This window comes from Panicum virgatum, chromosome 4N (assembly GCF_016808335.1).
Source record: "Panicum virgatum strain AP13 chromosome 4N, P.virgatum_v5, whole genome shotgun sequence".
Taxonomy (NCBI): domain Eukaryota; kingdom Viridiplantae; phylum Streptophyta; class Magnoliopsida; order Poales; family Poaceae; genus Panicum; species Panicum virgatum.
Window position 1 is genome coordinate 14,448,955 of NC_053148.1, and position 72,089 is coordinate 14,521,043.

Consider the following 72,089-nt stretch of genomic DNA (forward strand, 5'->3'; position numbering starts at 1 on the left):
CGAGCCGGGGGTCGACCACCGCGTCGAGGTCGCCCGTCTCGACGGCGTCCACGAGGACCGGCCGTGCCTGTCATGGCCAAGCAAAGCTTCAGACTTGAGAGCAAGCTGCGATTGCAAGCGCTGCTGGTTCGCGGGTGAGCGAGAGGGAATAATTCAGTCTCTACCCATTCGACGAGGCTCTCCTCCCCTGGGCGCGTCTGGTCGACGGGCTTCCGTCCGGTGATGAGCTCCAGCAGCACGACGCCGAAGGAGAACACGTCCGACCGGTCCGTCAGCTTCCCGCTCGACGCGTACTCCGGGGCAAGGTACCTGCAGAACTTGCATTTACTGAGCTCCAATGCGCAAGTACCTTCCCATGTACAGCAGGATGATCAACAAATTGTAAACGTAGACGCACCCAAACGTCCCCATGATGCGAGTGGAGACATGCGTGTGCGTGTCGTTGGAGAGCTTGGCCAGCCCGAAATCTGCAACCTGCATGACGGACACGGCACCGTCAGGTCAGGCACCAAACATTCCCAACATCTAAAATGCACGTGCTCTGAAGCTAGCTGCTGAACCCTCGTCGATGAGTCAGCAGAGTCATGCCTGTGCTTCGAAGGAATAATCGAGCAGAATGTTGGCGGACTTGATGTCCCTGTGGATGATCCTAGGGTGACCTGGAAAGTAAGCAAGGAAAATTTCGAACATGAGCGTTTCATTCATGTCGCCTGTGCTTCGAAGGAATATAATGATCCGAGTCGTCAATTGTTAATAACTCGTCCCAAAACTAGCTAAAACATATCGTTCGCGAGAAAAGTTAATAAAACATACAATCTTCGTGCAGGTACGCCAATCCCTTTGCGGCGCCAATGGCGATCTTGAGCCTTGTTGGCCAGTCCATCACCGGCATGCCGCGACCTGCACCAACAAGACAACGCATCAATTATTCATCATCCATCAGCTGGATGTGTATGCATGTCCAAGAGAGTTTGTATGTACTAGTGTTTCCTAGCTAGAGTATGTACATACTGTGGAGATGGTGCTCCAGGGTGCCGTTGGGGACGAACTCGTAGATGAGCATCCGGTGGTGCTGCGCGATGCAGTAGCCGACGAGGGAGACGAGGTGGCGGTGGTGCACGCGGCTGATGATCTCCACCTCCGCCTGGAACTCGCGCTCCCCCTGCCCGCTGCCGGCCTTGAGCTGCTTCACGGCCACGCACTTGCCGTCGGCCAGCCACCCCTTGTACACGCACCCGAACCCGCCCTCGCCGATCACGTTGTCCCGGGAGAAGTTGCTCGTGATGCTCGTCAGCTCCTCGTAGCTGAAGGACGACTTGGACCCCGGCGGCTCCATGCTGCCGGACTGGTACTCCGGCCCCGGCGACGGCGAGAAGCCTGCCGATGCTCCCGGGTAGAAGCCGCCCGACGGGTTGGAGACGCCGAACTGACCCGACGGCGGCAAGCTGTTGTTGCCGTCTGCAGCCGCCGGGAATGTATGTGCACATTGCTTGCAATGGTTACGAATGAACTAACTACTTCCAATTAATGGCATAATTAGTATATGGTATATATGATGCTGGCTCGAGGTTACCGTTGTGATAAACTAGTCCATCCGTCGTCTTCTTCTTCCTCCTCCTCGTGATGAAGAAAACGGCGAGCATGGCAAACATCAAACCGGTGATCGCCGCACCGGCAATGGCCGCAGCTACATGGCTAGTGCCTACTCCTGATGAGCCTGAAGATGACCGGGATGAACTGCCGGCGGTGCTACCGTTGGTTCCTTGTGACGAAGGCAGGTTGTTAGACGTTAGGGTGCCAACGGCGGCACCAGGTGCAATGGATACTGGAGTATTATTTGACGAGACAGGGACAGGAATTATGACAACTGATTGGTTCGTCGGCGGTGGAGGCGACGGCGATGATGATGAAGAAGATGGTGGACTACGTGGAGGTTGGGAACTTGATTGATCATCGTTGCTCTCCTGTGGCGGCGACGGAGGAGATTCTCTTGACGACGACGACCTGCCGGATGGGTTGGGAGGGGTCTGCTGATTGGAGGATGAAGATGGAGGTTGCGGAGGTGAGGAGCCCTCTGACCGCTGCGGAGGCGATGGCGACGATGATGACCTGCCTGGAGGTGGTGAAGAGTTTGAATTGTCACCGTTGTTTCGAGAAGATTCGGAAGGTGGAGTTGGTGGTGGTGAAGACTTTGAATTGCCGCTGCTCCAAGATGGAGAAGGCGGCGGGCTTGGTGATTGTTCTGATGATGGCGGAGGCGAAGAATGCGATGGTGGAGGGCTTCCTGAGGGTGAAGGAGGGCTAGAGGACGACGAATCTTCTGAATCTGAGGGTGGTGTTGATCTTGAGCTTGAAGATGGAGGTGGGCTAGACCACCCCTTCGAATCAGAGGATGAGCTAGAGCCTGAGTCTGAACTTGAATCACTGGGTGGAGGAGCCTTGGAATTGGAATCATTGTTGTTGTCGTTGTTGTTATTGTTGCCACTTGCATTTTCCTCACTTGATGAAGAACTCGGCGACGGTGCTATACCCGACATGCTTTCTTTCTCAGATGCGCCTGCTTTACTAGTTGATCCAAGTTGGTATTACGTACCTCTGTTGCGCAAAACATCAATAAGCTGCTTTTCCTGATCAATTTGTGCCCTCCTCCCTTTGCATCCTTTGCGCTTGGATATGAACTGCAATCTGCAAACTTCTTTCTCCCCATTCTCTGTTAGTACAGCTCGGCATCTAACATCTTCAATGTCTTCACATCTATAGGGACAATTGCTATGAGCTTAGCAATGGACCAACAAAGACTCAATTTCAACCGGTAGCCTAGAAACTCCAGGGAAGAAATTTTGCTACTGAACCAAAAAAAAATGAAAAGAAAAAATTGCAACTCTCATCAAGGGGGCACGAGAAAGATGGGTTCTTGTCATCAGATGTCTAAGAATAGGAAGATCCATGACAGATTCAAGCGAAAGGACAACCCAACCTAATTAAAGAACAAGTGTTAATTAGGCATTCCGGTTCTTGGCCACTAAGGGACGAAATGGGATGGCTCGAAAGCGGGAGGGAAAATAGCTCCTTGCTATATTTGGCTTACTAGCTCGTTTTGCCTCCCTCCCCTTATTAAGGTAAGAGTAGTCAATACATGCCATTTCATGAGCCAACTTGGCCAATACTACATCTATATACTTTATTTAGTGACACCTATGTGAAAAATGCCACAGCAAAATAAACTCATCTAGATGAATTCTACACACATATGCAATCCACCCTTTAATGTCCATACATATACTTGGTACCAGGCACGGATGTATTGATCTTTGCTCAAATTCTAATATAAGTTGCTCTAGTTAATAGCGGTCAATAGAAACATTGCAGAACGTGATGAGTTAATAGCTCAAATGCCTGAAAATGATGACTCTGTTGGAAGAGAGATCAAGACAGCAGTATCCTTTGTAATGAGCGGAATAGCCAAGAAAGATGCACATGGTGGAGCGGGGAGTGAGTTTGTGGGAGGCGGTGGCGGATAGGTTTGGGTACCATTTGCAGCCCAAGACCCGAGGTGACCGTAGGCTGGGGGTGTGCCCAAGAGGGCAAGGTGCGAAGAATATTAAGCAACGAGGTTGCCATGGAGAGGGCCTCGACCCAGTAGGATGGGGGTATAAAGGCCTGATACAATAGGGAGCAAACAATATTATTGACAGCGAATAATACGTTCAGCTTTACCGTTCTGAGACGAGGTGTAGAGACAGGACATGCGGAGATGGATGCCCTTGGTGCGGAGATGGATGCCCTTGGTGAGGAAGAACGTGCGGGTACTGGAGTTGTCAAACTCTTTTTCATTGTCGCACTGACTGCCTAGATGGTGACGCCAAACTAAGTGTTGGCGTAGGTGAGGAAGTTGGAGATCGCGCTGAGAGTGTTAGACTTAAATCGTAGAGGAAAAGTCCACAGATAGTGAGTGCAATCATCAAGTATGACCTAATAATATTTGAAACCTGAGATGCTAACAAACGGAGACATCCACACATCACAATGTATGAGATCAAACCAGCAAGCAGCATGGGAAGGAGACGCGCGAAGGGTAGATGAACATGTCACCCTAACTGACAGGCATGACATAAATCTGAACAATCATCTACCTGACACGAGACACCAGATGCGAGCTTTGACAAAGCCTCATGGCCGGGATGGTCAAGACGCTGATGCAACAGTGGGAAGCGGTCTTGGTGATGAAGGAGCGAGCCGGTGCACTACAAGAAATGTGGTGATCTATGACGATTTTTCCATGACATTTTTAGATATCGTCACAATCGCACATAATTCATGACGATTTTCTAATTTTCGTCATAGATTTGAAGTTATGGATCCTATGCCCAAAACTTAGTGACTTTTTATTGATTTCGTCATAATCCGGCCCACAAAACAATAATGTTTCAACATATATGTCACAAAAATCGTCATAGTTCCTTTTAGCTTAGATTTATGAATTATGGAATAAAATTTTATATACTAGAAAATATAAAAATAAATAGAAAGATAGCAAGAATTGAACTTGCAACCATCAGAACAAGATGCGTGTGCAATTACCATTGTGCTACACATTTGACAAATATTTTTTAGTACTAAGTATTTTTATACAAATTTCTCTTGATTCGATACAGCCCAGTAACTAGCAAGGCCACGTCACCAGGCCACCTCATCACCGACCGCACCAGCCCAGTTAGCAATACAGCCCAGTCACCAGCATGGCCACGTCACCAGGCCACCTCATCACCCACCGCAACCATTAATTAAAAAAAAAGTTGCACATGGGGAGGGGGAATCGAACCCAAGATCCTGAACAAGGGAAGTAGAAGCCCCACCACTACGCTCTTTGCTGTTTTGCGACAATATTCAAGAGGTTAGTTTTTGTATGTATGTTGTTGCATAATACACGCCAAAACCTGGGTAGCATATGGGGATCGAACCTGCATCACCAACCCACATGTGCTTGCTTAACCACTGAACTACTTTCGTCATTAGTACAACAATGTGGCGTTAATTTTATTTGTATAAAACTACATGCACGACATAGTTAAAATGAGAATAGAAATTAGATGGGCCTTGGGTTCGACCAACCACATTCGTCAGAGAGTCGTGCGGCCCACTGGACTGCGGCCTTTGATTTGTTTGATTAGCGTTAAAGGCATTACCAGGTAGACCGAGATCAAAATTATAAATTTGTATTATTAAACTTTTATGACAAGATTATACATTTGTAAAATTATTCAATAAGAAGTTACAAAATTTTCAAATAAGATTATGAGGTATTCACACTACTACGGTTAATCGGGCCCTCTACCGATGCGTTTAAGTGGGTTTTGGTATTTGATAACAAAACACATGTACGTTTAATTCTGTAATATAGCGTGTGTGCATGTGCTACAGTGAACAGATAAATCATACGGTGAAGCATGTTCCCTCAAAAAAGAAATGAAAATGACCTTTTTGTGAGTGTTTCAGCGGAAATCCGGAGTGTCCGGGTCACTGTCCAGAATGTCTAGACACTGAATCCGGAGTATCTGGACTATCCGGATGTCCGAACGGATGTTCGGAGTATCCGGACATATAACTGGAGTCTTCGGATTGTCGTTCGGATGTCCGAATAGCTGTCCGGAGTATCATGGCATATACTTGGAGTCTTCGGGTACTCTTTCGCCAACGGCTCAGATTAGCCAAACAAGATGCTGAAACTTGTTCATATACTGCACATAAACATAGCTCCAATTACAACCAAAGATAACATTAAGGTGCGCTCTAAGCTAACAAAGTCACATTACATGAAGATTCATTTCTCCCACAACATAGTCACATGAGAATATCAAGTCTGCAGAAATTCAATTAAATGGTTCGAAAATTCTTGAAAGTTCTAATAGCCAATGTATATGTTTCTATTATATATAAACAATATCGATGTATGTAAGATAATTATTTTTATATGTTATTTTACAATGGTGAATAAAATGTAAAAAGAAAAAGAGAAAGCTAACCATAGAAGGCCATTTCAGCCCATATAGCCCAATCATTTTTAACCATCCATCTCCAATCTGATGGCTCTGATCGCACTCCTATCGTATAAAATAAAACTAGCTGAAACCCTTGAATCCACGCCCTCAGACTCCACCCCCTCTCCTCGGCGCCGCGCCGCTCCTCCCTCTCCGCACGCGGAGCCGCTCCCATCCCCTCCCAGCGCCGCGCAGCTCCTCCTCCAACGCTACGCCGGCCCAGCCTCTCTCTCTACCTCCTCACTTCTCCTCCACTCTCTCCCAAATCCTCCTCTCTTCTCCCCAGATCTGGGGCGAGCTCTCACCTCGCTGTAGCGAAAATGACCTCTCATGCCATATTTCAATATAATGTTTTGGCGATTGATGACACACACAACACTTGTACTAATATGATTGTTAAGATAACCATTCTCAGGCTTTTAGGTTCAAGTGATGACAAAGAGAAGATAGGCGTAGCTAGGCCCGAAGGGCTGCCCCTACGAGGGTTCCACCGTGAAGAGACCGTGAAGAAATCCAAGTCAAAAAGATCAAGACAAAGCAAATTTGCTATCACCGGTTAAATCGATGATGAGCAAAATTGTACTCTTCGGTGCAATGAACTTGGCATCGGATTAACCGGCGTTGGGTGTTTTACACTCACCGGTGTAATGGACTTGGAGGCAAAAGAAACAACAGAAGTTTTACAGGCGCCGGTTAAACCGACGATCAAGGCAAAGTGAGCGTCGGTGCAGTTGTCCAGAGACTCCATTTTTCGGGGGGTTTCTGAGATTACATACACCGGTTGAACCGACGTTAGTTTTAAGAGTGTCGGTCGATTGATCAAGTAGCCGTTGGAGCAGTAACAGCTAGTTGCTGGGAAAATACACTCACTGGTTAAACCGGTGATGACAAAAACTAGAGCGTCGGTTTAACCGGCATTAAGGGATTTCGTCAGCCTTTTTCCCAACGGCTAGTTTGGAGGGTTGGGCTATATATATGCCACCCCATGACTTATTTGAGAGTGCTGGAGACCAAGGAAATATACAAGAGCCAAAGATCATCTCCAACCACCATAGAACTTCATTGTACATCATATAGGCTTAAGCACACTTGTGAGAGTGCTTAGTGCTTGTAATAGGGATTAGTTCTTGCGAGAGCTCCCTTGAGAGAAGTCTTGCTGCGGCAAGCAATCCTTGTGATCCGTCGTATGACCCTCCGACTTGGTGTGGAGTGGCAACGACACTTTGTGCGGGGGAAGAGGAGACCCCCTCCTTGGTGGAGAAGCTCCGTAGTGGATTGTGGCCGGGTGACCGAGAGAGACGGTGGCGGTGCACGAGACTCGGTGTCTTGTGGGCACTTGCCTTTGCTTGCCGGCATCGCCTTGGTGGCGTAGTGCAAGACGGTGATCGGAAGAGCCTCGGTGTCCCGTGGACGTAGGCGTTTGTGCCGAACCACGTTACATGACCGTGTCTACTCGGGAGTTTGCATCCCTCTTGCACTTACCTCTTTACTTACCGTATTACGTTTCCGCATTTACTCTATCTTGCGTACCTTTACTTTCCTAGTTGGTTTGATTAGGATTGGCTAGGTTGCAAGTCTTTTAGGGGTAAGTAGAGAGTAGCATAGATAAACCTTAGACATAACTAGCATGTATAGGACGTGTTAGGTTTATCTTATGCAAGTAGTTTGAGCCCTATGTTAAAAAGCGATTAGCAACCCTATTCACCCCCTCCCCCTCTAGGGTCGGACACCCCGGTGATCCTTACAATTGGTATCAGAGCTTGGTCTCACACCTCTTACGAGGATTAGCCAATTCTATTAGTAAATTTGTGAGAAAGCTCGTAGGAGACCCGTCGACTTCACCGTCGAGTGAGTATAATATCCGGGGAAGGGATGAGTACCGATAGGGCTCCATTTTTCGATGGCACGGGTTTTCCACGGTGGAAAGTGCTTATGCAAGCACATCTCCAAGCCCGTGGGCTTGATGTTTGGCGTGTCACCGAAGTGGGCATGAAAAATGAGAATAAGGCCGAGAGACAATATGATGCCATTGCAAAATCAATTCTATTGTCTTCTCTATGTGATAGTGTGTTTAATTGTGTATTTGCTAATGAAAATGCTCATAAGCTATGGAAGCAAATTGTCGAGAATCATGAGGGCACAAAGAATGTTGCCAATCAAAAATATCATATTCTCGGCGAGGAGCTTAGTAGCTTTAAGCAACTTCCTAATGAAAATGCTCATGACATGTACTCACGATTAAACATTCTTGTCAATGAAATCAATGCCTTAGGTCTCAATCAAGTTAAAGATGAGGACATTAACCGCAAGATTCTCCGAATCCTTCGCAAGCCCGATTATGACATCATCAACACACTCTTGCAAAAGAAAGACTTGGTCAAGCTTACACCCAACCAAGTCATAAATCAAATCATTGCCCATGAATATAGTATGGGGATGACAAAGAAGAAAGAGCAAGAGTCCACCTCTTCTTCAAGCAAAAAGAGTCTCCCCGCCAAGCACTCATGAATGCACCAACCAAGGCGACAAGACTCATCAAGCTCAAGTGAACAAGAAGAAGAAGATGAGGAAGATAGTGATGATGAATCAAGTTCAAGTGATGAAGAATATCCAAGGGCCGTGCTATACCATCACCGCAAGATTGCCGAGCATGTACATGAGCTCTATGAGCTTGGGTACAAAACACTCATTAGAGGGAGTGCGGTTGGGATGGAGAAGATGGCAAAGAGAAAGAACAAATCAAAACCTCAAGCTCTTTCCGCCATCTACAAGCTCAAGAAAAGTGGTGAAAGCTCAAGTTACAAGAAAAATTCCAAGAGCTCCACCACCCATCGCCCATCGCCCTCGGAGATTGTCACCACCACCCATGTGTCTTATGGCACTAGGTAATAACGATGTAAGTGATGACTCCTCCTCCAATGATGAATCCGATGTTGAAATCGATGAAATTAGTGAGATGATGACACTTCTCCATAATCAACAAGAATATCTCACTAAACAAAATGAAGAAATCAAAACTCTCAAGGCTAAAGAAAAACTTCATGCTTCATTTGTCTCAAGATATGAGAACTTGCTAAACAAATTCAATTTGTTAGACAATGAGCATAAAGAACTTAAAATGAAATATGAGAGTCTTGAATCTAAAAGTGAATCATCATCGGATAAATCTTTTCCTTGCAATATTCCTTGTGCTATTTCCATTGTCAAGGTAAACGCGTCTACCTCTTGTGATCTAACCCCTTGCAATGAGGATGTGATTGTAGAAACATGTGATGATCTCATTGCTAAGGAAAATGATGAGCTCAAACAAGAGGTAGAAAGGCTAATGGCGGACTTGAGGCGGCTCAAAGGAAAGTACACTCAAGAGCAAGTCCAACCTTCTCAAGATAACACCTCCGTGGGCGTGAAGAAGCTTGAGAAGGGAGAAACTGTGACTTGCTTCAAGTGTCACAAAGAAGGCCACAAGTCCTACCAATGCAAGGAAAAAGAGGACCAAGCAAAGGGCAAAGAAAATGGCAAGCCCAAGAACTTGAACAAGAGCAAGAAGGGACACAAGAAGGCTAAGGAGATTAAGAAAAATGCATCTCCCTACTTGAAGGCGTCATACATGTACACCAAGCCCACCCACAAGAACAAACAAAAGAGCAACCACTACATACTTAAAAAGAAGAAGAATGGCAAGGTGGTAGCTCATGTCATGGGGTGGAGAACATATGGATGGAACCGGCCTATTTGGGTGCCCAAGGATATTATTCATACCATGGATGGTTCCCAAAAAGTTTGGGTCCCTAAGACTTAGGCACCAAGCAAGTGCTTCGGGGAATTTGGAGGCTTGACAAGGTTTGGGATGCATGAGTAGGGATGCATCATGCAAAGATGAAGTAAAGCCAAGTTGTGGATTAAAGATTAGTGACCCAAATTCCCCTCCCCTACATATGAGGTAATGAGCAAGGTAAAAGGATGATCTCAATTCATTTGATATCCTTCATGCATCATTGTAGCTCAATACCTATCTAGGAATGCATGATCTTATCTTTGCAATTGGTATTTACAATTGGTATCTTTTATTTGATATGCTTTCCTAGAAATTTGGGAAAATTCGAATTTGGGAAAATTCGATTCATGCCACCACAACTCCGTGAAATTGGGTGTCACGTTCAAAATCATGTCACTCAATGGCATGATTTTCAACATGAGATCCAATTTCAAGAAATTGGAGTGGCATGGATCCAACTGACCCTAGAAATTTCATATGGTAGGTTGCTTTTGTACTAACTTCTTATCTAGTGCAACCTACATGGGCGAAAACCGTTGCTTCTCCATGACACATATTTTCTAAAGAAAATACCAAAGTCTACAATTGGTATCAATCCTATTATTTGGTATTCATTTGGTGTCATGTTTTCAAGTTATAGAGTTTGATCCCCATTATGTGAAATACAAGTGCATACATTTGTTTAAAAGTGATTCAAACACTATTGCACACATTTAGGGGGAGCAAACTCTATAGCTTGTGTTTTTTTGTGACTAACATGCTTTCAAAGTGATATTTGTTGTAGTCACACTCCCTTAGTCCATATGGTAATACACTCAATCCTTCGATATCAAGATGATGCACATTGCAATTAACCTTACAATTGGTATCAATTGATCAAGAAAGATTGGACAAGGGAAGAAGGCCAAGCCATAACTCCCAAAGGTTAAAGAGATAAATGATATAGGGAGGCATGGCTAGTCACCTAGAGCTATCTCCATGAGTTCAATTTCTTTTGAACACTACCCCTATAAGTCACAATTGGTATCACAATGGATGTCAAGATAGGAGGTGCCACAAGCTTTGAAAAAGGGGGAGCTTGTTCAAACAAAGGGAGATATGCCGAATTTAGTTGGTATAACACTCTATCACTAGTGAATTTCTTTTTGCTACTAATGCTCTTTGTTGCTAGTGGTGATGAAGCTTTTAGGTGTTTGATGACAAAGGGGGAGAAATGTACCCTAAAAGCAAGCAAATAGTTTGGAGTAAATAATGCCATTAGCAATGAAAAATGCAATGCAAAAGGATGCATGGTGATAGGGGGAGGTACTTAGTCAATATGGGGGAGAAGTGCAATTTGATGATCCCATGGACTAAGGTACAAAAATTTTTCATTGCTCATATAGTTCAAACCTCACACAAGCCATTGTTCTACAATTTTTTCTACAAATTGGTATCAAGGGCTTTTAAAATGAGCATTGAAATGTCATCCAAGCAAGCTAAGTAGTTTCTAACTTTTCAAATTGGTATCAATTTCATATTCTTGCAATTCATCTTGCTTGCTTTGGTTGTGTTGTCATCAATCACCAAAAAGGGGGAGATTGTAGCGAAAATGGCCTCTCATGCCATATTTCAATATAATGTTTTGGCGATTGATGACACACACAACACTTGGACTAATATGATTGTTAAGATGACCATTCTTAGGCTTTTAGGTTCAAGTGATGACAAAGAGAAGATATGCGTAGCTAGGCCCGAAGGGCCGCCCCTACGGGGGTTCCGCCGTGAAGAGACCGTGAAGAAATCCAAGTCAAAAAAGATCAAGACAAAGCAAATTTGCTATCACCGGTTAAACCGATGATGAGCAAAATTGTACTCATCGGTGCAATGAACTTGGCACCGGATTAACCGGCGTTGGGTGTTTTACACTCACCAGTGTAATGGACTTGGAGGCAGAAGAAACAACAGAAGTTTTACAGGTGCCGGTTAAACCGACGATCAAGGCAAAGTGAGTGTCGGTGCAGTTGTCCAGAGACTCCATTTTTTCGGGGGGTTTCTGAGATTACATACACCGATTGAACTGACATTAGTTTTAAGAGTGTCGGTCGATTGATCAAGTAGCCGTTGGAGTAGTAACGGCTAGTTGCTGGAAAAATACACTCACGGGTTAAACCGGTGATGACAAAAACTAGAGCGTCGGTTTAACCGGCGTTAAGGGATTTCGTCAGCCTTTTTCCCAACGGCTAGTTTGGAGGGTTGGGCTATATATATGCCACCCCACGACTTATTTGAGAGTGCTGGAGACCAAGGAAATATACAAGAGCCAAAGATCATCTCCAACCACCATAAACTTCATTGTACATCATATAGGCTTAAGCACACTTGTGAGAGTGCTTAGTGCTTGTAATAGGGATTAGTTCTTGCGAGAGCTCCCTTGAGAGAAGTCTTGCTGCGGCAAGCAATCCTTGTGATCCGTCGTGTGACCCTCCGACTTGGTGTGGAGTGACAACGACACTTTGTGCGGGGGAAGAGGAGACCCCCTCCTTGGTGGAGAAGCTCCGTAGTGGATTTCGGCCGGGTGACCGAGAGAGACGGTGGCGGTGCACGAGACTCGGTGTCTTGTGGGCACTTGCCTTTGCTTGCTGGCATCACCTTGGTGGCGTAGTGCAAGACGGTGATTGGAAGAGCCTCGGTGTCCCGTGGACGTAGGCGTTTGTGCCGAACCACGTTACATGACCGTGTCTACTCGGGAGTTTGCATCCCTCTTGCACTTACATCTTTACTTACCGTATTACGTTTCCGCATTTACTCTATCTTGCGTACCTTTACTTTCCTAGTTGGTTTGATTAGGATTGGCTAGGTTGCAAGTCTTTTAGGGGTAAGTAGAGAGTAGCATAGATAAACCATAGTCATAACTAGCATGTATAGGACGTGTTAGGTTTATCTTATACAAGTAGTTTGAGCCCTAGGTTAAAAAGCGATTAGCGACCCTATTCACCCCCTCCCCCTCTAGGGTCGGACACCCCGGTGATCCTTACACTCGCCCTATCCCGTGAGGGGCTCGGCTGCTTCCGACATGCCTGGATCCAGAGCCTCACCTCACGAGGGCCGCCTCTCTTGTCTGCAGGCGGTGGATGCGCCTCACGGGGTGCCTGCGTAGCCTCCTCGCCATGCGGCACTAGGCCTTGTCAGGATCTGGGATGATGTGCGCACCCCGTCGCAGCTTCTTCAGGGCCTGTGGAAGGTGCCTCCTCTGTGCATAGTGCTCGCTTGTTTGTTGTTGCACAATATATGAGCACTGCTATTTCTGTTGCAAAATTTGATACTGTGTGATGTTTGTTCAGTGTGCTCGAGGTTGAGGAGCTGAGGTGTATAATGGTCGATTCAGCTAGAGGTGGATGGCAGGGAGTTCTGGATCTCACCGTCGGCCACCCTGGCTACTTTAGGTCACCATGCCAAGTTGCAGGTGCTCTAGTTCAATACCTTGCTTTTAAGCTAGTGAACTCAATCCTAGCATAATTTAATGTGTGGCTTTTGAGCATCTGGGTAGACCAAGAGAGTGCGTGTTTGAATTGGATTTGTGGTCTAGGTGCACTAATTCCCATACACATCTGTACATCAACTGTTTGTTGAAATGCCTAGCTGGGATATAAATGATATTGCCTATAGTTTGCACGTTATTCCATTAATAAAATAGCAGTAGTTAGTAATTAGTACCCGATCCAGTAGCAGGCCAATAGCTCCGGTATAAATTCTATTCTTCTCTTAATAGTGTTGTATTTTTGTGCAATTTGTTCAATGTGTCAGTCAACCCTAATGCGTGCAATTTAATTTATCCCATGTCACGAGATCGAACTTATATTACTGTATGTGATGACATTGTGTTTGTTTGATTGTGTAAATATGCATTATGTCTTGGGCTGGGCTAAAATGATAATAGTGATCTGAGTGCTCGTTGGTCATTTCAGCGCTGAGCCGGCAGCAGGTGCGCGACATGCTTTGCGCATTGTGGTAGGAGGACCAGGCGCTCATGGATCCAGGCATCCAGCCACAGCATTACTCCCTGTGAGTGCCTCAATGCCGTCATGCTGCTTCAAATATTTACAGTACAATTAAATGCTATTCGATAATTTTACCATTCAAATATGAAGTCTCCTATGATCATGTTTCACCACATACTCCTGTGCTTTGGGATATAACATATAGGTTGAGCTTGAGTGCACTTGCAGCTTCTTTCATTGTTAATTAATTCTAGTGCTCTTAGCTTTCATATAGTGAGTCTTCATTACTTTTAGCTATTAATTTGGGTCACTTGGCTGTAACAAAATGGATTGTTAGATGGGCAAGAAAGATATGTCTTATTGTTCTATATCATGAGAACCTATCTAGAATTAAAGGTTTACCTTGCGTTCTCTTCAATCTCTGTTTTGTTCTGCAGTCCAGCAACAGCTCAGGTTATTTGCTAATGCAAGTTTGTTGGCCATGTTTAGTTACTTCATTTGGCTATTCAATCAGTTTAGCACTATTCCTATTTCTTGCTGTTAGTAGTAAAGCAGCTGCTGGGTGTCACTCAGTTGGTGGTCTGCTGATATTATTTATGATTGTTTCATGTTGCCTGACAAATAGCTCACTTTTGATCTACTCATCTTTGTACCGTGACTCTAATCTGTTTGAGTTTTGCTGTACAGGTGCAATGGTGTTCTGTTAGCTTTTGGTAGAACTTCAACTTTGTAAGAATCAAATAAACTTTGCTGCTGCAGCTTGCTATTTTGGTGGTCTGTTGGCTTTTGGTGGAACTTCAACTTCCGCAGGAATCAAACTTTGCTACTGTTGGTTCCTATTCTTGATGAAACCTACCTTTTGTTGTTTCTGGTCAATGTTGTCTTGGAATGTTACTAGTAGTTTTGATAGATGGAAATGTATGTGATGGAAACCTTATTCATGTGAATTTGGGCTTGAATTGCTTATTGTGAATTCTGGGTTGGAACTTCATTTTTAATAAATGGGCTGTGTATAAAGCTAAATCTGGTTTGCTGATGATTAATCTTAGGCTGAAATTAGGCCCAACTTAGTGTCCCACTCTGAATTGGGCCATTTACTCATGTGTTGTGCTGTTGACGTCACCTGCCACGTCGCTTGCCATGTGACGTGCTATGTCGATTGCCATGTCAGCAGCCATGTCATCGTACACGTCAATTTACATATCATCGTTGTCATCCATGTCATCGCCATGTCAACAGCCACGTCATTCTCCATGTCATCAATGTGTGACATGGTAATTGAATTCGTGACGAAAATTATACTGTTTGTGACGTTTACTTTCGTCATAGAAAATGGGTTTGGGTTGGGCTTTGGGGGCCCGGAGACATTTTATGACAGTTTCAAAACGTCATGGATCAAGTAATTCATGACGAAAATTTAAGGAACGTCACGAGGTATAATCTATGACGCTCAATACATAACGCAATTTGAGATCGTCATAGATATCGTTTTATGACGGTTTTTTAGTGATCTATGACGAAATTTAATCGTTATGGATCAACATATTTTTTGTAGTGGTGGGAGGCGCAGAGGGTACAACAGCATAGAGCTATTGCACCTGATGATCTCTGTTCATGACTGAAGGACCTTCACAAAACAACAAGCTGTCAAAATCAATAGAGCAATTACTCCCTCCGTTCTTAAATATATAACACCATTGACTTTTTTCTTCGTTTGACTATTCGTCTTTTCTACAAATATTTATGCAAATAACCAAATCTTCAAGTTAGATTCAAGAGACTCTTGATAATAGACGTAAAGGTACTCATTTCACTTCATTTAACTAACTGATTAATTAAATAATATTGGTCAAAGTTGAAGAAAAAAATCAACGGTGTCATATAAAAAAGAACGGAGGGAGTATTATCGGTAGTAAACTGACGAATAAAGATAAGATTCTTAATAATTTATGGCAACATAAGGACATTATTAAGATGCAAAGAATGAGGCAACTCTGTGGAGCCAGTGGCAGTGATAGGAATGATGGAGCCATTACTGACAACAATGGATGAAGAAGCAGCATATCGCGGGGAACAGGCATGCGAAAGTATATCAGATTGAGATCTCATGTGAGAAGTAGCACCTGAGTCGAAGTACCTTTCATTGGACGGCGGCTGGTTCAGCGACGTCGCATTGAACGCGGTCGCGAGATCCTAGGAAGGCCATCAAAGGGGCAAGGGGCTGAGAGCCCAGGCAGAGCCCACTGGCAGACACCTTCAAGTGCGGCAGGGGTAGCAGGAGGTTGTTGCTGCAGCGCGACAAGGGCCTGCTGCTACTGTTGAGGCGATCGTGGGACCGGAGCAGGCCACATCTGAATGATCCTTGTCCAGGGGTTGTTGAACGTCAGCCAGAAAGCGTCGCCGTCGTTGTTCCTGCAGCTGTTGCCGCCGCCGACGCGCTTGCTGTGGCGGTTTGTAGGTTTGCCCCTAGTGCCGCCAGCCCCCCCCCCCCCCCCAAGCTGGAGGCGGGCTGCTGTGGTGGAAGAGCCATGGGCTTGGAGGAGGAGGCGAGGTCTACCGGTCGTCCAAGGTGAGTTCTTCTAGGATGAGGTCATCCCTCGCTTCCAGGAATGAGGGGAAGGAACGATTACGACGAAGGAGTGCCCCCATGTGAGAGAAGCGTCGGAGATGGTGAGGTCGGATGGCGCGTGTGCCTCCCGGTTGTCGAGGAACTGAGATTCGATGATGAGCCAGGCATCCCGAGCGGTGAAGCCCCTGGGAAGGGATGACTTTGGCAAGGGTGCCAAGAATCTAGAACTTGACCTTGACCGTGCAATCCATGCGTGCTCAATTCGGAGACTCGGGAACCGAGGTGGCAAGGCGGGCATGATCTGGGAGGGAGAACTTGCCGAGGGTAAGGAGAAACTGATCACGCCATCAGTTGAAATTACCGAAGTCGACTTCGAAGCGGGACGAAACTCCGGATGTTGTGGACGGCGACCGCCTGGGCATGTAGGTTTAGGAGGGCAGCGACCTCCTGGCGGATTATGGCGGCATGGAGGTCGGTCGACGCGGCAAGGGGACTCAAGCTGAAGGAAGAGGGCTCCGGTGGGGCAATGCCGGCCGCGACAGCCACCCTCTCCTTGGAGGCGCGTGCGTGGGCGACGTCCAGTGCCTTCACAGCGGCAACAACCTCTCCTCATTGTCCTGTGTGGTGCGCGCGCTAGGATGTTGTTGGCGTTCTTCCATTCTTGGGCAATGCGCTACGCGTCCATCGTTGCAGCGTCCCCCACCTCATTGGTGGTACGGATGGTGAGGTAATCGGGCAAGACCAACCCAGTGTCGATGACTCCGAAGGCGGCAGAGACTAGTGCCAGCAACATAGGGAGAGGGTAGCGAAGTGCCAATCATGGGCACAGCACGACAAGGTTACCAACGCACGAGAAAGCTAGGCGCAGCATGGTGAAGGGCCGGCGCGCTACGGCAGCGAAAGATGAATCCTAGGTTTCTAGCAGCAGAAGATGAATCCGAGATGAAACCTAGACTCTTGATACCATGAAAGGAAAGGCTTGGGAAATTGGTAGATGTATTACTGAGAGCACATAGGGTACAACACAAGCTTATTAAAACAATAAAACGACGAAATGAATAGAGAGTAGATTTTAACGAAACGATGGACGTTTTAACGTTTAAACGGACGTTTTAACGTTTAAACGTTGATTTCACAAGAGAAAACGTCGTGAAAACGTCGTTTTAATAACAGGGGTACAACATATAAGCAACGATCGGTCTAAGGGTTTATAAAAAAAAAAGCACCCAATTAACAGAAATCCTTGCCTAACCTGCACCCAATTAACAGAGATCTTTGCCTAACCTACATCAATCACCATAAAACTCTCTGGCGGCTAAAGCCATGAGGCTGGGTGCCACGGCCCATGGGGCCAGCCCACTAGATCACGCTAACAGTGAGTAACAAGTACATCGATATCATACAGCCACTTACTGAACAGCTAGTCAGCAAGCTGTGGACTACTGTCCAAATCAGCTACTAAAACGTAATTGACGCTACTCAAGATTGCATAGAAATACATTTCACAGGAGACGGCATAATGGCCCTACAAATATCACATAACTGTCACAACATTCTCGGAGTTTATCGAAACCAAACTAAGCCTAGCAACCAGAGAAATATCACAGGAAAATGATACATCTCCACTGCTGGCACATCTGGCAGTCCAAAAGGAACACAGCTTAACCATCATCAGAATAATAAATAGGGAATAAAATTGAGAATAGTTCTGGCTATGCTCGGACCCAACACCACTGCGAGGTGCCAGCGCAAGTACTATACTACCTACAACCAACTCCACACAAACATAATGCTCGATGTTCAAATGAACTTTCACAAACTATTCACTAAACATTATCGACACATTACCTTAAAAGAAAGAAAAACTGTTCCTCCCCGGTAAACGAAATAAAGCTGTACAAATCAAAATTACTATGATTTCACCTTTGCTAAATACTTACAACTTACAATGATACCACGACCCTGAAGGCAGACCAAAATACAAATAATTTTCTAAACAAGCGCAAAATTGGGGAATTGAATTATACAGCGGGGGGTAGAAGGGGCATGTCATCATCGTTGGTTATCCTCTGTTTGAGGCCTTTCATCTTTTTTTGACAATGCATTGATCTGCTGTTCAAGCTGTCATGCAGAGAATACATGCAACATTTTAGAATTTTTTTTCCACATATATGTTTGTAAATTAAGGATTTAACATCTAAAGTCAAAGCATAAACACCTTTAGGAGTTAACTCATTTTCAAATATAGGACAAACTCGCTTGGCCTTTCAAAAAGAAATCCATGTATTTGTTTGTAAAGGATTTAATATCTAAAGTCAAAGCTCAAACATCTTTAGGACTTAACTCAAATATCAGAAACTTGCTTAACTTTGCAGAAAAAAAATCCAAGTATATGTTTTAAATTAACGATTTAATATCTAAAGTCAAATCTCAAAACCCCATAGGACTTGGCCCATTTTCAAATATCAGAAAAACTCACTTGTTTCACTTTTTTGCAAATTTATCAACAAAATGCAACTATTCAAAATCGATTTGCAGTCTTGCAGATAGTTCTGTTACCTGATTGTTTCGGAGCTTTAATCTTTGAACTTCGTCAGCGAGTTCAGTGATGCTGCAAATTTTCAAAAAAAAAATGTATCAAGTGTCTGCAAATATGCTGAACCATTATCACAATTTGTCATACCTTCGCTGCAATTGGACAACATACGACTGCAATTCCTTCTCTCTGCCAGGCCCTCCAGAAGACTGCGAATAGATCAAACACTTAGTGTGCCACAACTTAGTGTGCCACTTTTTGTGCCACATAAAATAACTTCATGTTTGCTTAACATGAGAATTACAGACATGTTATGGCAAGTGGAGCTGGTCCAGGGCCCACGAGGTACTGTACCGCGTGAACAGTACCGCGTGAACAGTGCCGGGAATAGGATTGGTTGGTTTGTTAGGAAAGAGATAAGTTAGATTGATTCGGTTAGGATATTGCTTTGGGGTCAAGTCAGTTATCTCTATAAAAGAGACTATCATGTATCAGTTATAGGCAAGCAAGAAGAACCCTAAAAGTAGTCAGAGCCACCAAGGGAGGGCGACGAATAGATTCTTCGTGCTATCCCTAGATCTACCATATCATTTGGTATCAGAGCCAATTTCTTCCCCTACGCACACAACTCCCACCCATAAATCCCACCCCTAAACCCAATCCAGCACCACGTTCAGATTGCATCTACAACAGTTCGTCCATGGCAGCCTCCACGATTGCCCACAAACTCCGCATCCCTGCCTTTGATGGGAGTTTTGACACATCATAGGTGTTTTGACTGATCAATGACTACTCAGCTCCTTCTAAAGTTCACATGTCAGGCAAACATGAAAACAAAAGGGGTGATTAAAACCACACTCAATATTACGCACCTGATATGAAACACTTGTACTTGCTTCAGAATCATCTGTTAAACAATAGCCCCATGCATAATATTAGTATGCATCAAAGTTTTTCACCAAGGTGCAACATAAACTGTTGTATTCATGCATACCAGATGTTTCCTCAATCGAAGAAATCAGCCGACTTAATACTTCCTGCCAAAACAAAGAATTCTGAAAATGCCGAAAATTCTTCCTTTTTAAAGTGAACTGATACACATAGTAATTTAATACCTTTTGCATAGTATTTTGCTGCATCAAAAACTGCAATGTTGGAAGAATTGCAGACGGCTTGAGATTTGAGCGTGTTGCTCCAATTGGTAGATTTGACCTGCTGCTGCTGCTGCAGGCTGATGTAGCTGCCTATGGAAGTTACAGTCAACAAACCAGTGTTAAAAACTACTTGCATCCTACTTACTAAAACCTACTCCCTCCGTCCCAAAAACCATGTCACTCCAGGATTCAAAATTTATCCCAAAAAACAAATCATCTTACCCTATTTAGAAAGTGCATGTGCATGCAAGAATCAAGTAGTGTCAAATATGGAGAATATATAGGGGCAAACATGGTCATTGTATCTTCTTGTTAAGTTGTCCTAGAATTCCTAGGATGACTTGTTTTTTGGGACGGAGGGAGTAGTGTAGAGAGGCGTTATAAAAGCACATTTGGGTGGTTAGATTTCACTGGCTGCCCAGTGCCCAGGCCTGTTGATCCTCATGTTCAAGCAGTATAAAGGACAATAAAACTGAGCTAAAATAACACACACACGAGAAATGTATTAAATACAACAGGAGTACAATATTTATTATTAGCATATTCAAAATTAGGGGAAAAAACACTCATGGTTGTATAATTGTTACTTCTGGTACGGGACAAGCAGATGTATGCAATTTGGCAAGGTAGAAAATAAACTAATGTTCAGAATAAGCCATTCAGAATATAAAGAATCTTCCAGAATCTGGGAAATGCAGGAGTACAGTAGAGGATGTTAAACAAAGAATAAATTAATTAACGCATTTATTTTTAGAACTTGAGCGATTAAAATCCAAATCAGTCAGAATTAATCAACAACTCCAAGCTTTGTCATGTTCACTAGAACCAGTGGATAAAGAAGAAAAAGGAAATACAATAAACAATTTACTATGCTGGTAAACTGTGACTTCTCATTTAAATAATTCAGTACCTTTTGAGAAATACTATCTGACATAACCTGGAAACGTCCCCTTCGACGGATAAATTTTCCTTCTGATGGCTCCTCAGGTGCAACTGCACCCAAAAGTGGGTGTAATAAGCCAAATTGACTAATTGAGCATCAACATAACTAAAAAGTAAAAGCAAGATTATATGCACGCTTCCAGTTAATTCTAAAGTTGATAACTCCAGAACTGGTTAGTTTTCAGATCATGCATGCTAGATTCGAACAGCCTGTTGGACAGTAGGATGCGTATAATGCGTGGGATATATTGCTTGAGCCCCTTGGGCTAATTATATAGGAGTACATGGCTTGGAGGGCAAGTAGCCTCTCCCCATGTTTTCAAATCGTCTAGTCGAACCTAGTCGCCATGGGACCGATCAGACGACTAGTCGCGATTAGTCGTCGATCAGGCCGATTAGTCGAGCTTAGTCGGTCCTAGTCGTCTGACTAGTCCTCCTATGTGTCCCAAGACCGATATGATATATGTACTACATATTACTTAATAAAAAGCAAGTACGAAGGCAACAATAATAGTCGATTTTTTTACTTATTTGTGAGAGATGATTTGTGAACTGTCCAGAACTTTGTATTCCTGTCCCATAGTCCATATTCCTGTCTCTCGGCCTCTATATACCAAAAACCTAATGGGCCACCTTGCCAGCCCATCACCGGCCGAGGCCCACAACTCAAACAGCCCACAAAACAATCTCAAGTCTGATCATTTTCCAACCTGATCGTGCGACTAATCGCGACTAGTCGACGACTAGTCGGACGACTAGAAAACTAGTCGCCCAGACCTACTCGGTGTCCCTTATCGGGGTCACCGGACCGATAAGCCTGACTAATCGCGACTAATCGTGATTAGTCGGACGACTAGATAACATGGCCCTCTCCTAAAGATAAGGAAGGTTATCCCGGGATTACAATCAATCCTAAACTCACCATATCCGGAGTTGCCTAATATACTCTAACCCAGCCAAAGTGCCAAACACATATGAAAGTGAACACAGAGACAAAAGACAGCAAATGGGTTGCGTAAGTCACAGTCATCTTACCAGATAGATGTGTGCGTGAATCCTTCATTTGGCGGAACAATAACGGGCCACTACGGTTCCTGATGCTTGGATTTTTCTGACGAAATTCATCCCTTTCGTGACAATAGTGCAAGTGTTAGCAACCTAGAATAGCCATTTTGAAAGGCATAAATGTATATGGAAAACAATATACAGAATAAGGAACACTGCTGCCAAAAGATGTATGGATAGATCCATGCTTCTTTATTATGTTCTTCATTTCCGAATTCACTATGATACCTCAGTGGACTAAGTTGTACCAACTTTGTTACCAAAACAAATGTTGAACAGTTTTATTTTGCAATATCAAAGGGAACCTCGAAAGTGTCTTTGAACTAGGTTAGCAGTTGATAGTTTTAAGGAAGTTACACAGAAAGACTTGAGGCTAAGAGATCATTACACACAAAAACTGAAGATATGTACCCACAGCATAAATTCAATGCACATGTCCATAGAAAACATGGCTCACCAAGCAGATGTTGAACCAACATACAAGTCAGAGTGCCTAGGCTAAAGACTACCTTCCCGTGCTAGCATTTTGCTACAATTTTTGTTCATTATTTCGTTCTTCCACCACCACACAAAAGCACGTACGGCCAGCAACCATTGCTCTAAACATCACATCGTACACCTATACGTGGCGCAGTAGTGATTTTCAGAACAGTGCTTTTGGTAGTGATATAATAGAGTTAAACTTCCTTTATGGACAAGTGAATAAAATAAACCAAACACCCATTATTTTGCTTATCGGATGAGTATTACTAGGACAAAATATAAGTCAACACGGAAAATACAGAAAACTGAGCAAAACTATATACACTCACACCTAATACGGAGCATGTAGCACTTTCAAAACCTAATATAATACAGATTTAGATTTCTTTTAAGCACAAATAAATTGAATCCACTTCAAAAGCCTATTACAACAGACTAGAAAAAGAAAAATACTTGACGAGGAAAAAGATAAAAGTGAGGAAAAAATTACCTTTCCAAATCAGCATTCATGTAAGGAGAAAGAACTTGCTCGGGTATAAGAGAACCACTTGAATGTTTGTGGTTTCCACTAGTGCCAAGATTCATGGGTACAGAAACACTTCTTTCCAAAGTTTCACCATTGCAGTTGGCACTTTTACAATGCTCGATTTTCGGGAACTGCAGGAAAGGTACCAATCCAACACTTGGTTGCACTCTCGAATCAGAAGCAGTAGGGCCATGATCATCAGCACCACAAACATCAAAACAAGATCTGTATCACTAGTTAGTGAAGATCCTTCATAATTCACTACTATTTTTACAATACGAAGCTCAAAACATGTAAAGATAGAATAATGGAGATAGAGGAAAGAAAAAAAAGTAAAGGTAAGGGTCAACATTCTAAATTATGTTCCAGTAGGATTTAACATTGAGATTCACTTCTCAACATCATTAAATCATGTATGATAAACTGCAGACACCAATATATTCGCACCCAAATAAGCCAAGATATGTATTTCTCAATGTTTTTTTTGGGGGGGGGGGGGATGACTTGTTTCTGTAGAATGTGATTTCTATCTTTACTAGATTAAACACTCCAACCTATTGCATACACAGACAACACAAACAGTGACACAGGTACTTCACAGGTCATCAGAAATTCATAGCATCAAAAAGGGTAACCCTAGGTACTCCCCACCGCCACCCCACACCACCCCCACCCCAAAACAAAAACTCCAAGTTGGTAAACATGAATAAACAAAAATTCAGGCAGTAACAAGTTGCTTACACAAACAAAGCAATTTCGTAAACAGATAATTGACCAAATCATATGCGTAGGATAAAGGTATGTTCAGCATGATGAGAAAGTTGCAGGGCGAAGAGCTTACTTTAGTGCCTCAAGTGGGCGGCTTGGAAAAGAAGAGGAGAGAGCATCATTCAACTCTTCGACTTCTTGTATCTCATCCTGATAAGTTGGCACCATGAGCCAATTAATGTATAAGTATGAAGTTAGTTTATGCATCAGGTCTCAGTCGGGTAATTATGATGATGAAAAACCAGTACCTCTTCAGGCCTTTCTGAAGCAACATGGTCGACCCTTTCCTGGTAAATATGTTTTGGATCATTGTAAGCATCTTGTGAGTCATCTTTAACTTTGTTATCCCTGACATCTAAATGACAAGTGCCATTCGAACTGTCTATCTGCCAAAGAATACATCCTCGATTAGAAAATAGAGATTTTTGGTAAACAGTTGTTCTCTTGGCTGATTTATGTCAACCCTTAACAGCTAGTAGAATCAAGCATCCGAAATTGAACTCTTACAAGGGCAGCTGCATTTTTCAAGTCCTCTAGATTGAAGTTCCAACCACTAATGCCTCGTATGTACTCTTTCTGAAAGGCAAATAATTGCATGTCAGTAATAACAAAGACACATCTGTATGCATAGTTCAACTCTCAACCAAGGAAAGTTCAATCGTAGTTTGTATTCAAAAAGATAAGGAAATTTGATAACACAACAGGTGGTTGCTAACATCACAGTTCCAAGAACCAAACAGTTCTACAAAAATATTTATGTTGAAGCTTTCAAAAACTTCACATAAGCATCTTTTGAATTGTTTGCCACATGAAAGATGGAATATTAATTTCATTTCCTAAGGAATAAGTCGGACCCATAACTATAAAGAAAAAATATGTTTCTTTCAAGGAGGCAATCTTCAAATAAACAAAGATCACATCCGACTATTTTAATTCAAACCTAAGACCATGGGAAATTCCAGCATATAGGACAAATACCAAATTCTAGCAATTGTGAAGATATAAGCTATCGCAGAACAAAAGAGCAAACTCTAACCTGTGATAGCTGCTCCTTGCTCTCTTGACCAAGCTTGTTATTGAGAAGCAACTCAGCTTCTTTGCTCTACAATGCAAGTCAAACAAAGGTCATACTGGTTACAGCAATGTCACACCACCACATAAACACTTATTTGCACCTTCAGTTCCCTAAAGCGTTCACCCAGTGGAGGGAGGCCATCAAGAATACTCCGTGCCAGATATTCAGCTGAGCGAGCCTGCTTAAAGAACGAATGCTTCAAGAGCTTTTCTGAAGGAGGACGCTTGCGTGGATCCTTGACTAAGCATGTCGCAACCAAATCCTTGAAAGACTATTAATAAAAAATGTGCATTAATATAGAATCTACACATTACTCAAAAGGAACTCAGTAAATAGAACAAACCTTTGAAAAACGCTTGTCCCTCTCGTAGTCTAGACCTGGTGGTGCATTTTGCAAGGTCATAAGCAACACCTACAAAGAGAAAAGGTATCACTGTCATTCTGTAGTATGGGAGAAATTACTGCTGCAAAATTAATGTACTTGAGTGCAGACCTTCATTGGGGGGTATTTTGAAAAAGGAGCGTGACCATGTGCAAGTTCTAATGCCGTAATCCCAAAGGACCATATGTCAGCTCTGATTGTAAATCATAAAGACAAAATTAAGAGAAAAGGGGGACATATATAAATAACAGACTAACCAGCACGGACATTATTCAAAATTTATAGGTGCTAGCCATGTACTTACTTGTAATCATAACCATGCAATTGTTGCATGACTTCGGGAGCCATCCTGAAGATGCAAGGGATTATGTAAGATCAACAGTATGTTCATTCAAACAAAGAATGAAAATGGCATTACACACTAAAATAATGAAATACAAATTAATAGGTAGAAAATATTCACCAGCAAGGCGTCCCTACAAATGTATTTCTTGCCCTTTGCCTATTTCCAGTATCGAACATGCAGGCTGACACTCCAAAGTCTCCTAGCTTCACAGCTCCATTTGTATCTATTAAGATATTTCCAGCCTGTAATAGATTAGTAACGTGGAACATAATTTAGAACATGCACCCAATGATGATCAAAGAAACCAGCGAACTGAAACATATATCATGATCTAGCCGCATCAGAATATCCAGCAATGTGGGCGTGGTCTCGTGCTCCCTACTTTTAGTTAAAACAGATACTTAACACATGAGAGGACTAGCATCCTAAGTTTTCTGCCTTCCCTTAGTGTTTTTCTTTAGGTAGTGTTGTTTTCTTGCATTAAGAGTTTAGCAGCATGCCATTAAGTTTCTGCTTCAGAGGATAGCTTTGTAGTACAGAATTTGTGCAAGTGTTGGAATCTAACATGAGTGTTCGGCCTATTGGTGTCCAAATCAGAAACAGGGGCGAAGGGGTTCTTGATCTCATCAAATATAGATGATTTGCGAAATATTTTAAATTATCAAGTACTATCTCCAGTCAACAATTGATAAGGTACCACAAAAACACCTTCAACAATATGTTCAAAACAAAATAAATTATCGTATTACTAAAGTATTTAAAAATGAATCCATGAGTGCCATTTTCAAATTACAATTCTAGATGCATATGAAGATATTATGGACACGTTGAATTTAAAATTTGCTGACCACACTCTCTCCATAACAGTAAATGTCACTTTATGTGACTTGAGAGAAGTGCAGTATAGATACAACAAACAAAAAAAAAATTCAAATATCATGCCCTCTTACAAGTTACAGGAAGAAATACTCCAACATAGCAACAAAGCACACCGTACGAGCACCATGTAATTTGAGATATGTAGCCATTGGCAAACCCTCCCTCCTAAACACCTCCCTTCACTAAAAGCCCAAGGAGGTTCTTCCTGGCTTCTTCCCTCAACTCATGCCAGGTCATTGCACAGCAATCTGATAGCTATACTTGTGACAGAAGCATTTAATATGCATCACACCAGATTGATTGGAGGAGAAAAACCTATCATGGGGGTGTATGCACTGGACAAAAAATAATGAACACAATCTGATTTAGTCTAATGCCCCACTATAAAACAACCTGTTTTAGCTAACTGTCCCTTGCACCAACTAATTGAAATGGTTTCGCCTTCCAGATTATTTTACCAGGAATTTTAAGCAAATATCTCCACGCTTCACCCATTGTGTTCAGATTTTTTTCCCTGCCCCCAAAATTTGAACAACTTCACCCTTCACAATTTATAGCTAAATTCTTGTTTCAGAAAAAAATCTAGCTAAATTTCACACAAGTCAATCCAAATTTTGGATGCAATGCCTCTGCTCTAATACGTAATTGGAGATTTAAAGAACTACAGAAATATATTACCTTTACATCTCTATGAATAAGTCCTTGAGAATGTAGATAGACGAGAGCTTTCAGAACTTCGCGCAACAGAGTAGCAATGACCGGCTCATCAAACCCTTCTGGAAAAGAAGTTTTCATAATGTGGAGAGCGGATCCAGCAGCCATGTAAGGCATCACAACCCAAAGCTGATGCCCATTTGTAAATGAGCAATATGCACGAAGAAGGTTTGGGTGGTCAAGCAAACTCATTGTTTGCACTTCCCGTCTTATCCCATCCTAAAGAATAATAATTCCAAAGGGTGAAAGGATTAGAAACACAAGTCCCAAAATCAACAACGTTTGATATTATCATGCTCACAGAGAAAAAAAGAATAAACTGTCTTAAAAGGATAAAAGATTGATGTAGCTTAAAATTTATCAAATACAAAGAAACGCAAACAAAAAAAATGAATTTTGTGGAACCTCCGGCACAAAATTAGGCATTTCCACCAACATTACAAAGGATTGTTTCACACAATCTTATGGTGCTGCCAAGAATGATGTTTATATTTCCGTGGCACTTCTGATCAGCAAATGACTGCAGTTAACAATGTCCCAAGAAAAATGTTGCAAGTAATATTTTACCCTGAGGCCTATAACACTAAACACATTTAAACTTAGAAAATAGCTTTCAAAGTAAGGATCCCGCATGTCAAGCCAGTTATAACACTGAACACGTTTGAACTCTTGGTAGTTATCCAATTACCAAGCAGTTTGCCCTAAAATTATTAAGGTAGAAAGGATAGCATAACATGGCATGTCAAGTCTCAACAATGTGCTTCAACAAATATGAACACCCTTTTTAGTACCTGCTGGTTTGCATACGGTATAAGATGGCATGGACAACCACTAAAAATCCCTCCATTGCAAAAAAAGATACTGTTTTAGCCTCCTAACACAGAACAAGACAGCAATAAATACATTCACTCATGACAAATCTGACTCCTCTAATTGTTCCAACCTTCAATTAATGCCACTAAATCACCATGCTCATTAATGCGAACTCCGTTTTGCAACAGATGGGATCTTTAGCAAACACCACCTTGAAAACCATGAGAAGCATCTCTTGAATAACAAAAACAAGTTGCTTATACACATAGTCAACATCTCTAATCTATTTGAAAAATTGTAATATGTGTCTTCAAACCTACTAAAAATTCCAGAATCCCATTCCGAAGAACAAGGTGTCCAAAACCCTTAGGTCTAAGCCTACCCACATGATCAAACAAATTATCAATGCTCCACAAGAACAAAAAGAGCCTTACGGTGACATGATTGACCTTGCCGTTTTCCTATATTTTCTTTTGTTGGAAAGAACATCAGCTTATGCTACAAGAACCAGAATTTACAGTTTTCCAGAAGTAAGTCTTTGACAAGGAATAACAATTAGCATAACTGAATTAAATTAAATTTGGCCCAGAACATAACTTACCAGGTCATTGTTGCATTTCTCAAGGTCCAGAGCTTTGATGGCAACCATAATGTCAAGTGGGACACAAAGAGCTCGGTATACTGTGGCACTAACACCTTCTCCAATTTCCTCATATAACTTATATTCATTGGGATTAGTTGGAAACCTTCTACTAAGCGGTGCATGCTCCATGGTCCAAATTTAGAGAACACTACAAGTGACATCAGCGCTCTTCAAATTTCCATAGCACAGAAACACAGCAGTAGATGACAAGAACACCATATAGGTGTTCCTGAGAAAAATTTCCAGCATTGTGAAGTTTGATAGGCGAATGCTTGGACCAATATGGGAGCCTTTATTTCATTGGGTTAATTTCACACATCCTTCGCTCCAGTGGCTTATATTGGCAGGCACAAGAATGAAGTAGACACCAGAATGCTACCCAAGCTTGCTTCACTAATAGTACTGTAGTAGAATATTAGAAGCTGTAAAGCAAGGAATATGAAAGCATCAGCAAGGTGGAGCACCAATGACAGGGAAAGGACAGCTGCATTTTACCCATATCGCAAACAGCATAGCACCATATCCAGACTTAACTAACATGTGCTGAAATTCTCTATGGAAGATACGAAACTGCATAACTCGACAATGCAACCTAAATCCCGCATTACATCAAGACAGAGATACCTAGCCTAGTTAGCCATTGTATAAGCTCAAGAGTTCTCAAAAGAGAAAAAAATACAAAAGCATGAGATGATCTCCTAATACTAAGCTGTAGTGCCCAGTTACAGCCTAAACATAACTCCAAGTAAAAACCCCAATCTCAACAAAAACATCAATCAACAGCATAGCTTAGCATCTTATCTATCTCCGATCCCGGAGGATAGTGAAGCGCAAAGCTCAATTAATCAAGCTTGGGTGGTGATCTACTAGCGCTTAGCAGTTGTGGCCAATACAGCTTCGACGAGCTCTAAACTCAGCTCATGCTTAAGCAAGCCAGCGGCCCAGCCGTCTCGCAGCAGCAAGGCAATCACTTCGGCCCCGAGCTAAACCCACGATCGCGTCGCGGGAACCATCCTAGATGCCCTTCCCAGGGCACCTAAGCCTGAGATCGCGCTATCCGCAAGCTTAACCACTGCGCCGCGGCACCACAGCGCGCGATGTCCCCACGGGGAGCAGCGTTACCTGGAGACGGCGCGACGAGGAGCTCCGGGCGGCGGATCGCCACCAGCGAGCGGCTGCGGCGCCGGCGCGGCGGTGGCGGGTCGAGGCCGCGGCGGGGGAGGAGCACCTGCGGATCTGAGGGGCCGACGAGGCGGGGGCGCCGTGGCCTCGCGGATCTCGACGGAGGAGGAGGATGCCCTGACCGGTGGAGGCGAGGGTACGGGAGCTAAGCAAGGCGCGCGCCGGCGACCGGGAAGCGGCGGTGGAGTCGGGAGGAAGATGGCGACGGAGCGGAGCAGCGCGGCAGCGGCCCCGGCAGCGTAACGGGCTGGGGAAGACGAAGCGGAGAAGAGGAGAAAGTGGAGTGGAGGTCTGTCTTGCTTTCTGGGCCCGCTGATTTTCTGTGGCCGCCGCGTGACGGGGCGTCGCTGCCTCGCTGCGCTGCATCGGACTCGGCAGCGGCACTTATAGGGGTTTTCTATAAACTATTATCAGAAAAAAAATAGATCCTTTTCCTTACTGTTGGGGTCCCCCAACCTCCTTTGTGCAACCGATCCGATTCGGATAGGATGGAGTGTCTGGCACCCACAACCAAAACTCGAACTTAAAACCCGAACCCGAACCGAACACCATTTCGGGTGAAAATCCATCCCAAAAAACGAACTCGTGGATACTCGAAACCCATTGGATACCCGAAACACGTTTTATATAATAATATAGTAAGAGTAATAAGTACTTCATACAAACATATATATAATATATATAACATTCACATATATAAACAAGAGGTAATAAATAGTAAATAATTTTCTAAATCAATTTAGAATAAATCTAATAGTTTAAATAAATAAAGTTATTATTAAATATACAATAAAACAAGAGTTTTATTCGAAACAGTTACTCATTTGGTATCCACGGGTGAAAAACCAAACCCGAACCCGATAGATTTCTAGGCCCAAAACTCGAAAACCGTGGGTGAGGAATCATCCCCAAACCCGAACCGGCTAGACTCGAAACCCACAGATATCTGACCCGAACCTGCTCTGTTGCCATCCCTACTTTGTGCAGGATGGGTGGCACAGTTGTGGTCTGTATCCTAACTTATAGTGATATATTTCAATAACCCCCCCCCCCTTGGCGTGGTCCATAGATTCTCCTTGTAATACACCCTGATTTATCTTCTCTATATCTATATGTATAGTACTAAAAAGAACGAAGTGGGGATAAAAATCTTGCTATGACTTTGACCCAGTCAACTCTCATCCTATCAACAATCCATCTCGTCCGTCCAATTCCACCGCCTCGTTCCCGATCCTCCTCCCACCACGTTCCCATGCGACGGTTCCATCATGAGTTGCCCCTCGAGTCACCACGACGCAGCGCACTTCTCTCCATTATCTACGCATATCGTCTCCATCCACCGCCCTGCCCTCCCCTTCGGCGTCCGGAGCGAGGTGCGGCCCTTCTCAGGTCGATGTCACATGTCGCGTCGCGCATCGGAACCCGTGACCTAGAGTCGTGCGGATCGACCGGACGGCGCACTGCCGCTCGCGGCGCATGGATATCCAATCTCTCTCGGCTCTTGGCCAGCCGCCCAATGATGCCACCTCACGAACCCGGAATCACTGATCTCCAATTGTGGCAACTTGAAGATAATACCACCGAGCACAAATTTGTCGGACAACACATGTGGAGATTTTTTCTATAATTTTTTAAATCATTTGCCAGCGTATGTATTTTATGGGCTTGTTCTACTACGGAATGGTGTTCAATCATCCTGTAGTTAAGGAACTGTTCCATGATATACAACTTATTGCCAGCATCAGAAACTCCATATTGAGTCTCAAGAGCATCCCATACATCCTTGCAATTCATGAGCCGGATATATGTATCCACTAGATTTTCAGCAAAAACACTTATGATGCAGCCTCGGAAAAAAAGTTATCGTTGGTGCTCAATAAAGACCATTTTCAAGCGTCAATTTGATTAGAAAATCATGAGAGTTTGCATTTCTTACCCGCATTCATATACAAATAATGCTGTAACTCACTATGCCTCTAGAATATGCAATGTTGGAATTTGAGCTAAACTGTAGGCCACAAGCATCTATTGATCCGAGGTAGAAACATGTCGACCAATAAGAGCATAGAATTCAGGCTCATGCGGATTAAAAAACCCACTTGTAGGCGTAACTGACTTAGGATAGCAACCACTTAGGCACGAGGGCCCACAGGACAGCCACCTAGACAAGATTAGGGGCGGTTGGAGCTGACATGGGCTCGGCCGACCAGCCCGGTCGGCCGATGGCCCATGAACCCCACCGCCTTTCCCCTTTGATGTGTCACTCGCTGATTAGCTTCTAATGGCTGCTCTTGGAGGCTCAGCTGTTGAGCTTCGCCATGCACCCCATGGCTCCCCATTATAAATATGATAGGGGGTGAGAATGAGAACACACCTCAAGTTGAAGCTCAAGGGCTCTCTCTCTCTCTTGTTTAGCTCTATAGGTTTGTGAAGGTTAGGCTGAATTAGCTAGTCTTTGGGTCCACCAGGTTGCTCAGGAGTTTCGGTACGAGTCTACCTCCTATCTTTCTTTGTAATTCTCAGATATTTGGATATCTGTAATCGACTTATCTTATAGTTATTTATATTAGCATTATTTATATCTTGCAGTGTCAGATTTATACTTAATGATTAGTTTGTATGTTTGCTCTATGCTTTGCATGATTAAACGATTAGCTTTAGTACACCGGTATCTGTTCCAATATTCGTATGTTTGCTCTAGTATGATGTATGTCCATCTTAAGGGTGGGAGCTCCGCACGGGATATTAGTGTAACATCATGTATATTTATAGAATGTTATACTCTTCAAAAATGTGGATTTTCAAAAACTTTTTGTGTGGGAGTGAAATTGGATAGAATAATTTAAGGATGAATGTTATCTCCCTCTCAAATTCATAGAATTTAAAACCTAGAAACATGCAAGGACATAAATGTTAGTGTGAAACATTTCGATTTTGTTTGGAATTATTGCTCTACCATGTTTAAATCTATTTGGAAGACTTTTGTTTGAAATTGAGTGGAGCTAATCAACCCCTAACTCGCTTGGGGCTCAAACCCACTAACCTAGCCAACCCAAACCACCTTCCCTGGCCCAACCCAAGCACGCGCGCGGACGCCCCGCGCGGCCCACACCAGCCCATTAACCGCCACGACCTGCTCTTGCCCGCGCCCTACCCTTTCGTCGCGCCGAGCCGCTGACAGGTGGGCCCCACCTATCAACTTTCCCCTTCCTCTCAACCACCGCGCTCTCTCTCGCACACCTCGCCACCGCGCAAGACGCCGCGCCTCACGCCGGTTGCGCCTGCCCCGCTGACGCCACCCTACCTCGCTGTCAGGTATGACCGCCCCCGCGTGCGCCAGTGTTCAGATCCGCGTCCAAAACCCTAGCCGCGGAGGGCTCAGATGGACGCCATGTCGCCTCACACCGCGAACCTCCATTACCACCGTTCTCGGCATCCAGGCCCGCCAAACCCTAGCGTCGCGCCCATATAAACCCCACGGCTACCTCCGCGGAACCCTAGAGCCCCAGGGGATCCCTTCCTCTACCGTCGCCGCCACCAATCGAAGAAGAGGGGGAGCCAAAGTAGAGGAGGAGGAGGAGGGCCGCCGCCGAAGCTCCGTCAAGCCAGCGCCCGTACGTCTTCACCGCCATTGCTGCACTACACGACCCGCCCTCAATGTTCCCCTGCACCGCCTCTCTGCTGCACCAGGCTCGCCGACCTCGAGCCTGACCGGTGAGCGCCATCGTCCAACCACACCGACCTCTCATGTTGCCGGCGTTGCCTCTAGGCGCTGATGAACCCGCCATAGCTAGCCCTAGACCCCGCTACCCTCTTGTGTGCGCCTGCAGGGACTCGACGCTGCTCTGCCACTGTAGCCTGCAGCCATCGTCGCCCTTTCTTTGCGCCACCATGTTGAGCTCACTCAGTAGGGCCCGCCGCGACCCTTGGATGTCAGGTGCCCATGTGCGTGTGCGCGCCTCCAGGTTGGACCCACCAAGGTGATGCCTTTGCTCACCGTGGTAGGACCGTCGCAATTCCACCTCACCGGTGCTGCTCTGCAGCCTGTCCGAGTCACCGCGGACGTGCCCTGGCCTCGACATGGTCCCGCCGGCGAGTAGCGCATGAATGCCGGCCAAAGGCCGTGCCTTTGGCCTTCCCGTGCGTGCACACGCATGTCGACGCCCAAGATCGGGCCTTTGCGCCGTCTTGAGCCTGGACCGAGCCGCCGTCGCCCTTGAACATCATCGTCGTCTCGCTGTCGCCACCCCGTCTCGCCACCATTGTCTGGTGACCGTGCCCATGCCGTGATGTCGCGTTCGCGATGTGGTAGGCTCTCGGCGGCATTCCGCTTAGCGCCTTTCACGCTTCCAAGCCGCTGCACCCACACAGGCCACACACGGGCACACATGCGCCCCACGCTACACCGGATCCGGACAGAGCCGCAACTAATCTAGTGGAGACTGACATGTGGGACCAAGCTGTAAGGAGAGGAAGGAGACGCTGAGGCATGGACCCGAGCTGTTAGCAAGAGAGGAGAAGAAAAGAAGAAAAAGAAGAGAGAAGAGGGAAAAGTGGGCCAAAACCTGCCCAAGCGGCCCAAGAACGGAGGAGGACCAGTATACCTTTCATCCCATTAACCCTTTTTTCCTTTTTTTCGTGCCACAGCACTGACATGTGGGTCCCACCTATTGGTGAGACCCAGTGACCGACATGTGGACCCTCTATGAATGTGGACCATTGACCCGTTGATCGTTCAGCGTTGACCGAGAATCGCCCTCAGAACAGGAATAAGAATGGCAGTGCCTCTCATGCCACCCCTGGCTATGCATCCAGCCCAGCTCGCCCAGTGGTGGAACTGAGGAGGGGGGGGGGGCTGGCAGGGGCCATGCCCCCCTAAAAAATTAAAACTAATGCATACTAAGTAATTACTTGATAAAAGTATATCAAAATTGGGTAGAAAATCAATGCAAGTTAAAAAAAAACTAGTTTTCTTTAATAGAATAGAGTATTTTATTATCAAATTCTTAGTCAAAGAACAACTTTATCCCTAAACTTTCAAAATAATTGTTTCAACCCTCAATCTTTTTCATACAACTTAATTTAGTCCATTGTACATGTTCCAGGCATGCCATGTCAGCATCCAAAGGGTTCCTATCTTTTAGCAATAATATATATTGGTTCACACATACTTAAAGAATAACACAACAAAATTTTAACTTGTGTCTACATAAATTTTTTTCCAAAAAAGAAATTTTATATGTGTATATAAATATGTTCAGATCAGCTCCCTTAAAAGTTGTACATCATTTAGTTTCATCAAGGTGAAACTTTTATAGCGATCAAATTTATAGAAATATTTATTTTTATAAACCATAACTGACTAGATGTGACAAGGCGTGCTAAAAGCCTAAAACATAGCATGGCACATAGGATAAATGATTAAATTGAACTGGACAGAGAAGTTTGATTACGAAATGATCATTTTGGAAGTTTGGGGACGAAATTGAGCTTCGACTAAAAATTTGTGGTCGAAATTAAGTATTCAATATATTTGTCTAGCCCCCCTTAAATTTTCGATCCAATTCCGCCACTGAGCTCGCCCATGTCTGCACGGAGGCAGATAAGGACATCGAGACGGCAAAGCAGCAGAACAGCGGCACTGGTGAAGCGCGCTCCAGTCCTAGCAGCAGCAGATCTGTCGAGGGCCCTGAAGAAGGTCCTTGACAGACCGCTGTCAGGGCCTCCTGGGAAACCAACCCTCCTTCGATCCCTCTCGACTATGCGAGCTGCTTTTTCACCTTCCTTTGTCCTCTCAGGAGACTCAGCAACTTCTTGAGCTAGCGTAGGATTTAAATTCTATACCAGACTCAGAAGAGAAAGACATTTGGTCTTACATTTGGGGCTCTCCTTTCTTATCTTCCTCTAAAGCTTATATCCATTTAACTGGACACACTAACACACTCTTGTAAACATTTATCATTGTGTAACAAAGAAATTTCATAGTAACATAAAACTATGTGTTACTGATGAGTGTTGTAACATATAGCACAGGTTCTACAAAATTATGTTACAGAAAATATTTATTGTAACACAAAAGTTATGTTACACATAAAATGTTACAAGATAGTAGTATCTGGTAACACAAATAAAATAATGTTACAATTTAAGTGTTACAAAGAAGCTATTCAAAATTTTCCTTTCACTATGTGCCATGAATGTGATGACACTAGATATTTCACGAGTATACAATTGAGTAGATGATGGGGTGGATGCAGCGGGGGAGGGGAAGGGGGGAGGTGGACGCGCTTGGTCAGGGCGCGCTCGATGGAGGCATCATGGGCGGATCACGGGTGCCTGTTGAGCAGGCTCGGCTACTAAATCAGGTGCATGCGGTAGGGGTATGTGCGGCGGGTGAGAAAAAAATATTTTTTTTGGCACAAACGATCTCGAACATGTGATTTCTACGCATCTACCTTCGTCCCACCTGGGTCAAATGTGAGGGGTAACTTATGATGTTACTCATTGTACTAAACAAAGTAAAATCAAAGTTTTCTTATTTCTGAAATGTTTATTCTTGATGTCTCTATCAATAGAATGGAAGTTACCTATTAAGATTGCTGTCGAGCATGGTTTCTTCAACAACGTTGAAGTCCTTTATGCTGCTACCAACAACTTACCCTTCCTGAAAGTTGAAGCTATTTTTGGTCAGCTCATATCTATGAGTTCAGAGGCACATGAGGAATTAAATATTTCCTGTCTCGTTCTAAATATGAGAATTGCTTTTATGTTCACATGCATTTTCCATCTATATTCTACTTGATAGTGCTTATAATTTTAAAACATATATATGAAAGGAATCTTCAATTGGAGAGTACAGGGTTGTAGCATTCTTGGAAAATAATTGGAAACATATGCAGAAAAAGCTACTACTATAAAGTCATAGTGCTCTAGGCCTCCAAACCATTAAAACTGAACAGTATCATAATTCTTTGGTAGACATATGTGTATCTTTGGCTTCATGCAGGAATGTTCTTAATCTAAGTAAAGACTAGAGTAAATTTGACAAAATTACAAATATCTGTACCATACTAAAAAGCAGGAGCCCGCCAACATATTTTTAAGAACCTGCGATCACTGTCAGGTTTACGCGGCATAAAGAAGCAGGTTTGCATGTGCCTGCCAAGATCTGCAAGCCAAATAGCTGCTGCATATCGCATATCTACATCTCATTCGTGTCACAAGCTTGAATGACAACTTTACAAGGTATTAAAATGGCAAAGCATGACTATGTACATGTACTGGGCAAGCGAGAGTTAAGGTGCATTTCTACGTCTCCAACCAGATATATGGGACAATTATCATTAGTGCTTCGTTAGCTAGTAGGCACATAAAGATGGTGAGTGCAAAGTACATCAGTAAGCTGAACTCATTCCTCAGCCCTATCATCAGGTAGTAGAAACCAACGACAACGAAATGGAAACCATGAATACAAAAGGAATCCTCGATAGGAACTGTCCTAACAGGAAGACCATTGCCCCAGAATGCCGGTTAGTTTCTTCATGACAATAAATCTGCACAGTATAGACAACAGTCATTTAAAGGGATTTTGAGCTCATTGTAAATTTCAAAACAATCCTATTATACTTTCTGTGTGGAGGTACTAGCTAGCACAGAAGATCTCTTAGCGTCCATGAATCAAACATCCAAATCATTTCCAAAGTTTTTCTATATGCAAGCAGCACATGCACCATGTAAATGGGCTCATGTCATCAGATCATGAATTCAATGAATCAACACATAACGATTCAACGATACTAAACATTACAGACGATAGTGAATGACCAATGTCAGAAAATATCGTCTCGATTGACAGAGCAATAAACATCAAGATGCAGGATAACGAAGAGGAATCATATGCCTTAGTAAATGTTATGCATACAACAATTCTAGATCATTCTAAGGGAAGTAACAGATTGTAGATAATTTTAAGGGAACTTGAGGATAAATTTTGAACAATCCAGCATTTGAGAAGTGCTACCGCAGGATAGGCAGCAGGATAGCAAAAGTCTGATAACAGGGCAAGTAGCATACATAAGTAGGATAGAGACAGACCTTGAAGTTCTAGTGATCATGCAGCTCCAGCTTCTTCAATAATATCACTCAAGCTGCTTTTTGTTCTTCTCACAAGCAAAGCAGCAACCTATGTTTTACCAAAAGCAATTTTTTCAAGGTCAATTGGTGGAAATGGAAGACATCAATATGTTGACTGGTAGGTAGGCGGATTCTCAGATTAGAAAACTTTCAGGTACTCAGCAGAACAACTGAACTTTTAAAGATAATAGGGATGCATAGAACAACTTGAAATTTGTGTGCAAGGTTTCTCTCAGAGACAACCAACAACATATAGGTCACACAATGATCATCACCCAACACAGTCAATCTGACAATAGGGCAAGCAACATACATAAATAGGATAGAGACAAACCTCGGATGATCATAAAGCTCCAGGTTCTTCAATAATATCACTCAAGTAGTCAATCATTATGATGTCCAAGTAAGATGTATCTTCAAAAAAAAGTTAGTATATATTTTTATGATTCAAGTAAATAAACCAATGCCAAAAAAATAAAAACAGTAACATATTACATGCTTCTCTAAGCCATATTTACAATAAGATTAAGGACATGAGCTGCACAATGGACATGAAATAGATCTCCATTGCGATGCAGCATAGACTTCGCTAACAAATTTTCTTGTAACAAATCCATCATCGATTTGTTAGCACTCGCATTATCCAGTGTAATGCTAAAAAGTTTGCCCTCAATATTGTAATACCAGATGACTTTTAGCATTACACTATAAAGATTGAATCCATCATGTGATGTTTTGACCACAGAAAATTTAATGATTAGCTTCTGAACTTTCCAATCTTCATCAATGTAATGACATGTGATTACCATATATCCAATTGATTAGAGGTCCATAAATCGGTTGTTAATGAGAATCTACAGTTCCAACTTCCAAACAAATCTTTTAGTGATGACCTATGATTCTAAAATGCCTCCATGCAGTTCTTTTTTATGGTTGTCCTAGAAACTGACTCGGCAAGTGGGTTTAGACTGAGTGAGTAACTACGGAAGCCTTCATATTCCATAAATGAGAATGACAGTTCATGTTGCACTATCAATCTGACAAGTTCACAACGAGTGATTTTACGATCAAATTTCCAATTTGCTAGAGCAGCTGCATCTGTTGAAAATGCTGATGACTACAATCTCTCAACCATGTTATGCACTCTAAGCCTTGGTTCACACAAATGTAAATGCCTACGGATGTGACTATTTCCTGAATTTCGTGTAGCAGCAAATACCTCATTGTAGTACTTGCAGCGGGATTGAATAAGTTTCGTACCATGATAGATAGGGTCCATATCACTCTAATTTCGTATTTTAGCCTCAGTAGTTTACTTTGTATAGAAGAGGAACCTGTAGCATTGGTGTAAAAGAAATAATATTAGTTCTCATTGAACAGATAGGAACACTAAAGGGCCTATATACAATGATATTGAAAAAGTGAGCACATAAACAGTAATTACCAAGTAATGGAGATGGGGACGAGGACCTCTCTACAAGTAGTGTTGAAAAAGTTGACAACTTGTCGGACTATGTGCTATCACCACAGGGGACACAACCAACCTCAACTATGGATTCCTCACTAGGGGAGACCTTCTCACCAAGGGAGATCTATCAACACTTAGCATCTTCTCTGCCATTGGAGGCTTGAACCGCTTTGTTGCTGGCTGCTTCTTTTTACTTGTTTCTATGGGCCTCTTCAATGGAGAGCTTCTGGGAGTTTCTTGTTGATTTCTAGTAGCAGAAGGTTTCACCCGCTTTGCTGCTGGTTGCCTCCTTGTACTTATTTCTTTTGGCCTCTTTAGTTTAGAGCTTCTAGGAGTTCCTTGTTGAATCTTGTTGATAGATGGTGGGGCGCCTGAGGAGTCCCCAACATCTTTAGTTGAGATGGTGAGGGCATCGTTCCCATGTAAGCTGAAATGAATACGACCACCTGAAAAGGTGAAAAAATAGGGAGATAGTTTAGTCACCAAAGGTACCACATAACTGAATTGATGCAACATATCGCTAAAAATGCATGGTTATTGGTTAACAATGAAGTTCCAGAGCATTCAGAACAAACCAGGCGTTGTAAGCCAAATTCTTGGCTAAATTGTGTTGATCAACTAGTCAGTTACCTATTAACATGTAGTTTAGCAACCAATGTGTAAAATCGTGAATTTCTGTCACGGGGTTGTCAAGGACTACAACAGATGTTGTCAGTGTAATGGGAACGGGGTCCCCATAATCCCGACTCATGCGCGATTAAGAAGGACGGGGCCCGCCGGCCGCGTTAGCCGGCGACGTCAGCCAAGCACGGCTGTGGGACCCACCACAAACGTCCACACACAGGGTGTGGGCGCCCACCAAGAGCGGGCTGGGCCTGGCTCGCGCGAAACACGGAGGGACGCTTTCTTCCCCTCAAAGACAACCTGCCTGGTAAAAAGATTTTTACCAGGTGGTTATGGTGCCTTGCCGCCGGACTCTATGCAGAGCCTGAGGGGGTACGCGGCTTTCCCGTAAGAACATCATGATTACGGGGATGCCGCACTTTCAGAAGATAAGACGATAGGCGGCGGACAGCTTATCTCTGAGCTGCCCGTCCCATCAACTTGAAGATGGGCGGTGGCTGATGGAACCCGCTGGGGTTTGCTCCCGATCTTTCGATGAGAGTGGGGGATAACTCGATTTGAGGAGGATCGACGTTGTGCTGCCCGACTACAACACCACAAGGGCTGCGCTGCGCCTTAGCGACAGTTACACCGCCTCCAATTTGTGTTGTTCTTGCTGTGCCAAGAACAACCTTGAACCTGCAAGCAAATCGAAGAACAAGCAAGAACAAGTGGACAAGCAAACAGCACACAGACCTTGCCCAAAGGATAAATCTGATACACACGAAGTTGGGGTTCTGAATCAAGCAAATCGGGTGGTCTAATCGACACACGCGTTTACAAGGAAGTAGCAGCAGCTAAACTTACAACCAAACAAAACCCAAGTCTCAAATGGTGGCTGCTGGTGGTTTATATAGGTGGGGGAGCAGCCAAGAGGCGTGGGGGGTGTAAACCCTAACTTAAAATGGGCCCCTAGTGGGCTGAACTAGATACAAGGGCCTCAGCCCAAGACTGGAAGACTGAACGTCATTTTGGCGATTCTGCTTAGCTCCTTTGGAATTTCATCTTGAGGTTGGATCCATCTGAAAGTAGACTTCAGGAGCTTTCCAACAAGTACTCATGGGCTTCAAACAATATTCAGAGCTAAGAGTTATGGCCTTCCGAAGTTGCCCCTTCCTGGAGGTCCGAACTGGTATGGTCCGATCTGATCATCCACACTCGCTTTCTTGTGTTTGCTCTCCCTCCAATCTGGTTCATGTCCCAAGTTCCTAAGAATAAGAAAAGCATCACAAGAATTTAGTAGTACCCCATTCATGGATGATGGTTTATGGACAGCGAGGAACGAGTTTACCTGATAATTTAGCTCTCGTGCACGAGCTCTTGTCATTGGTCCTTGCTGCGTAGTAGGCATGGGTGTATCATTGGGAGGGATGTCCTCATCATCCTCCCCTTCTTGCATTTGAGTCGTCCTCGACTCAAGTTCATCTTCCTCACCCAAATATGGTTTCAAATCTGTAATGTTAAATGTGGGGCTAACCCCAAAATCTGCAGGCAACTCAAGTTTGTATGCATTATCATTGATCTTAGCTACAACTTTGAAAGGGCCATCAGCTCTCGGAAGCAACTTTGACTTCCTCAAATCAGGAAACCGATCCTTTCTCAAGTGCAGCCAAACCAAATCACCTGGTTCAAAAGTGACATGCTTCTTTCCTCTGCTACCAGCAAGTTTATATTTAGCATTTATGGTTTCTATGGTCTCCTTTGTGGTCTCATGCATTTTCAACATCAACTCACCACGTTGTTTAGCATCAAAATTCAATCTCTCAGAAGTTGGTAGAGGCAGCAAATCAATAGGGGCTCGAGGCACAAAACCATAAACAATCTCAAAAGGGCTCTTTTTAGTAGTAGAATGTTGTGAACGGTTGTAAGCAAACTCAACATGAGGCAAACATTCTTCCCACATTTTTATGTTCTTTTTCAAAATAGCCCTAAGCATGGTAGATAAAGTTCTATTCACAACCTCAGTTTGTCCATCAGTTTGGGGATGACATGTAGTGGAAAATAGCAGCTTAGTACCTAATTTAGCCCACAAAGTTCTCCAAAAATGACTAAGAAATTTTGCATCACGATCTGAAACAATTGTGTTTGGCACACCATGCAAACGAACAATTTCACGAAAGAACAAATCAGCAACATGAGTAGCATCATCGGTCTTATGACATGGTATGAAATGTGCCATCTTAGAAAATCTATCCACAACCACAAAAACACTATCCCTCCCCTTCTTTGTTCTAGGCAGTCCTAAAACAAAGTCCATTGAAATATCCTCCCATGGTGCATTTGGAACAGGTAGAGGCATGTACAAACCATGAGGATTAAGGCGTGACTTAGCTTTTTGGCATGTTGTGCAGCGAGCAACAAATCTCTCCACATCCCTCCGCATCTTGGGCCAAAAGAAATGATCAGCAAGGATGTCTTCTGTCTTCTTCACACCAAAGTGTCCCATCAGCCCTCCTCCATGTGCTTCCTGCAGTAATAACAAACGCACGGAGCTAGCTGGAATGCATAGCTTGTTAGCTCTAAAAACAAACCCATCAGTTAGGACAAATTTGTTCCAAGTTTTCCCCTCCTTACAGTTCAGCAACACATCCTTAAAATCATCATCATGAGCATATTGTGCTTTAATCGTTTCCAAGCCGAAAATTTTGCAATCAAGTTGGGACAGCATAGTGTAACGCCTAGACAAAGCATCAGCAATGACATTCTCCTTCCCTTTCTTGTGTTTGATGACATAAGGGAAAGATTCAATGAATTCAACCCATTTAGCATGCCTACGATTCAGTTTTGCTTGACTTCGAATGTGTTTTAAGGACTCATGATCAGAATGTATAACAAACTCTTTGGGCCACAAATAGTGCTGCCAAGTTTCCAAAGTTCGAACTAAAGCAAGCAATTCCTTATCGTAAGTAGAATAGTTCAAGCTAGGTCCACTCAATTTCTCACTGAAATATGCTACAGGCTTACCATCTTGCAGCAGCACGCCACCCAACCCAATTCCACTAGCATCACATTCAAGTTCAAATGTTTTATTGAAATCTGGAAGTTGGAGCAAGGGTGCATGAGTTAACTTATCTTTGAGCACGCTGAAAGCATCCTGTTGAGCTGCAGCCCAAGTGAAGGTTGTACCCTTCTTAGTGAGTTCATGCAACGGGGCTGCAATGGTGCTAAAGTCCTTCACAAAGCGACGATAAAATCCAGCAAGTCCTAGAAAGCTTCGCACTTGGGTGACCGTTGTGGGAACCGGCCAGCTGTGAATGGCTTCAACCTTGGCTTGATCGACTTGAATTCCCTGCGGTGTCACAACATAGCCAAGAAAAGAGACTCGATCTGTGCAAAAGGTGCACTTCTCAAGGTTACCAAACAAACGTGCATCACGGAGAGCATCCAAAACAGCACGCAAATGATCAAGATGGTCTTCTAGTGATTTGCTATAGATCAGAATGTCATCAAAATATACCACAACAAATCTGCCAATGAAAGCGCGTAAAACTTCATTCATTAATCTCATGAAAGTGCTGGGTGCATTAGTGAGACCAAAAGGCATGACTAACCACTCATATAGACCGAATTTAGTTTTAAACGCTGTTTTCCATTCATCTCCTAACTTCATGCGAATCTGGTGGTAACCACTACGCAAATCAATTTTCGAGAACACAATTGAGCCACTCAATTCATCAAGCATATCATCTAGCCTAGGGATAGGATGACGATATATGATAGTTATGTTATTAATCGCTCGGCAATCTACACACATGCGCCAAGATCCATCTTTCTTAGGAACCAAAAGGATAGGAACAGCGCAGGGGCTCAGGGACTCACGCACGTAACCTTTGTCGAGCAATTCTTGCACTTGGCGCTGAATTTCTTTAGTTTCTTCAGGGTTGGTCCTGTATGGTGCACGATTGGGCAAGGAGGCCCCGGGAATAAGGTCAATCTGGTGCTCAATCCCACGAATTGGTGGCAGCCCCGGTGGCACCTCCTTTGGAAAAACATCCGCATACTCCTGCAAAAGTTTAGTGACAACAGGGGGCAAGGAAAGAGGTATGTCCTGAAGTGAAAACAAGGTTTGTTTGCAAATCAAGGCATAGCAAACAGCAGTGGTAGTATCAATCTCATCCAAATCAGATTTAGTAGCAATGAAACATGCCCCTTTCAGCTTGATCTCATTTCTGTTATCATGAACAGATTTGGCACTTCTCTTTTTGTGCTTCTCAAGTTCGTTTGCCACAATCTGATTTTCACTTTTAGCCTGTTCCTGATTCTTCATTTTACTAGCTCTAGTAAGTTCATCTTTTAAAATTGCTTCAGGAGACATTGGATGCAACACAATCCTTTTATCATGGTGTTGGAAGGAATACTGATTTGATCTACCATGATGCATAGAATCTTTATCAAATTGCCATGGCCTTCCTAGCAGAATACTACATGCTTGCATTGGCACAACATCACATTCAACAACATCTTTATAGGATCCGATGGCAAGATTAATTCGCACAAGTTTTGTTACCTTTGCCTTACCGGTGTTATTCAGCCATTGAATGCAATATGGATGCGGGTGTGGTTGGGTGGTAAGCGCAAGCTTCCCCACCATGTCGCTGCTGGCCAAGTTGTTGCAGCTACCTCCATCGATGATCACTCGACACGAACGCTCTTTGATGACACACTTTGTTTGGAACAATGTGTGCCGCTGATTTTGCTCCGCTTTCTCCATTTGTGCGCTCAGCACACGCTGCACAATTAGGCTCTCATAGCGGTCGGCTTCAGCTGCATTAATATGTTCTTCCGAGCAGCCCTCACTTCCTGCATGGTCAGCCGCAAGCAATGCAAGTATATCTTCATCAAGTTCACTAGCAGATGAGTACTCACCATCATTTTTTACCACCAAAACACGCTTGCTTGGGCAGTCACGCATGACATGTCCAAATCCCTTGCAGCGGTGGCACTGAACATCTCTTGTTCTACCTGTGGATGCCACCGATGAAGTGGTTGCAGCAGGTTTTTGCGTTGTCTTTGCTGCTGAATTTGCAGGGTTGTCACGAGGCTTGTCGCTAGAAGGTGGGGCTGCTGTTCGAGCTGACGATGAATAAGGTGCAGCAACACGTCCAGTTGATGGAATGCTTGAGCGGGGCTGCGTGGAAAAATTCCTCCCTGCAGAAATGTTAGTCCTGGTACTTGCACGTCGTCCCTGCACTTCCCTTTCAGCTTTGCAAGCAAGATGGAACAAACGGGTTATGTTAGTGTACTCTTTATAAGCAAGGATGTCCTGAATTTCCCGGTTTAACCCGCCCAAAAATCTAGCCATAGCAGGTTCCACATCCTCCTCTAAATTGCAGCGTAGCATGCCCATTTGCAGCTCTTGATAGTATTCTTCTACACTTTTAGTACCTTGTTTTAACTGCTGCAGCTGGTTTAAAAGATCACGTGCATAGTAAGATGGAACAAATCTAGCCCTCATGATCCGTTTCAAAGCATCCCAAGTTTGTGGCATGTTATTAGGATTTTTCTTGCCATGTTCTATCCACCAAACGGAAGCAAAATCAGTGAATTCACTAGTTGCAGCCCTAACACATGCATTTTCAGGAAAATCGTGACAAGTAAACTTTTGTTCAACAGCCATCTCCCAAGTAAGATAAGCATCCGGATCATATTTACCATCAAAAGAGGGTATCTTAAATTTTATCTTACTAAAAGCAATGTCATTGTTATGTACCTCATGTGGACGCTGTCCACCCATACCTCGACGGTTACGACGTAGACGTCGCTGGGCTTGATCCTCAACTTCGGTGTCAGCAGCATAATCAGCGCCTGAATTTTCTGCGATGTCATCATTCTCTTGGCCAGGTCCTCTATGCTGATCATTCATCTTCGCGTGGAGCTCATCAAAGCGCCTTAGAAGAGCAGCGAGACTCTTGTCCACGCGAGCAACCGTCGTCTCCAAACCTGCAAGCTTGGTGTTGTTGGAAATCTGTGCGGCCTCCATTTGCCCAATCTTCTCATTTATCACCTGCAAATCATTATCAATTCCAAGGGTGTACTCCCTCACTTGCTTTTGAAAATGTTGTACAATGCCTTTGGTGCGAGGTGTAAGCAGACCTCCACCATCCTCATCCTCACTCCCTACACCTGCCATGGTTAGCTTGCAGCAAACAAAGTCACAAGAAGTTGCCTACCAACTAAAGGAAATAGGTGGTGGCACACTATATGTTCACTCACACTTAGCCATTCAAGTTCTTACATGTTCTTACCAAGCAAGGCAGGAGGTGTCGGCAGCCAGCAAGAACAACACAAATGGTTACACAAGCACAACCCCGTGATGTAGTAGATAATTTGTGGAGCTATAGGTGGCTGCAAACAAGGCAAATCAAGGTACAGCTAGAACCACATTAGTCAAAGCAAGTTGAATAGACATTCATTGATGGTCCTATGCTGGTCCTAGTGCCAAATCAAGCTAGAGACGTGAGCCTGAACACAAATGTTGTCACACACCAAGACAGCAAGGAATGCAAGAAAACAACAGCTCTATTCCCTTCACTTTTTTTTTTCTCTTCTCTTCTCTTTTTTTTTGCTCTTTCTTTTTCAGGGGCTAAAACTCTTTTGAAAACCCAACAATCCAAACAAAGGGATTGCTGCACACAACTCCTTTGAAATCAGTTCCAACGTCTCAACTTTCAGACAGCAGGTCGCGAATCTCAAGTGCTATTGCGACGAGCTCAGAAGGAGTTAGGGAGCAAATTTAGATCCGTTGGAAAGAACACGAGATAACCTTTCCAGATTGTATTTAAACATTTGAATCGGACATGTAAAACGAGATATAGGACTGTTTTCTTCCAGTGCTCAGATCTGGGAATATGGATTCGTGGTGGCAGAAATGACAGCGGAAATATGAATAGATTTGGTGGATCTCGTGGTGACTAAAACGTGACCAGAACTCAAAACTCTAAAGATTGAACCACTAAGAACCAGCAACTAGCCCAAACAATGCAACTGAAAACTCAACAAGCAAAGAACTAAGCAGAACAGCAAAAGCTCAAACTTGTTGGTGGGATTTTCAGATCTAGCCTATTTTTGTGTAGTTTTCTGGACTGTAGGTAAAGGAATGGGTAGAATCTCTCACCGAAAAAACCTTGCTCTGATTACCACATGATGGAACCCGCTAGGGTTTGCTCCCGATCTTTCGATGAGAGTGGGGGATAACTCGATTTGAGGAGGATCGACGTTGTGCTGCCCGACTACAACACCACAAGGGCTGCGCTGCGCCTTAGCGACAGTTACACCGCCTCCAATTTGTGTTGTTCTTGCTGTGCCAAGAACAACCTTGAACCTGCAAGCAAATCGAAGAACAAGCAAGAACAAGTGGACAAGCAAACAGCACACAGACCTTGCCCAAAGGATAAATCTGATACACACGAAGTTGGGGTTCTGAATCAAGCAAATCGGGTGGTCTAATCGACACACGCGTTTACAAGGAAGTAGCAGCAGCTAAACTTACAACCAAACAAAACCCAAGTCTCAAATGGTGGCTGCTGGTGGTTTATATAGGTGGGGGAGCAGCCAAGAGGCGTGGGGGGTGTAAACCCTAACTTAAAATGGGCCCCTAGTGGGCTGAACTAGATACAAGGGCCTCAGCCCAAGACTGGAAGACTGAACGTCATTTTGGCGATTCTGCTTAGCTCCTTTGGAATTTCATCTTGAGGTTGGATCCATCTGAAAGTAGACTTCAGGAGCTTTCCAACAAGTACTCATGGGCTTCAAACAATATTCAGAGCTAAGAGTTATGGCCTTCCGAAGTTGCCCCTTCCTGGAGGTCCGAACTGGTATGGTCCGATCTGATCATCCACACTCGCTTTCTTGTGTTTGCTCTCCCTCCAATCTGGTTCATGTCCCAAGTTCCTAAGAATAAGAAAAGCATCACAAGAATTTAGTAGTACCCCATTCATGGATGATGGTTTATGGACAGCGAGGAACGAGTTTACCTGATAATTTAGCTCTCGTGCACGAGCTCTTGTCATTGGTCCTTGCTGCGTAGTAGGCATGGGTGTATCATTGGGAGGGATGTCCTCATCAGTGGCCGGGACCCACCTCCATTTACCAGGATCACCCCGGGCGGAGCCCCGGAGTTGGCCAGGGTCGCCCAGACCAGGAGGGTCCACCGGACGACCCCGGAGGCCACCACGCGTGGCCACACTGGTGCCACCCCGGGCGCCCCCGGAGACGCCCCGGAGAGCTCGGATCGAGCAGAAGGCCCCGGGACGCTTTGGGATTCACCGGCCAGTGTCTACGGCCACCCCGGGATCTCCCGGGGTAGCCCCGGACGGCTCTGAAGGTGGTGGGACCCAGGTGGTTGCTATAGTAGGCCCGACAAGACTCCTGCCAGCCTGACATGGGCAGGGTAGCCTGGAAGACGGCGCCCGCCAAGCAAAGGGTGCGTTCACACTAGTTAGGGAGCAACAGAGAAGGCAGATGTAGTCTATAAATATAAAGATACCAGGACATGTAAAGGGACCAATCTTTTCGGGACCTAACCAGTACATAGGTTCCGGGCTTGGACTTTGCAACTCGGAATCATCAAAGAACGAATCACCACATACACAAGACGTAGGGTATTACGCCTCCGAGCGGCCTGAACCTGTCTCAATCCACCATCTCAAACTCGCTTCCTTAGGGGGAGATCCTTGCGCGGTTTATACCCCTGCCTGAATCTCTAAATGGGGGTTAACAGTAATCCCTGCTAGCGGTAATCACACACCATCAGCTGGCGCGCTAGGTAGGGGGTATAGCGCATAAGATTTCCTTTTTGTGAAGCTCGATCTCGTAGGAATCCATGGCGAACTGCTCCGATCACTCCGATGGCGAGAGTGGCAACGAACGTGCGCATCCGCGCCATGGGCTCTCCAGCGCCCCTCCTCGTCTGGGGGCTGGGAGCTCATCAACTATGATCACGCCCATCCACCGGGCGGTGTCGAACGTCACCACGCCGCCGCGGCTTGGCGCACCTGGGACCGAGTCCGGCGGAACAGCGTCGGCCAACGCCCACGTCGCCCATTTCTGTGTAGAGGCACAGGGCCGAGCGGCGCGGCGAGGGCGATCTTTAGCTCGCAGCCGCGGAAGCATTCCTACTGGTGAAGTGCTCGTTGCAGCGCGCGCTTTGCTCCGCCACCCTCCGCTGAGGGCTGGAGCAGGCACTCCTGAGGGGGAATGGCTGGATGAGGCGTTCACGGAGAACTTGAGGCGGGTCAACTAGCCCACCAAGTTCCGGCCGGATCTGCCCGAGAAGTACGATGGCACCATCGACCTGGAGGAATTCCTCCAGGTCTACACCACTGCCATCTAGGCGGCCGGAGGAGGCCCCTAGGTCATGGCGAACTACTTCCTTGTCGCCCTCCGGGGCACGGCCCGCTCGTGGCTGATGAACCTCCCACTAGGGTCTGTTGGATCCTAGGGAGAGCTGTGCGAGCAGTTCGTCACCAACTTCTCCGGATCATTAACGCGACCCAGAATGCGCGACGATGTCCTCGCCGTCCGACAACGCAAGGGCGAAACGCTGCGATAGTACATCCAGCGCTTTAGCCAGGTACTCAACACCATCCCCCACATCTCGCCGACTGCCGTGATCATTGCGTTCAGCGAGGGAGTCACCAACAAGAGGTTGGTGGGCAAGCTGGAGACCCACAACATGGAAACTATCTCCGAACTGTTCACTCTAGCGGACAAGTACGCTCGGGAGGCCAAGGCGAACAAGTGGAAGGCTGCCGCCGTTCTAGCCGTGGAAGGGCACCCAAGGCAGCCACCTAGGGGAAACCCCGCGGGTGGCGACAGGAAGCCTGGCCCTCCCCGCCGGGATGGTGACAAATGGTGCAAGATCCACTCCACCGACCGGCACGACCTCACCGAGTGCCAGCTCATCAAGGACCTCACGGCCCGGCGTCAGCGGGGCCGCGATGATCATCGACCCGACGATCGTAACGATCAAGACGACCGCGACCAAGCTGGCACAGGCGGTGCTGGCTTGGGCTTCCAGGAGCCGCAGCACGCGGTCGCCACCATCTTTGGTGGGGCAAGTGCACCACTATCCTGGAGGAGGGCCAAGCTCTTATGGAGGGAGGTTTGCGTGGTGTCCCCGGTGCCCGAGGGCTCGCAACCTCTCAAGTGGTCGAGCACTCCCGTCACTTTCGACCGGAGCGACCACCCCTGCAACACGACAGGCGTAGGCCTCCTCCCGGTCGTCGTGATGCCCACCATCAGGAACATCGGGGTCGGGAGGACTCTGGTGGATGGCGGAGCAGGCCTCAACTTGCTATCACCAGAAGTCTTCCGCAAGATGCAGATTGGGGAGCGCAAGCTCACCCATCTGCCCCTTTCTGTGGTGTGACCGACGGGAAGACTGTCCCGTTGGGGCAGATCGAGCTGCCCGTCACGTTCGGCGGGAGGGACAACTTTCGCACGGAGAACATCACGTTCAATGTGGCGCATTTCGACCTCCCCTACAATGCCATACTTTGGCGCCCTGCGCTTGCCAAGTTCATGGCGGCGGTCCACTACGCCTACAACACCCTCAAGCACCCCGGCCAAGCCGGGGTCATCTCCATCAAGGCCGACATAAAGGGCTCGGTTCACTGCGCCGAACGGCTCTACGAGGTGGTGGCGACCACGTCCTCCGATGACGTGGAGCGCCCCAAAGCATCCGCCCCTCCGTCGACGAAACAGCGCTTGTCTCCCGACAGTTCCACCCTCGTCGAGGAAATCATCTCGCCAGGAATAGAACCGGGGGACAAATAGGGAGGCGCACTCGTCACCTCCCCCTGGAGGGTACCGACGGGTTCGCATACAATCCGTCCGATGTCCCCAAGGTTCCCAAGAAGGTGATCGAGCACAGCCTCGCTGCACACCCCGGAGCGTGACCTGTCCGACAGAAGACACAACACCAAGCCTGAAAGGGGCAGAAGTTCGTCTGCATGCCCTTTGGGCTCAAGAATACTGGTTCGGCATTCCAACGGACCATGCGCGTCAACCCACAGAACTCCCAGTCCCATGGTGTCGCAACACACGAGGGGGAGGTCCGGCAACCGGGGCCCTCCCCGCGGGATCTGACGGAAGTTTTCAATAACATGCGCATCACCCCGTGACGATGACGCAGCTCGTCATGCTACCATGCCCCTCCTTGTCGGGAACATGGTACTGCACCAATTCCAAGCATGAGAAGGGACGAACAAAACTCCCACCCACATGGGAAAGAAAATCCACATCTGTGTAATGAAACTGGCCCGGCGTGCCTAAAGGTTACCGACAAGGGCGGGGTACGAGCGCCTGATGATCGGAGAACCAAAAAATCTTTGTAAGTCTAGTATGTAGATAGCGGAGAGTCTTCATGCTTCGGCTTAAGGGCCAAGTAACCCGAGGCCACCTCGGGAAGCTTGGCCCGGGGGTTCCTTCCTACCTATGCACCGCTTTGCCTCATAAACATGCTTTGAATTTCTTTCAAATTCAAAACAATTTATAGGTCCTGGCGTGTGGGCGAAAAAGGACTCTCTCGGTCGGGTCGGCATGCTGGTCGCGGGGCTCACAGGCTCTTCCCGGCTAACTTTGACTCCCTGCTTGGTCTCCGGACCCCGGGATCAGTTGCCCGCCGGGAACCCTACGCTCCCACCAACTCCTCGCGCTGAGAAGCTCCAGAGTGAAACAAGCAAACCACCCCGGGGCATGGGACTTTTTTGCAATAATGAAACAAACAATGGTAGAAAGTAAAGTTTTCTAGATACAGAAAAGGTCGAAACCGACTGGGGTCTCAGGATCCCAAAAAGGGGAAACTTTATTGCTTTTTCTTGCATGTACCCAGTGCAGGACATAGACCCGAATGGGCAAAACTGCAACAGAAGATCCCCTACAAGGGTCACCAGACGCAAACAGAAGGGAAAAGCTCTCCACTCGGGCATGACGGCCAAGCAACCCGAGGTCACCTCGGGAAGCTTGGCCCGGGGGCTCCCGCCTACCTAGGTACACCTTGGTTTCTTAGTTGCAATAAACATGTTTTGAATTCCTTGCAAATTTAAAAAAAAATTGTGTCTCACTGTGTGGGACGCCTAGTATCATGAAAGAAGGACACTCTTGGCCGGGTCGGCATGCTGGTTGCGGGGCTCACAGGCTCTTCCCGGCCAACTCCGACTCCTTGCTTGGTCTCCGGACCCCGGGATCAGTTGCCCGCCGGGAACCCTATTCCCTCACCAACTCCTCGAGCTAGGAAGCTCCGGAGTAGTGAATGGGCAACCACCCCGGGACGCAAATGTTTTCCACATAAAGAACAACAGCAACAAGTAAAGTTTTCCACACACAAAAGGGTTGGATCTGACCGGGGCCTCAGGATCCCAAAACAAAACGAGAACTTTTATTGCTTTTCGTATGTACATAGTGCAAAGCACAGATCCGGATACATGAAGATGCCGCGAAGAACTTCCTGGTCCGCCAAGAGCACCACGCTGCGGCCAGAGCGGGGCTACCGCAAGGCCAAGTGGCCTCACCCGCCGGACCGCGAGCAGGAAGGGCTGCGGGGCCAATATGTGGCCCTGGGGTGCGGGAAGAGATGAGAGCATATGCTCTCACGCACCCCGGGTTAGCATATTGGAGCAACTGCTGAAAGCAGTCGCCCCGCTGAAGACTCTACCGGAGGCTCTTGACGACCTCCGCGCAGCCGACGAAGCGAATGACGTCCTCCCGTCAGGGGTCATTGGAGGAAATGGTAGCACTGGGGAGGACGAGAAAGGCTCCAAGCCTCTCGTCTGAGCCAACAACATAAACTGGCCCAGCCCAGTGCCGACACCAGCATCAACAGCCAGCTCCATCATCTGGCTGGAGACCGCCAGCTAACAAGGAAGATGAGGATCCCTCATCGGCCGACCGTGACCTCGAACAGACGGCGGCTGGCGGGGGGCTAGCAGTCCCTGAGGAGCAGCGGCGGCCCAGGGAGTACCACCTCACCGCGTGTGCAAGCCTACAAACGCCCTCCTCCCTTAGTGGAGGAAGACGTCAAGCCGGCGACGCGGTGGAGCAGCAGCTCCCTCATCTAGGTGCGCTACAGACCCCGACAGTAGTAGAGGCAGAAGGCAGCGGGCACGAGTGCTTTGAGGAAGAGCACTCGCAGCCGCACTTCCTCTTCCGGGGAAACAAGACCCCCTTCGATCCCTCTCGACTACACTAGAATCAGAGGGGGATGCTTCAAGGGGAAGCCTCCCGGGCTGCCACCGGAGGACCGCCTCCTCCGCGCTTCGAGAGTATCATGGGTGCCTAGGCCCACGACGCCGTTTCGACCCGACTCCACTACACTGGAAGGGTGGGGGACAGCCGTACACCATGCTTTCTGCCGACGGCGGAGAGCACGGCTACAAATGCAACCCCAGGGAGGAGCCCCGGGGACCCGCCATGGAACTCAGATCGGGTGGGTCAGCCATTTCTTGGCTAGGGCTAGGAGGACTTGAGCTTGTAGAAGCCCCCTGCCTGGCCATTTATAGCCTGGTAGGGGTCACGGGCGGTCCAACCGGGGTCTCCCAACAGGGCCCTAGAAGGATCCACTGGTCCCCAAGGAGCACCCCCACTTTGGTGCACCCTCTGCCTCGCCTAGCTCCTCGGATGGCACGGTGGCAGGGCGAAGCGAGCACGACAACTGCTCCGGCCCGGCCACGCGCCCTGGTCAACAGGACTGGCAGCAGGGCATAGGTGCCACGGGGGTCCAAGCACCTGGTCGGGCCCAGGGCATGCGCGCCACGACGGCCGCTCCCCCTGACCCAACTCTCTCGTCACGTCAAGGGAGACGATGCGGACCTCGCTGCTGAGCACCCCCGGGTGGTTGTAGCACAGCGAGGGAACGCGCGGTGTACCGGCTTCTCACAATGGCGCGGCAATAAAAAAATGACGACAGCAAATGACACGATGAGCCGGCCAAGGCCACTCGTCACGATCAAAGGTACTTCCATCAAGGAGTTCATTACAAGCGCACAGAGGCACTGAACATCTACATTAAACAAAAGAAGACAAAGGAGGGCCCTACTGGCCGACGGCCGCCGCCTCTGCCGGGACCTCGGGCCGGGCCTCTGGGTCTGCGCCATCCCCAATGGGCACTGGGGCGAAAGTGTCCACCACCGCTTTCGCCACAGCCTCGGTCCAGGAACGAGCCTCCACCTCGAGCCCTTCGACGATGCCCTCCATGGCCTCCTCCACGGGGATGTCAGGAAGGCGGGACCACAGGCCGGCCAGCGTGAACTGCACTGCCTCCGTAGCGAGCGACCGGGAGCTCTCCTCGATGGCCTGCTAGAGCATGCCCCCGAGCTCCCCCAGCCGGACGACCACGAGCTCCATCTTGGGGAGAAGGTAGAGCTCATCCAAGGCAGGATCGCCCCAGGGCTCGAACTCGACTTTGCCCAGGCCAGTCTGCTCCCAAGCCTCCTTGAAGCGATGCGTCAAGACGTGCACTCCATCGGCAAGCTGGCGAAGCTGTCCCAGAGCCCGGGGCAGGTCCGCTGAGGGGTCAGCCCGGGCAGACTCCTGCGCCACCGCCTCCAGCCGGGCGGCTCTCTCCTCGGCAGTCGCCACACGCGCCTCGGCATCAGCAACCGCCGCCTCCGCAGCGGCGACACGGCGGGCGGCCTCCAGCTGCTCGCCCTCGAGGAGGATCCGGGCGTCCTTCACCTTGTTGGCGGCGTCCAGCACAAGGGCTGTGACACGGTCACGCGCCTCCCACTCGTCCTCCGCCGCCCTATCCTTGGCCGCCACGGCGTTGGCCGCCTCACGATAGGCGGCCTCCTCCCATTCGGCCAAGGTGCGCTCGCACGCGTCCAGAGCTGCCGCCTGCGAGGTGACCTCCATCTCCCTTTGTGCGAGCTCGGCCTCCCTGTTCAGGACAAGGGGGACACATCAAGGTGTTGCCCTAAATGAGAACCAAACAAAAGGATCAAGAAGCCGGGGAGTACCTGGCACCCGCCGGGCGCACCTGCTGCCACGTCGGGGAGAAAAGCGGAGGGAGAGGCCGCAGCCGTAGAAGCACCGCTGGACGAAGAGTCCACCAGGATGGTGGAAGGCGTGCGCGCGCGCTTGATCCCTCCCCGACCGGGCTCCGGTGCACTCGCGCTTGCACCGGCGGCGCCGCCACCTCCGAGTGCCTGGCCAACACTGCCGCCCCGTCGGAAGGAGGTGGCGGCAGCAGTGGTAGCTGGACCAGGCCACACGCGTTGGTCACCAGCAAACTACCGATGATGATCTCCACCGCCGGATCCTCACATAGGGCACTACCCCCTCAGGGAAGAAGGCCACCGCGGGATCCTTTTTTTTCCAAAAGCTCGCCCAGCCACATTGCCACTGTGTCGGCGTTGGGGTTGAACTCTACGCCGTGTGCCACACGGCCGGTATCGTTGTCGCCGCGTAACGCCACGCCGGGTGGGGCGAGCCTGGAGTGGGGCGATGCAGCGGCGGAAGAAATCGGCGGCCACCATGGTCGCGGTGAGGCCCATCGCCCGTAGCACGTTGATCCGGTCCAGCACCGGCCTCCAAGCGGTTCCAAGCTCCGGCGTCTACGACCACCGGGGTTAGCTCACAGGCGGGCCTTGAGGGAGACGCAGGCGCGGGGAGGGGTCGTCCACCTCCACGTACAGCCATCGCCTCTCCCAGTTATCCCACTTGCCCTTCTGGGTAAGAGGAAAGAAGTCATCGCCGCGCCGCCGGAAGAAGATGCCACCGACCGTGCGATTCTGCAGGGCGACGCCGGGGCCAGGGGAAAGGGACGGCGACCTCACCAAGCTGAAGAAGTGGCGGAATAGCGCCACCGACGGGCTCACCCCCACGAACGCCTCGTACGCGTGCGCGAGAAGTGCAAGGGTGAGGACAGCATTGGGGGTGAGGTGCACGAGGTGGAGGCCGTACTCCTCCAGCGCCGCCATGAAGAACGGCGAGAAAGGTGGGACGAGCCCCACCAGGAGGAAGGGGAGGAAGGTCACCAATTCCCGAACATTGTGGAACGTCGGGAAAGCTCTGCCCCGGCACAGCACGGTGCCCACTGGCACCAACTTCGCTGCCACCCTCAGAGCGAGCCATGGCGAGAGCTGTGGAAGCTTGAGGCGAGAGGCGAGGAAGATGAAAGGACGCGAGAGCAAAGGGGGAACGTGGCGACCAGGTGTGCCCGGCTCTCTGCTTATATACTTATGGGTGGAAAGGAGGATCTGCTGCCGCGACGCCTCGACTCCCCCGACGGATTCAGCACGACCTCACACGACGGCGACGTGGTGAGCCAGAACGGCTGCAACATTGATAGGGCTCTAAGCCCCACCACCAACACACTCAACGGGTTACCGGTGGGCCCGGGGGAACGAGGGTCCCATAACCCCGGACTCGTGCGCGATTAAAAAGGACGGGGCCTGCCGGCCACGTCAGTTGGCGACGTCAGCCGAGCATGGCCGTGGGACCCACCACGAACGTCCACATATAGGGTGTGGGCGCCCACCGAGAGCGGGCTGGGCCTGGCCCGGCACGCGAAACCCGGAGGGACGCTTCCTTCCCCTCAAAGACAACCCGCCTGGAAAAAAGATCTTTACCAGGCGATTACGGCGCCTCGCCGCCGGACTCTATGCAGAGCCCGAGGGGGTGCGCGGCTTCCCTGTAAGAACATCATGATTACGGGGATGCCGCACGCTCAGAAGATAAGACGATAGGCGGCGGACATCTTATCTCTGAGCTACCCGTCCCATCAACTTGAAGATGAGTGGTGGCCGGGACCCACCACCGTTTACCAAGCCCCCATCGCAGTAAAAGACCGGGATCACCCTAGGCGGAGCCCTAGAGTCGGCCGGGCTCGCCCCGGACCAGGAGGGTCCACCGGACGACCCCGGAGGCCATCACGTGGCCACATTCGCGCCACCCCAGGAGCCCCCAGAGACGCCCCGAAGCGCTCGAATCGAGCAGAAGGCCCCGGGATGCTTCGGGATAAGTGAACCTACCGACAAGTGGCTACGGTCACCCCGGGATCTCTTGGGGTAGTCCCGGTCGGCTCTAACGGTGGTGGGACCCTCGGCGGTTGCTACAGCGGGTCCGACAAGACGCTTGCCTGCCTGACAGTGCCAAGGCAGCCTGGAAGACGGCGCCCTCCATGCAAAGAGTGCGTTCACACTAGTTAGGGAGCAACAGAGAAGCCAGATGTAGTCTATAAATAGAAAGATCCGAGGACATGTAAAGGGATCGATCTTTTCGGGACCTAACCAGTACACAGGTTCCGGGCTTGGACTTTCCAACTCGGAATCATCAAAGAACAAATCACCACACACACATGACGTAGGGTATTACGCCTCTAGGCGGCCTAAACCTATCTAAATCCACCGTCTCAAACTCGTTTCCTTTGGGGAGATCCTTGTGCGGTTTATATCCCTGGCCGAATCTCTAAACGGGGGTTACCAGTAATCCCTGCTAGTGGTAATCATACACCGTCAGATGTGCACCTACTATTGTTATTTATAAAGGCAACATATCTGGTGGAAACCAGGGTTGTTGTGCGACCTTGAAACTTTCAATCAAGACCACAGGATGAGGATCTGGTGGCTAGGGACTGAGGTGGGCTAATTTTGCATTTAGCCGCCCGCCATTAGGTCTACTAACAATTTGTTTTTTTTTCAAATCGCTCCCTAATATTCTTGATTCCCCTGCGTATGTTCGATTGTCCAGGATGAGTCGCCGCCGCCAGCCACTCACGGCGCTGCCCGCTCGTGGGAGAGTCGATGCCGCACGCGGCCACCCGCTCAATCATGGAGACCAGTTGGCCCGTCCCCGGCGATGGGTACAGCAGCACCGGCCGCCTCCCGGCCGCAACTGAGGCAGCGCCCTCCTCACTGTCGCCGCCTACCTGTGACTCGCTGCGCCTCCCATTCGCCAAGCTACCGGTCCCTGCACGCGTACCTGCCATGGAGGGCGGCGACGCCATGGAGTCCGGCGCGTGCGACATTCTTTACCTGTTCGCATGCATGAACAGGCACTTTGGTGTTGGTAGTGGCAGCCCTACATGTCGTTGTTCGTTTCTCCTATAAGACTCTCATCTTGACTTTGATTGAAATTAATCTGATCGTTGCTAACATGGCTGCATGCAGCGGACGATGACACACAATGTGATGGAAACTAGATGTGATGTGGTTGACAAGAAGTATCGAATAGCTTCATTGGTTGAGGAGCACATCCATGGTTTTGTGTCGCCAGATAAGAGGCATTTGCTAAGATCGAACTGCAATGTTAGTGACAGGGCGAAGAGTGCGTTGTTCAATTGTCATAAGGCTAGCATTGGCACCTCGCAGGCATATTGACTTCTCCATGTTAGTGAGGGTGAGTTTCAGAATATTGGCTGCACACTGAGGGATTTAAAAAATTATTACCGTGATCTCAGAATTAAAGTCAAGGATGTAGATGCACAAATGTTTGTGGCACAACTTGAGCGAATGAAGGAAGTAAATCCTGCATTTTTTATGACTTTATGGTGGATGAACAAGGACAACTTGTTCGTGTATTTTGGGCAGATGCTTTATGCAGAAAAAACTATAATGTTTTGGTGATGTGGTTTCAGTAGATTCAACATATACCACTAACCAGTATGACATGAAGTTTGTGCCATTTACTGGAGTCAATCATCACTTGCAAAAATGTTTTCCTTGGGGTAGCATTCTTAGCAAATGAAAAGAACGAATCATAATAGATTATGAACTTATGGGAAACGATTGGTTTTCCACGAAGTTTGCGATTCATCAATCATGGATTCCGGCATACTTTATGGACATACCTCTAGCAGGAATCCTTAGGACTACATCACGATCGGAGAGTGTAATTTTTTAACTCTTTCATTCATAGAAAATTGTGCTTTGTTGAGTTTTGGCTAAGGTTTGATACAGCATTGGAGTGCCAGCGCGAAGAGGAGTTGAAAGCCAACAATGCAAGTCTTCACACCACTCCTAAATTGATGACACCATGGGCCATGGAGAAGCAATGTAGTGTGATATATACACATGAAGTTTTTAATAAATTTCAGGAACAAATCGTAGTTGCAAGAGACCATTGCATTATTCATGGCATCTCAGAGTGTGAAGATATAAAAATTGTCACCATCAGCAGTCTATCTGGAAAAGAGCGAGTGGTTGGAATAAACAAGTCAAACATGTTTGGTAGGTGCTCCTGTAAATTATATGAGTCCTATGGCATCCCGTATTGTCATATCATACTAGTGCTTAGAGCCGAGAAGCAAGATGGGATACCATCGATTTATATTATGAAGAGATGGGAGAAAAGATGTAAAAGGTGTGTACTTTATGATTTTTTGTATGGCTGTCTTGTTTCCTTCTCTGTTTGCCGATACTCCAACTTTCCTTTCCTTTCAATTTTACAGGGAACTATTCTTTGATGAGGAAGGTAACCTACTAGATGAAAAGCCTAAAGATCCAATGGAGGTGGCAATGCGGAAAAAGATTTCATATTCATGCAACAAGTTTGAATATCTTATCCAACTAGCCAAGAACTCTGAACAAGGGATGAACTTTTTATATTCTAGTTTACCCAACCTAGTAGAGCCTCTCCAAAAGATCACGCCTGCTACGAGAGTTGAAAAACAGGATGAGTTTGAATCTTTCCTTGGTAGTAAAATTCCAAATGAGGTCGATATACATCCACCAAATGACATCAAGTCGAAAGAGAGATGCAAAAGAATTAGGAAGAACAAGGAGAAGAAGGCTGGAAGTAAGGGTAAAAGTAAACAGACGTGTCGAAAATGTAAGCAAGTAGGGGATCATGATGCACGCAATTGCCCAAACAATGTTATTGGCTGATATTTCAAGTTCGTGTAACTTTTTAAGATCAATTGAACAAAGTGTACTTGCTGGAAGTTTATTTTCAACCTGTATTCCTGTACTTGCTGTATTCCTGAATGAGACATGTTTGTTTTCATATTACAAAACAGTTTAATCTGAACCTGTATGCTCTTGTTATGGGTAGATGCTGCCAAAATTTAGTAAAAGGGGGTCAATTGAGTTTGTTGAATACTACCAGTTTCAGAAATATCACAGGTGAACAGCTAAAATCTGAACTGCAACAAGAGCTTCTTATCTGAGACACGTTTGCCATCAGTATATGACAATACATGAAATTGAGCCTGCATGAAACCTGTATGAAGCTTATGTGCTCCAGCACATGCGCAGAAAATGCAGAACAAAAATTGAACCTGTATGAAACCTGTATGAAGCTGTTGTGCTCTAGCACATCTGCAGAAAATGCAGAACAAGTAGTAGGACAGTTCATCTGTCATCCGAATGCATGAAGCTGGGTAAAGTGAAACGAGCACAAACACCATTACACATGAACAGAGTGCTATTATTCTGTTCCACAAGCAAGAAAAAAAATTATGGCTCCACTTGACTCAATCTCATTATCAAATGACAGAACATAATTCCATTGCATATTTGCAGTCACAATCTTTCAGAGTTTTAGATTACAAAATCCGTACATCAGTGCCAATCTAAGTTGGTAAAATCTTGCTACTTTTCTCTGTAAGTAAATTGGAAATAATAGTTTACAAATCTGGATTGGCAGGCTAGGGAATGTATAGTGCCTGGTTGCCTGGAATGTTGTTGCATTCCAGTGCTGCATCTGCACGGGCGGGGATGCGGCCGTGGCGGCGAGTGGCGACGGCGGGAGGCCCACCTCGCCGGGCCGGCGATGCCGTTCCAGCCGCGCTGCATCTGCACAGGCAGGTACGCGCGTAGGGACCGGCGGCTTGGCGAATGGGCGGCGCAGCGAGTCGCAGGCAGGCAGCGACTGTGAGGAGGGCGCCACCGTAGCGGCGGTCGGGAGGCGGCCGGTGCTGCTGTACCCGTCGCCTGGGACCGGCCACCTGATCTCCATGATCGAGCAGGCGGCCGCGGGCGGTGTCGACTCTCCCACGAGCGGGCGGCGTCGTGAGTGGCTGGCGGTGGCGACTCGTACTGGACAATCGAACCGACACATGGGAGTCAGGGAGATTAGGGGGCGATTTGAAAAAAACAAACGATTACTAGGGCTAATGGCGGGCGGCTAAATGCAAAATTAGCCCACCTCAGTCCCTAGCCACCAGATCCTCGTCCTGTGGTTTTGATTGAAAGTTCCCAAGATTGCACAGCAACCCTGATTTCCACATGATACACTGCTATTTATAAACTGTCCATTAAATAACAAATTTGAGAACAATGTTTTACCCAAAAGCTGTCAGCCTTTCTGAACTACAACAGATGTGCACCTACTATTGTTATTTATAAACTATCTATTAGATAGCTGTGCGTGCAGTGGCCCTGTTTGTTTGGTTACTCCAGTAGCACAAGTAATACAAACTTTGACCAATAATAAGAGGTACTAAATAAAGGCAGTTTGCAAAACTAACTCCACAACCCCTGTGCTACTTCGCGAGATGAATCTAATGAGGCCTTTGGCCGCACGATTAGAGGTTGATTACTGTAACATCACTGTAGCTAATTATCGATTAATTACCATCATTAGATTCGTCGCGAAAAGTTACACCCATCTGTAAAAAAGTTTTGTAAATAAACTTCGTTTAGTGCTTCATGCAGGCAAGATTTCTTTTTGTGCTAGTGTCATCCAAACGGGGCCAGTATTTTTGATCTACAGCAAGAACCTTTAAGCATTTTGTTTTTCAATATGGCTGCTATTTTTGATTAATTAGGATCTAGTAGCATGAATGAAGGCAATTCAGTGGCAGCTCATAGAACTACCAGGAACTACTACAAACTTCTTGTTGCAGTTTCACTGTCAGTTTCTGTAAATGACACGCAAATTTACATATCAATATCCACTCTTCTTAATTCTTATCACTTTTTTATATATGCATTTAGGATGATGGTGCTACTGCTGACGTGTTATTTAAATTTTTGCCATCTTTCCTAATGGCCATCCTTAGAATGACTCATATATTTTTGCCACCGACAAACGGAGAACTCAACAAATTTGCCAATCTTGCTGACGTGGTGCTCCATGTCGGCGTACTAGCGTGTATCGGAAAGGAAAATGACCTCCATACCACTTTCTTCCTCCTCCTTTCTCTACTCTTGTGGTCCTCCCCTTCTTCCTCTCTCAATGTCTCCCCTCTGTTCTCGTCCTCGCCGCTGTGGAGGGAGCCGAGAAAGCAAGAGGGAGAGGAGGCGGACGCGAGCAAGAACTAGAGGCCGCTGTGGTTGTGTCCTTGCCGGTGGTGCTGTCGCTGCTGCTCCTCGCGTCACTCATGGAGCTGCTTTGTCGTGGCCCCGCGCCTGTCCCCACGCCGCAGCCGGTGGTGGCGGCGGAGGCGTCGCCTACCGGCGCAGGGTGGGGGCTGGCGGCGCGGACGGGATAGCGGGGTCTGGGGTGTGGACGCGAGGGAGGAGGCCGACGACCAGCAGCTATTCCGGTGCGCGATGTTGGAGGCTGCCGCGGCGGGGCCGGCCAAGGCGGCGTTCCTATTCCTCACCAACTCCGACCTCACCTTCGCACCGCTCTAGGAGCACTTCTTCACCGGGAACGAGGCCGCGAGCACTGGATGCGTCCGGCTCCTCTAGGCCATCGCCGGTCTCGGCCATGGCGGCTGAGCACCAGGCTGGTGAGCTCAAGTGGCGAGGTGAAGGTAAGAAGAAGGGAGGAGGAAGAAAGGGGTATGGACGTCGCCACGTCAGCAAAATTGGTAAATCTGTTGAGTTCTCCGTTTGACAATGGCAAAAATATAGGAGCCATTTTAAAGATGGCAACTGAATGAGTGCCATTGAAGAAGATGACAAAAATTTAAATAACCCACTGCTGACAATCAGAAAGTTCTATTCCTGAATAGATAAATGCAGACTAAGATGCTTCTCATTTCTCACAATGTTGTCATTTCTGATAGGTCTTTGAGGAGATTCGGAAGGAGCATTGGTACAAGCCTAGGATGCTGTGGTACGAATGATCCACCGAATCAAAGGCGCTTCATGAGCAGATCTAGGATGCACTCACTTGGCCCGTGTTTAGTTACAAAATTCAAAATTTCAAATTTTTTTTCCGGCACCTACATGGAGAATTAAATCTAGACGAAATAAAAAACGCATTGCGACTGCTGTCTGTAAATGGCAAGACGAATCTAACGAACCTAATTAGGCGGTAATCAGACGCAAAATTGCTACAGTAATGCTACAGTAACAACCTGTAATGACGGATTAATTAGTCTCATTAGATTCGTCTCGCGATTTACAGACGAGTTCTGTAATTATTTTTGTGATTAGTCTATGTTTAGTATTTCAAATAGAAAGATGACTTTTCAAAAATTTTACGGAGCGCAACAAACACCCATTTGGTATAGACGCAGTGGCAGATTGCTGCGGGCAGCACACGCTCTGCCTCAGGCCTCCGGTGGTGCCACGGTGGCGCCCAATGTTCTGCTCCCGTGCTCCGCAGGCCCGGCTCCGTACGGTCCTGCCCTCCGCAGACCCGAAGATGCCCTCGGCCACCAGCCGCCCGCCACCAAAGCCCCAAACCCTAGGCAAGCTGTGAGCAGGTCGGGGAGCTAGTAGTCAGGCGAACGAGGCCGTGAGCAGGTTGGGTGCTGGAAAAATATTTTTTATTTTTATATTTTATATTTTCGTTTTTTATAAAAATATATTTTTGATTTGGAAATTTACAGAAATATACCCCGTCAGCCCAGCTGCCGGGCGGCCGGGACCTGGCCGCCCGGCAGCGGGGCGGCAGGGGCTTTTGTGCAAAAACTTTTGCTCAAATAATTGCGCACAGGTGGGGCCGGTCGCCCGGCAATTGGGCGGCCGGCCCCCCTGGGCGCCCGGCAGCTGGGTAACCGGCTCTCCCACCCTTATATAAGGGTTGGCTGGTCCCCCGCCCCTCATTTACATCACTAAAATTCCAGAAATCAAGAAAAAAGAGGGAGGGAGGGAGGGTGAGCGGCGAAGCCCTACCGGATTTTCGAGCCGGCGACTGCAGGTATCCAAATTTCTTCTACGCTTTACAAATAGATTATGTTGTAATTATTCTTACTGAAACAGTAGATTAGCAATCAATTTAATTATTGTTAGGAGTAATTAGTGGTACATTTAGGTGCAGTTACTTGTAATGATTAGCGTTGATACAATACATTTAGTGTTAGATTCAGTATTAGAAAGTACTAGAAAATTGTTAGAGAAGTATTAGAAAATCTTAAAAATTGGAAGATAATATTAATTTTTTTTAGAAAATGTTAGAAAATTATAGAAAATTTTAGAAAATGTTAGAATTTTTTTTAGAAAATGTTAGAAAATAGTTTAGCAATCAGTTTAATTATTATTAGGAGTGATTAGTGGTACATTTAGGTGTAGTTACTGATAATGATTAGCGTTGATATAGTATATTAGCAATCTGATTGCTCACTTGTGATTGCCAGGGCTCAACACCATGGCATCCTCAGGATCCACCTACATTCCATGGAATAAGGTGACGGAAACAGTCCCCCAAGGAGTCCAGGTGCATATGTGTTTTTGCGGATCCATGTGCAAACTAATGAAATAAAGGGTTTTGGGGACGACTTTGGCAAGAGATTCTTCATGTGCGAGAATTACGAGTACGACCCGCCCAAGCATTACGGCAAGGACCGAGCAAAGGTACTACAAAACACTATCATAGTTTGTCACTTTCAGATCTAGTAATGACTTCTAATATGATTTGTGGAAAGACTCCACCACAGCTATGTGATTTCGTGCAGTGATTAGACACCGAGCAATCTCAGCAGGATAAGGACCACGTGGAGCGTCAAGCAGGGTGGGATGCACAAAGGTGGCAACGAATGCTGCATGAAGAACAGATGGAGGAGAAGCGCAAGAAAAACCAGAAAGAGATTCAGAAGAGGATTGCAGAAGTGGAATGTCAGAAGGCAGAGGAACGTGAAGCTGATAGGGAGAGGAAGCGAGAGAGGGCCCGCGGTGCTAAGGAAGCAGGGTCTGAAGCTATTAGGAAGGGAAAATATCCCTGGTGCACTCCGTAAAGCACCACCATGTAATCTCTGTATTTTACATTTCCTAAGACATGTTAGGTTTACTCAGGATACGAGATTATCGTGTTGCACATGCCATGCTTTTCATTGTTCACGTATCTAGTAGTACGAACGCCTTAGGCCTCTGCTTTGTAATCGTAGCATTGTTTACAAAACTGTATTGCAAATCAAAAATTTATGATTCGTAACTACCCTTCTATTTTCAGTACACTACATTCAGTGAGCAATATAATTGAACCAACCTACACATTTAGAACTACAACCAAGAAATCTTACTACACAAATACATTCGTAATATTACATGCTACAATCTGGTGCAAATACATATCCATACATAACGAAATGTAATTATCACATACAGGTCGAAATACATATTCATACATCTGGTTCAAATACATATGCACACATAACGAAATCTAGACGCGACGGGCTCCAAAATCCGGAGGCAATCCATCGGTGGGATTTCCTTCTGACCTCAGCACCAGGATTATCTTCTTGCATTTTAGGGCACTTCTTGTAAGTGTGACCATCTGCTCCACACAGGTTGCATCTTTTTTTCTTCAATCCTGCCTCAGACTCATCCATTCCATTACAGATACGATGTGTCTGCCGTCGACCTACCCCTCTCCTAGCATCTGGATTGGGAATGTACATTGGAGAGATATTTGGTGTAGTGAATGATCCCAGACTGCCTATGCCATATATCTCATGGCCCCAAGTATGCACAGCGGTTTCTTTTCTGTAATATTGTGAAACAAAAACCCCAGGATCCAACCCAGATTCTGAATATGCCGCAATGACATGGGAGCATGGTAAGTAAAGAAGCTGTGGCTTCTTGCATCTACAAAAAACCTTGCCTTCCGGTGTTATCAAGCAATCCTGAACGACCCTTTGTCTGCGGACACCCTGTCCTGTCCTGTCCTTGCATGAAACCTCAAACCTTTGATCCTTTGTGCCCATGGAGACCACTCTGTGATATTGAGCCTTTTCAATCTTTTCTTTCATGTAGTTAGTGACCCTATTACAAAAAATCACTCCTGGATCATTAAGTAAGACAACAACTGCCTGGTACCGCTCTCTGAATTACCTTGTGCATCCGAACATCATGAATTCAACTATGCCAACAAGAGGAAATCCACGAACATGACGCATTACCATATTGTAACACTCTGCGTGTTTGGTTGTCTCGATCCCATATCGACGACCACCAGTGTAGAATTGACCACTTCTCCTTAGGTGCATCCTTAATCCACTGTGTGAAAGGTCCGCCGCCAGAACGTCTCCGGCTGGAGGTTGAGGCATGTTCCTTTAGCAGCTCGGCGCACATGTTATCTAGCACCTGCCACAATGCATCAAACTTCCGCTGCTGATTCTGAGTGCACAATCTCTTAAACAAATTCATAAGTTCCTTATTCTTGAAGCGCTCATAAAAGTTTGCACCCATATGCCTTATGCACCACCTACTCACAACATCTGGCCATAGAGGAGGCTGTCCTCGACTTCCTTCATGTAGTTTCCTTATTGTTGCTAGAAGACCAGCATGTCTGTCACTGATGAGGCAAACATCAGGCCTTCCAGCAACAACGTGAATCTTCACACGTTCAAGGAACCAGTACCAGCTCTCTGTGTTCTCATTCTCAACAAAAGCAAAGGCGATGGGAACCACCTGCTTGTTGCAATCAACTCCAATCGCTGTCAGTATTGTCCCCTTATATCTTCCTGTCAAGAATGTGCCGTCAATACATAGAACAAGAAGACAATACATAAATGCCCTCACACATGCACCAAGGCAAAAGAAAAGCACGAAGCAGAAACCCAGGTCCCCCATCTAAACTCAGTACAATATAGGTATCAGCCGCGCTTCCAGGATTTCTCTGCATAATTGCTGACAGCATGTTAGGCAGGTTATCATATGATGCCTCATATGTGCCAAATCTCATCTCAAACACCTTTTGTTTTGCCCGCCAAGCCTTTGCATAGCTGATTTTGTATTGAAAACGGTCGTCGATGTTCCTAATTATCAATTTTGGCTCATAATCAATTTTGTCCAGAATCACCCATACATCTTCTTGGCAACGAAAGTGGATGTGATGTTACGGTGAGTTTGCGCAACAGCAGTTAATCTACATGTATGTGGTGTAACAATTGAACACTCCCAGTGTGTCTTGTACTTGCCCTTGTAGGCATGTACTCGCCATGTACAATCACCATTGACACACTTCACCTCATATTCTTTGCTGCTAGACTTCACAACTCTGAATTCCTTCCTCAACGATATAGCCCAAAGCTTCACAGCATCTTTCACAGCTTCAATGCTGGGATACTTTGCCCCCTGCACAACCTCATTCTCTCTGTATTCGTACTCATTACTCCTAATATCCTATATCACTGGATTTCCAAAACCCTTGCCTCGCCATTCACCTAGCAACGGGTAGTCCTCATCGTCTGATGAGTCCCCACATTCTTCCATCATTCGAGCCTCTTGGTCTTCATTCTGTACAACTTCCACTATTCCAGGTATCCGCTCCCCCTCATCAGCTAAACCTTGCGGCTCAGGTTGAATGACATGCATGTTCTGATCTTCTTTTTCTCCTACCTGATCAGCTATACCTTGCGGCTCAGGTTCTGTGACATGCATGTTCTGATCTTCATTTTCTTATTTCACTGCTTGGTTCATATGAGATGATGTACTTATTGACCCTTCACCGAAATGGGCTGCCTTCTGGTGAATCTGAATTAGCATTGCAAGAGGCACCCCGCGGTCAAGAGCTGCTTGCATGTAAGTCCGCCATTCTTCGGTGTTTGCTATAAGCATCAACTCCCAGAAATCCCCTTCAGTTCCCCAATTTGTCACAGTCTGAACGGTTAGGAAATGAGTTTTTGGATTCACATTGAATATCTCGTGAAGCAATTTGCATATGGAACCAAAACTCCTCTCTAAGGGTTTATCTATTCCGCACTCTCTTCGTTCAAAAGCTGATAGATCTACTCCATACGCATCATGAGAAATATATCCGTCACCATAATGAACTTGAAAACGAAGCTTGCTCGACATATCTGGACACACAATCATGATATTAAATTGATTGCTAGTCTACTGTTTCAACAAAAATAATTACAACAAAAATAATTGCTCGACATATCCGGACACACAATCATGCTATTTGTAAAACGTAGAAGAATTTTGGTTACATGCAGTCGCCGCCTCGAAAATCTGGCAGGGCTTCGCCTCTCTCCCTCCCCCTCTCTTTTTTCTTGGTTTCTGGAATTTTAGTAATGCAAATGAGGGGTGGGGGGGGGGGACCAGCCAACCCTTATATAAGGGTGGGAGATTCGGTCGCCCAGTAGCCGGGCGGCCAGGGCCGGCCACCCCGCTGCCGGGCGACCGGCCCCCAGGGACCTACGTGCAATTATTTGAGCAAAAGTTTTTGCACAAAGCCCCTGCCGCCCCGCTGCCGGGTGGCCAGGTCCCAGCCGCCCGGCAACTGGGCGGCCGGGGTATTTTCCTGTAAATTTCCAAATCGAAAATATATTTTTGTAAAAAACAAAAATAAAAAATATAAAAATAAAAAAACCGCGCTGGACCGCCTGGACGGACGGTGGGCCTGCGGGTGGTTGCGAGCTTCCACTTTAGCCCAGCAGACTTCGTAGGCTGATCCCACATGAGCCCGCTTCCAAAATACGGTCACCTGCGGAGGTGTGCTCACACATTTCGCAGCGATTTTTTTTATTTTTATATTTTTCATTTTCATTTTTTACAAAAATATATTTTTATTTTTAAAATTTACAGAAATATACCCCAGCCGCCCCGCTGATTGGTTCATATGAGATGATGTACTTGTGGACCCTTCACCGAAATGATCTGCCTTCTGGTGAATCTGAATTAGCATTGCAAGAGGCCACCCACGGTCAAGAGCTGCTTGCATGTAAGTCTGTCATTCTTCGGTGTTTGTTATAAGCATCAACTCCCAGAAATCTCCTTCAGTTGCCCAATTCGTCACAGTCTGAACGGTTAGGAAATAGGTCTTTGGATTCACATTGAATATCTCGTGAAGCCATTTGCGTATGGAATCAAAACTCCTCTATAAGGGTTTATCTATTCCGCACTCTCTGCGTTCAAAAGCTGATAGATCTACTCCATACGCATCATGAGAAATATAGTAGTCACCATAATGAACTTGAAAATGAAGCTTGCTCGACATATCTGGCCACACAATAATGCTATTCATTAAACTGATTGCTAATATAGTAGTCTTCCAGGCTAATATAAGAAAAGCCCCTGCCGCCCCGCAGCCGGGCGACCAGGTCCCGGCCGCCCGATAGCGGGACGGCCGGGTATATTTCTGTTAATTTCGAAAATGAAAATATATTTTTGTAAAAAACGAAAATGAAAATTATAAAAATAAAAAAATCGCAATTTTCGCCGGACAGGCCTAACAGGCTGGCAGGCCCATCTACGGCTTCCTGCAACTTGAGACTGACTGCACTGGGTCCGCTATACCCATACTGCAGTACCATTTACTGTAAAAATTCAGCGCAGCGGGTACTCTATCCTCGTACGCTATGTCCCGTTCGCCGCTGAACTCCGCCAAATTTAGGGGAGTAGCGGGCGACTGCTACCCGCGTACATGGCGTGGGGCCCGCCCGCCCGCCAGCGCTCCGTCCCGATGCAGTACCATCATCTCCGCCGCCGGCCGCGCGTCGTCGATGGCGTGCCCCTGCTCCTCAGCCTCCGCCGTGGCTGCGGCCGGCCACTGCGGGTCGGCGACGCCGCAACAGCTGGCGAGCAGCGGCTCCAGCACCGGCGAGCCGGAGCGAAGAGAGAGGGAGCATGGGAGACCTGTATGCGAGAGAGAGGCTCCACGACGCTACTTGTCGCCGCTGGGCCGCCCGCTCCCCGCGCCCCGCCTCACGCTACTTCGCCGTCGGGGTGGCCGCCTCGAGGGCCGCCGCTGCTGCTGCCCCGAGCGCGCGCCGCCGAGGTAGTAGGGGCGCGCAGGCCGCCCAGCCGCTCCACCGCGTGCGTGCCGCCGCCCGCGGCCGCTCCGCTTCGCCGACGCTGGCACTGCCCCGTCGCAGCCGCTCGCCGTCCAGCGCGCGCCGCCACCACCGTCCTGCGCGGCGCCACCGGTGCTCGGAGGGGAGCCGCCACAACTGCCCAAGGATAGGGAGGAGGGACGAGCTCAGCGCGGCCATGGGATAGGGACAAAGGTGGAGGGGAGGGGGCCGCTGGGGAGGAGGGGCGGCGCCGGGGATGGTGGCTGCTCGGAGGAGGGGCACGGTGGCGGAGGGAGAGAGGAGCGAGGGGCTCGTGGGAGGGTGGCCGCTGGGAGGAGGTGGACCACGGCTGCTGCCGAGCAGCAGAGCGAGGCGGAGCGGCGCGGCGGTGAGGCGGCGGGCTGCGCTGCGAGAGGGAGGGTGCGCCAGCGCCTGGATGGGGCGGTGGGGCGCCGGGGAGTGACACAATGGGAGAGAGAGAGGGGGTGGGGTGGCGGGGGTGGTAAAAAAAATAAGAAAGAGACTGACACATGGGTTGCATGTCTTGGTAGTTAGTATAGAGGAGAGTATGAATGAGTGCAGAGAAATTGAATGTAGAGAAGAGAATATTGATGATCAGGACGGAATATATGACTTTTAGAAGATAAATTTAGAGTATAACGAGTGACTGCCAAGCTGTCCCACGTCTTGACATCAATTTTGCCTGTTGCAGGAGCCACAACCACCGAGCCAGCCCAGACGGACCGGTTCGAGACTTCAAGTCCATGCTCCGTGAGACAGCGCGAGGCGGCGACGGCCGCATAAATCCATCCCGCATCAGGCGTCACACCGATGCGGCCCCAAATCCCCAATCTCAGTTAGAACCCTAGTAGAGTTGTAGAAGCTTCCAGAGCACCGGCTGCCGAGCGCACTGGGATGCCATGGCCGCCGCTGCCTCGTCCTCGCGTTTTGTCCAGCGCATCGGCCGCGCGCTCGCCGCCCCGTTCTCCGCACACCCTCCAAACTATGTGGGCCTCCCGCTCTGCGGGTTAAGCAACCCTGTCCAATCGAAGTAGCTCCTCTACGCTGTGAAACAGATGGATCGTCCTAAAGCAATACCTATGTTTTTGTCCTTGTCTTCGTGTCTTGCAATAGAATGAAAATTTGACCCTTCTTTTTTTTTCCTTTTTTCTTTTTTTTGTGCAGGGGCGCTTCGATCGCTTGGGCTTCAGGATGCTGATGTCGAGCCAACGGCTTCAGCAGTCACTAACATGGACTATGTAAGAGTTGGACTGCTTCACCTTTCAGCTTTAGTTGGTGATGTAGAATACGCTCGTTTTCTAGTCAACCTGTGGAAACTGGACCCCAATGAGGAAATTGGAGGTAACCCAGTGTTTAAAATAGTGGGCTAAGACATTTAGCGTTTGGTGTTTGTAGAGGCTAAGAAAGGCTATAGCGGGCTATAGCCTAGCTAGCCCTTTTAGCGGTTCTGTAAATACCATATGTTAAGAAATCGGTACTCCTAATCTTGACACCGACTTCTGCGAAGTTGTACCTAATTAGCTTGATACTACTTCTTTCGTGAACCCTATACCCACACTACACCAAGAAGACCTTCACCTAAACACTAATACGAGAGATCAACTCTATATGAGAACTCAAATCTTTATTCACCATAACTTAGTACAACACATGAGTATTGCACTCTTTATGTAGCTACCTTACCATGACACAGCAACCTTGCCATGGTAGGAAAGGGGAGTACCACTATTTATAGGACTTCATGGCTCATATAGTTTTTTCATGTGCCCATCTTCTGTACACTTCTTTAAAAAATCTAACTCTAGAATTTTCTTCATACTTATCTAACCATACAAATATCTAATTTCTAGGGTATTCCATATTTCACCAAGAACCATGGTCACCATGGTTCATACATACTCTCTAATCTTTTAGGAGC

General features: G+C 46.7%; 2 protein-coding genes across 3 annotated transcripts in view; both read right to left on the reverse strand.

Annotated features, from left to right (window-relative positions):
* LOC120670673 (proline-rich receptor-like protein kinase PERK12) overlaps positions 1-1,417 on the reverse strand; it is a 1,972-nt gene extending 555 nt beyond the window's left edge. Inside the window, exons 1-6 of the mRNA XM_039950829.1 lie at positions 1,012-1,417; positions 814-900; positions 589-659; positions 398-474; positions 165-309; positions 1-67 (exon numbers count right to left, since the gene is read on the reverse strand). The exon at positions 1-67 is cut by the window's left edge and continues 95 nt beyond it. Coding sequence (XP_039806763.1) covers positions 1-67; positions 165-309; positions 398-474; positions 589-659; positions 814-900; positions 1,012-1,336 — 772 coding nt within the window. The 5' untranslated portion in view covers positions 1,337-1,417. The remainder of the gene's footprint in view (positions 68-164; positions 310-397; positions 475-588; positions 660-813; positions 901-1,011) is intronic.
* Positions 1,418-18,023: 16,606 nt separating this feature from the next.
* On the reverse strand, positions 18,024-30,227 carry LOC120669629 (serine/threonine-protein kinase fray2-like). Of its 2 annotated transcripts, none has more exons than XM_039949430.1 (21): positions 29,811-30,227; positions 28,647-29,110; positions 27,197-27,451; positions 25,757-25,881; positions 25,598-25,642; positions 25,405-25,486; positions 25,255-25,323; positions 25,012-25,182; positions 24,873-24,938; positions 24,344-24,412; positions 24,085-24,222; positions 23,910-23,986; positions 23,033-23,293; positions 22,030-22,121; positions 20,963-21,045; positions 20,014-20,142; positions 19,893-19,935; positions 19,771-19,805; positions 19,046-19,107; positions 18,922-18,973; positions 18,024-18,483 (listed from the first exon to the last, which is right to left on the reverse strand). In XM_039949430.1, exons 2-21 carry the CDS (start codon positions 28,815-28,817, stop codon positions 18,415-18,417), a joined length of 2,094 nt encoding a protein of 697 aa, XP_039805364.1. In that variant the 5' UTR covers positions 28,818-29,110; positions 29,811-30,227; the 3' UTR covers positions 18,024-18,414. The 2 variants fall into 2 exon arrangements, with proteins under 2 accessions (XP_039805364.1, XP_039805365.1); XM_039949431.1 differs by lacking the exon at positions 29,811-30,227 and adding an exon at positions 28,480-28,543 and having other exon boundaries at positions 28,647-28,795.
* Between the last annotated feature and the right edge of the window lie 41,862 nt (positions 30,228-72,089).

What these genes read in the sequence shown, in the direction of transcription:
- LOC120669629 (XM_039949430.1), bottom strand. Translation starts at nt 28,817, where the DNA reads ATGGAGCATGCACCGCTTAGTAGAAGGTTTCCAACTAATCCCAATGAA. An exon ending in CTTCAGAAAGGCCTGAAGAG is followed by an intron (nt 23,987 to 24,084) that starts GTACTGGTTTTT and finishes CCAACTTATCAG; the next exon opens with GATGAGATACAAGAAGTCGA. An exon ending in TTCACGCACACATCTATCTG is followed by an intron (nt 21,046 to 22,029) that starts GTAAGATGACTG and finishes TTTTGGGTGCAG; the next exon opens with TTGCACCTGAGGAGCCATCA.